Source organism: Corvus kubaryi, unplaced genomic scaffold, assembly GCF_017639235.1.
Source record: "Corvus kubaryi isolate FWS band 111438036 unplaced genomic scaffold, C.kubaryi_AGA036_p1.0 split1-37296, whole genome shotgun sequence".
Lineage (NCBI taxonomy): Eukaryota > Metazoa > Chordata > Aves > Passeriformes > Corvidae > Corvus > Corvus kubaryi.
In genome coordinates this window covers 18,542,626-18,614,714 of record NW_024582075.1, presented here as the reverse complement: position 1 = coordinate 18,614,714, position 72,089 = coordinate 18,542,626, and the positions used below count along the sequence as shown (strand labels likewise).

Below are 72,089 nucleotides of genomic sequence, written 5' to 3'. Positions count from 1 at the left end.
TATTTTTTGTGATAAATTTGAACCATGATGAGACCATATTATTTGTCCTTTTCTCTTATTTCTATAATCACTATCTTATGGACTTATTTTCTCTCACTGGAAAGGAGCCCATTAATAGACTCTTCAGTGGTATGATTCGTTATTCAGTACCAATGTATTAAAGCCTTTCATGTAATTTGCTAAAACCCAGACGTCTTCATTTCCCTGAGTTTCACATTCCTGCCCCAGATAGCAATGCTGGAATGCAATAATAAAAAAAGTTGGATGCATACAGTGATATTCCTATAAATAAGAGACATCACTTGGCTGTCAAAATGGATGATCATATTGTGTTTTACTGATAAATGGTGTTTACCTTTTATATTTAATGCATTAATTTTTTAAAATGCTTTAACACACAAAATGAAAACATCTACAAAGAAGTGGTGCTTTCTTTCAAGGCACAGGCACATATGCTTCGTATCTCAGTAGTAACACACTGATTCACAGCAACTACAGCTTCTGTGACATGTTTTTGGATTAAAAGAAAATAAACGAAATGTTTGGATTCCAAAATACTGGCCTTTTATTAATTGAGTTACGTAAAAGAACTTGCTTTTCAGTGGATGCAAGAGGAGGCAGGGAGCATTTGGGTGCACTAGAATGAAACAGATTTACAGAGCAGTCTTTCTTCTGTCAGAAAAAAAACATTGCCACTGTCTTATTGTCCAGAGCCAATCACATCAGTGTGAGACTGGGCACTGCTTTCAAAAGACATTGCACTGTCATATACTAATTTATTAATCCCATCCCTTGAGCAGGCACTATTTAATTGCATACTCAGACAAAGTTTACCAGCAGTCGGGTCAGAAAATTCATGAAAGGATCATGATGAGACTGGATTCGATCTTAATAGCTACATCACTTGTCAAATCTTTATTCATGAAATAAGAAACAGTGCTGAATTTCCACTTCGTGATGCTATTCTGAGACTACAGTGAGCTGCCAGAAGAGGTTCAGAAAAATCTAGGATGCAGGGCAGAGAAAATCCATCTGCCAGAATTTTTAAAAAGGAGGTCTTGCAGGCTCTGAACTGACTTTGAATTTTCTGAAGAACTGACTGATCCCTGCTCTTCAGAATTTAAGGCCTTCAGACAATAATGGCCTTTTGAACCAAGATAATATGCATTTAGCTGTCTGCTACATTAAAATCTCCTCTTTGGTAAGGAGCCTCTTCTATTTGGTGCCATCTTACCTCCATGCATACCCTCCCCCCCCAAAAAGCCCCACCCAAAAGTCTGGAGGTTGCACTACAGCATGTACTGAGCTTTTGCTTTGATGATGGTTGCATCTGCCACAGCAGGCAGGGCCGGTGAGCTTGGTATGGGTAGAGCAGCTCAGGCCGATGTACCCAGGAGCAGCTCTTGCTGAGAAGCTGGCAGAGAGGCTCTGTGTAGGCACAGAGGTCCCATCAGGGGTGTACAGCATTGCACATGTGCAAAGCCTGGGCCCAAGGACACAGAATTGACTGAGATGTAGGTGATGGCTGGTAAATAAACGAGCACACTGCACTGTCAAATTGCCATTGCCATGTGTTGACATCAAAGCTGGTGGAGTTATTCTGGATGTGTGCTGGTAGAGAAGAGATCAGCATCCTGCCCACTATATATGAAGTCTTGTAAATATAGAATAGCTTAACATGTTAAAATAAAGCATGTGTCAGCCTTTTATATACAGTTTGACTAACTTCAAAGTGGCTTCTGTAGCACAGAAACCATCTCATTTACAAAAAAAAAACAAACCCAAAACAAACAAACAGAAAAATCCTTCAGAAGTGAGGTCATTTTCCTGGATCTTACATGCAGTATACCTACTTATAATAGTTTCAATGTGATTCTAAAGATAAGAAAAATTGCAGTCCTATATTCACCTTTTCCCCACTGCACATCAATCTTCTCTGTTAGACACATTTTACCCTACAGCCTTTCAAGATTATCCCTTTTTCCCCACCCTCTGAGTTATCTGAAGTCAGGCTTGTCCTTTGTTGTACAGACTGAGGAGGGGAAGGTATGGAAACCTGCTCTGTGTTACCATACATCCATGCACACTAGCCCCATGCACATCTGGGAGCACGGGAGGCCCCAGTGGCTGTGCAGCCCCCTGTCCATCTCCCTTGTATTCATCCTGCAGCTACAGCCAGGCTGGACAATAGCCTTTTTTCCCCCCACCATGATCCATGCTGAGTCTCTAACAGTGTGAAAAAGAGTGCCAGGCTATGGCAGTCTCTTATCACTCTGCTGTGATGCCTGATACATCATGTATTGCAGGCTCCCTGGTTTGTGCACCCAGGGGTCAGTGTGAATTTGGAAGCCTGACATTTCCAGGCAGTGTTTCCTGGTTTTTTCTGAGGACATGAGGTCAGTTCCTAGTCTAATGTGTATATTTGTGGGGATGCTGCCCATCCCATATTCTGGGAAAGTTCAGAGAATACATCTATTGCAAAAGAACTGGGCATAAAAATTTCTGGTGAAATTCAGCCTATGTTCATAGCCACATGAAAATCATAAACCTCGTAATTTCCCAGTCTTCAAGAAAGTCTGCCAGGATGAAGAAAATATGGTTTACTAATGTAATAAAAAAGCACATTGTGCTATATGGAGCAGAGACACTCTCACACAGAGGTCACAAGCCTTTGTTCACTTTCCACCTGGCTAGAAGCATGTAGCTTCCTTGGGAAAAAAAAAAAAAAAGTTCTTGTTGAATTATTCAGTTTGTCTTCATTTACACTCAGGTATACTTTATGATTACTATCATTATTCATTTGTGTTATTTCATTACCCACTAGCTCAATTCCAGGGTAAACTATTTGGTGGTGGGTGTTGCAGAAATCTGAAAGAAAACAAGAGTGACTACTTCACAGAGGTGAAAATGTCCTTCTCTGGCTCAGTCCTGGCTCTTCCTACGAAAGCATGAGCTGTGCAGTATTCAAGGCTAACATATTTCCACCAATAATAGAATTAAACAATTGCCCCAAACAAATAGATGCATGAGGAGGAGAATAAAGCAAGGGTAACCTGAGAGGGTGTTCATGTACATTAGCCGTGCACAGTTCAACTCACCACCTGCCTCCTCCTAAACCTGCATGTTCAAGATAGCACTGGGTTTCACAGAGGAGTGAGAATTTGCCTGATGCATGTGGATGAAATTGCTGCTTCCTGTACAGTTGTTTGTTCATGGTTCTCCTTCTGTCCCATAATGGTGGCTTTGTTATAGCCATGCTAAACATAAACACTGTACACTTGCACTGTTGTTCTTTATATGTATTTATATATACCTGCTACATAGAGAAACTAACATGTATCTGCATGCATGTGCTATCTCTACATGTATGTACAATATACACACAAACACCACATTTTTCTAAATGTATTAATCTACACGTAAAAGTTTCATAGGAATAATGGTATTTGAGAGGTGTATTAAAAGTGTATCAAGTGAGCATTCATGAGAGAAAGGGAGTAATAGAAACCCGAATTCAGGTTTCAGCACATTATTTATTTATTATTATAATACACAGCTTGTTTATAGGGAAAATAGAATTTTCACAGGATTAATGGAAAATTTAGAAGTCTTAATATATTTAATGCATGAGTTGCTTATTCAGATTTGAATTAGAAGGAAACAAATATATTGACTAACCCCTCTTAAAATAGTATTTGTAAGTAGCTGCCTAAAACAAAATGGTGACTAAAAATGTAGGAGATTATGCCATTTTTCCTCTTATTGCTACAGCTCCTCTTTTCAGACTTCATAACTGGACTCAAACTGCTCTCCCAGGAGGAGCTAGGCCCATGGCTTCTTGGGCAGCGGGCTTCCAGAGGAAAGGGCTTTTCCTACCCTGAGCAGTCAGTTTGCCCTCTGCCAACCCACGTCTCTATCATCCCACCAAGCTTTTATAAAGGCTGTTCCTTTCCAAGCACAGAGAAGCATCCCCTAAACTCTGAAACATGAATGAGCTGGAAGGATCACAAGCATGTTAGGATCTCTCAGTCCTGCAGATAACCAGACTTGGTAGCCCAGATTTGCTTCCAATTGCATATCAGCAGTGAAAGTGAATTGTCTGCAAAAGCACATGGTATCCCAGCTCCTCATTTGCATTTTCATAGCTTTAGGGTTTTTGTGAGCAAACATGATGCTTTACTATGAGCGTCAAAAGCAAAACACAGAGCTGAAAAATTCAGGCCCCCTATTTTTATTACATTTCAGAAACGGCCCCATCTATATTTTTCTAATATATTTCTGCTAATTTATACTCCGCAGAACCCCTTTGGCTACACAGAGGTCCCACAAAATGTAAGGTCACAAAGATACTGCTTCCAGTTTTTCTGTTAAAAGCAATGGAAGCCCCTGACACTATTCACTCCTTAAGGTATTCCTCCATGTCTAAAAAAATCTCATTTAAAATCCTGGGTGGGAAAAATACCAAGATCTGAAAGACTACAGGAGACATAATATCTGCACAGGCCTGTGTGGATTTCAGGTGACAGCTGATCCCCTTGTTCATCACCTAACAACAGAGTGGAGCAGAATTCATCACTTGCATATAAATAAGTAGGTGAGCTCTGTGATGTATTACAGGACCACCCCCTCTGCTCCAGCAGCCTCCTAGATGGTCTCTGCCTGCAGGAAAGCCTCAGGTTTTATAAGTGGCACCTTCCTCATCTCTGCTGTTTTCTTCTGGCTGGCTGTGTTTAATTTTTAAATTTTGTTCAATCCATCTTTCATATCCTCTCAGCGCCACTTTCCTCTCTTCCCTCTGTTCTCTTTCCTAACCAGACACTTTCAAGTGTCTTCACTATAATTTCCAACCACAATCTATTTCTTTGCATGTTTACTCTAGGGAGCACAAAAACATTAGTTTTCAGTCAATCAGGGACTTTCAAAATTGATCAAACCTCTTCTCCTCATTTTGTAATGATTATTATAATATTCCCATTTTGCTAAATGAGCTTTTTAACATACTTTTTGCTGTCTATGCTTCTAATGGCTTTCTAATTACCCAAATTTATAGAGAAATTTATATTTAATAAAGCTGATGTCTGTTTGCTTAACACAAGAGAATGTTTGCTAATAAGAGGGCATTTAAATAATCAACTACACAGCCCTCAGAAGCAATGCAAGAAAATAGGAAACTGCAAGTCACCATGGATTTGTAATGAAACAATGCTTGTCTACCCAAGCACTCTGTGTGAGAGGAGCACCTGAACTCTACTGATTTAGCTAATCAGGGCAATGGAGGCCCTCCTTCCATGAAACAAAACCAGTAGATAATGAGTATCTCAGGACAAGCTTCAAAACCAAAATAATGAAAAGGGAGGATCTTAAGCCTGTTGCTGCAGCATTTTCCAAGGTAGGGGATTTTGTACTGTAAAACTTCAGAGCAGACACTGCCCAGGCAGTTTTCACTCAGTGCCTGGATGCAGCAACATGAGAATGATTCCTATTTCCTGCCCTAAACTCTAAAGTTTTCTCAGATGCTCCTCGCTCTCATTTCAGTAGCATTGTGCTTAACTTCTGGTGTCCTAGTTTCTTTTTCCATCAATACATTTAGTGTCATCTCCCAGAATCTTTGATTTGCTCACTTTCCATTGTTGCAGACACTCACAACTGGAGTATCTCCAAGAGTATGCCTCACAAAGACACATTAAAAGATAGCAGAACAGTTTGAATCCCAACATGCCTAAAGTTTCTTGATAACAAAATTTTCTTATTTTTCCATTTACATTATTTTTTGGGACGTTGCCACCTTCCTTAGAGCCCTTGGCCTTTTGCCATCACTTTGAAAGAGAAACTGCCACAAAAGTCAATGGGAGATTAGCGTAACACTCAGTGACAGATTTGGCACGTTGCAACTCTAATGCTAAATTTGCTTGAAGGGTTATAAGACTTAATCACTGTTCATATCAACCCCCTTTGGCCATGTAATAATATACTCCATCACTGACGCAGCATTAAAAACCTGAAATTCATTACACACTGAACCACCCATGGTAATTTTGCCATCACTCACCCTAACCCTGCAAGTCAGCTTTGGTACCACAGATATTGTTTCATGGCAGTTCTGCAGTTCTTTTTAGTCATCACATTAGGTTGTCTCCATCCTCTTGCTACTTCTGCCTACCTTAAGGTTCTATTTTCACCATTAGTTTTTAAACTCCTGCCTCTAAAACTGTATGTGGAACATACAGACACGTGTGTTTTCATTCATTCATTCAAATTTATACACTCATTGTCAGATTCTTCCCAGCTGGCCCTTGCATACATACAGAAATGCTAATTCTGAAAGCAGATATAAAGGAAGGTTCAGCATATGTACATGTGAACACAAACACCAGTTTGAATCTTGCTGGCATTTTGACCTTTTCCACTCACCAGCTCAGATTCAGAGGCAAAAATGTGCAAAAATAAAAAGAGGGGGAGTCTCTGTTTTCATCCAATATATAAGCAATAGGTGATACTACTGAAATGGGGTAACCGTTTAATCACTGAGAGAATGAAGTTAATTCGGACTGATTTAGGATGAAAACACAAAGTATTACTAATCCCAACTGAAACACAGCAAACACAATTACCATTCATTTGTACAAGTAAAATTGAAGATTTGCCAACATTCTTTTACAAACCAAGGACAAATAATAATTCTACACTAAACTTTTTCAGTTGAGTCTAAATGCACACTTCATAGTGTCTAACCTTTAATAAACAGCAAATAATCTCTAATAAACAGCAAGTAACCTCTAGATCAAATTTTAAATAAACTCTAGACTTGGCAAGTGAGCGTCCCCAGTTAGAATTGGGACACTAACCAGGATCTTCACCAGGGCCTTTCAGCTGTCATCTGTGGGCTACTTCTGAGAAAGCTGAATAAGAAAAGCAGGGGCACACACACACATACACATACATATGGCATTCCCTGGGGAAATGCCACTCCACCACAAAGCAGCAACAAATGCAGCAGGTCTGGCTCTGTAAAGAGTGGCCTACAGGCTCATTTTCAGCTCACTACCTATTATCCCATAGCATTTCACCCTTACTTTCACAAAGGCCCTTGCTACACCTTCCCTTCTGATTTGCCTCACTGTACAAAGTGTCCATGACAAAAAATGAGTGTGTGGTGCCTTTCACTGTCTCTGGAAGCATGGAGATGAAAGATGTCCTTTGTAAACAAGAACCCCTGCTGCTGCAATTTCAAACCATTGGGGCAAAACAGAGGCTGACAAGCTTAAAACCCTTTTTCACAGTTCCAGTTCTTCTTTCAGGGTTTTGCTGACTGAAATACTGTTTTTCTAGCTCTGTTACTGGACTTGCATCCAGTGTTTACATTGCATTACCAATATCTGCTCTATATTGCTTCTGTCGCAGTGTTTCAGATAGCATACATTTTCATTTTACAGGTCTCCAGCTTCCCTTTAACTTATGACCTTTATTGAAAATGAACGCATTTGTTTGCAGAATGTCAGGCGAAAGGGTTGAATCACAGGGGCTTGGCATCTGTGAAATGCTTTGCAATCCATTGCAGCTGTATTGGGAAAGTAGTGATGGAAAACTATAAAATGCCCGAGATTACAAGTTTATTCTGGAGGACCCTAACGTGCCTTTAGATTGACAAGCACATTTCACTCACCAAAACAAAAAAAAAGAGGCCTCTTGGGAATGACTCTCTTGATGCTTCCCTAACACACTCTTTTGTTGACTCTTCTATAAGCATTTCTGTCATTTGCGTCATATTTTTACTGCTCACAGTATCTCACAGTTCTCCTCAGTGGGCCCTAGGTGCTTGCATGAAGTGCTTCAGAAGCCAGATGGGGACTGGGTGAGTTCCAGAACGCAGCAGTGTTTGGCAACAAGGTCCAAACTGCAGTGCTGGGACATAACATGTTACAAAACAGAGGCAAAAAGCCATTTTTCTTTAATTTCAACAATTCATTAAACACTAGCCACTCAGGATCTTACAGTAGCCTAAAGAATGCTGTAGTCTAAAAAAGTTCATGCATCTTGTGATGCTTTGTACCAGTGCCCCTGACAAGGGGAAGGATTTATCAGGAGGAGAATGGGATGAACATAAGACTACTTGTATGCTGTTGCTGCCGATATTCCTGGAGATATTCCTAAAAGGGCCTCTTTACACCCAGACTTGGAGCTAAGGAAGTTCTACCTGAGAGAACCATTTGGGGACTGCACAATTTTTCAGTGTTTTAGGTGGAACCTTAAACTGGATTAAGTAATTTGTGGAAGGCAACCACAGTTATGCAAATCATCTGCCTACTGCCCACTACCCCACTGGTAAAGCTCTGAAAGTGTGCAGTGGCAAGGCTGTGTGCAGTTGCCCCCATCACACACCACAGATGGATGTCTTCATTCCTCTGAGTGCAGCAGAATGTGTTGGTTTCCCCTAAATGGGCCCAGCTTTCAAGAGTAGCAAAGCAATGAAACACAAAAAATGGGCCAGAAGTCAGTGGCAGAGTCCTTCTTACACCTAGCTGCTGCACCGGTACTTAGGTTGATCTGCTAGCTACATGCCAATTCATACAAGTTCTAATGACCTTGGCACTGGTCAGAACAACAGTATCTCTGTTGAACCTGAAGTTAGAGGGCTTTGAGGGCTTGACAGTATGTTTGGAACACATTTCTGGAGAAAAAAGTCGAAGTGGCAGTGGCATTTATGTGTCATCCATGCATCTCAGAGTTAAGCTGGCATCCTAGGAAAACATACAGCTGATCGAGGTTAAGAGGGAGTGGGAGAGAGAAGAAACGCTGCTGAAAGAAAAGAATTGAACTAAAAGAAAGCATGGAGTCCCTGGGATTTATGGAATGGTTTGGGTTAGAATGGACATTAAAGATCATCCAGTTCCAACACCCCTGCAATGGGCAGGGTCATCTTCCACTAGATCTGGTTGCTCAGAGCGCCATCCAGCCTGGCCTGGAACACTGCCAAGGGATGCAGCATTCACAATGTCTCTGGGCAACCTATTACCATGCTTCACCACACTCACAGTAAAGAATTTCCCCATAACATCTAATCCAAATATCCATTCTTTTAGTTTAAAATAATTCCTCTTTGTCTTATCACTATCTGCCCATGTGAAAAAATCTTTCTCGATCTTTTATATAAAACTATTTTAAGTACTGAAAGGCTGCATCTACACAGCTCTTTGTAGAACCACAGTGTATGCTGATTTGGAAGGGACCCACAAGGATCATTAAGTCCAGCTTCTGGCCCTGCACAGCAACATCCCCAAGAATCACACCATATGTCTGAGAGCATTGTCCAAACACTTCTTGGACTCTGTCAGGCTGGTGCTGTGACCAGTTCTCTGGGAGCCTACTCCAGTGCTCAATGACCCTCTGGGTGAAAAACCATTTTCTTGTATCCAACCTAAACCTCCCCTGACGCAGCTTCAGGCCATTCCCTTGGGTCCTGTCACTGTCACCACAGAGAAGAGATCAGTGCCTGCCCCTTCCCTTCCCCTTACAAGGAAGTTTTAGACTGCAATGAGGTCTGTCCTCAGTCTCCTCCAGGCTGAACAGACCAAGTGACCTCAGCCACTCTTCATACAACCTTATCTCAAGGCCTTTCACCATCCTCATGATGCTCCTTTGGATGCTCTATAAAGGCTTAATATCTTTTATTGTGGTGACTAACACTGCACACAATTTGCCTCAGCAGGACATCTCAGGCAATGCTGTCATCTAAACTCCACTCCCTAAAAAAAGAAAACATCACAAAGCATAATAGACAATTATGATATAGCTTGCCTTCAAGGGACAGGTATCCTTACCTCTCAGATCCTGAGATACAGCCTTGAGGATGAAGGGAGGTATGATAGACACTAGGCAAGTCACCTAGACTGGCCTACTGGCAAAGAAAAATTAATGTATAAGTAGCAGACAGGATGTCTAAAAGGTGTTTTATGTGGAAAATGTTATGTTTATGTGGAAATTTCTTTCTCAGAGCTCAGCTGTTCTATTAGGGCCAATTCTTGTCTTCCCTTAGAAACTATGTAGATTTTTTTTTAAAGAATGATTTTTCAGTGTTGTTCAGTTTTGTCTGCAGTTACACAAGATTATTTGTAGGCTACAGCATATTTTGTGATCTCTTCTTGATGTCTCAAACAGCTGGATCACTCCATAGAAAAACTGGGCTTCATTTCCAAAGCATATTTTTTATTCCTTGCTCGGCTGCTGAAATACCTAACCTTGTATTTTCTCTATTTTTTGGTCACTGCATAAATGATGTACTTCTGGGCAGCTTTTTATTGATCTAGAAAAGCATTGTAAATTTTCCAGGTTCAGATTCAAGTTGCATTAACTGGAAAAGGCAGACCACCGTAAAACGCAATATTCTGAAGAATCAATAAATCTTGCTATCAGAACAGATCAGGGTTTTCACTGCCTCCCCTCCACTTTCCAGCCACCTCTTCAGAGGGAAGCAGGACGTCTTGCTGTGCAGGAGGAATGGTCACAAACCAAGTCCTCAAAGTACCCTCCAGCGCTGTTCTGCACAAGGCAGCAGCATCCACTCTTTGGCTACTGGGCTAGGCACAGATGCCAGAGCAAGAGAAGGGCTGGATTTGGCAGGTTGATTAAAGTAGTGTTGGCAGAGCATTTCAGGTCTACCAGTCATCTTGCTATCTTAACAGAATTGAGGTGTGCCAGGCCTGCATCAATCACTTGCATGATCCCTTTTAACATTCCTCTAATTATTAGTGTTAATTTTTAAAATTTAATGATGAATGTCAGTGTTTCCTATTTTAATTCCCACAGAGAATTTTTTTCCTTGTAAATAGATTTTAAATGTCAAGAATAACAGAATGCCATTTTGATTTTTGTCCTCTTCTGCATATTCTTCATTGTAAATTCACTATCATGGACATCTGGTCACAACAAAATCTCATTGCAAGGAATGCTGTTGCGTTAGATTTGTTGCTGTCTGTTTTGCAGTGGACAGCTGATCACAGAAATTTTATCCTGTGCAGCATTTATTCCAGGTCATGGATCTATTTCCAACAAGTGGAGATGAAGTTTCCCTACAGTTACTACAGCCACTTCAGTTCTGCATCTTTTCAGTATACAGAAGATTCATGCAAAGACATTTCTCATTTGGCCAACACAGCCAAAATATCCAGGATAGCTGAGAAATGATAAAAGAACAGGTGGCCTTTCTGAGAGACTGGACAGGGAGAAAACACAAATTCAAGTGTTTGAACTTGCTTCAGGGTGGGATTTTAATCAAGACTGTCAAAGCCACTTGTATTTTATTCTTAGCACAAGGAAAATGACAGATCTCACATACCACCAGTACCATCAGCAAGAAATTGCATATTTAACCCCAGCTACTTTGGTCCCACTGACTTCAGAAGTGGGATTCCATGAGAATTTGCCTCTCTAACAATCAGGAAATTCCTTAGGAATCCTGTGCCATCTATTCTTTGCAAGTCCTATAACCAGCACCTACCCATGAGGAACCACACATTTCCTTTGACAGCAGAAAATGCTGAATTAAAGGCAATGTCTGATTTTACTCTTGGTCGCCTTTATCACCTGGACTAAGATCTGGCATGGTACAGTCACAAGAAATCCTAACAGAGCATTGGCAGCAGCACTGAGCAGAGCAGCAGTGCAATCAGCTCACTTTAACAGATGGCATGGTGGGACTCACCCTTTCTTTCTCCAGCCATCCCAACGATGCCTTTATCGGAGGAGAGACCCCTGCACCCAACAGCAGTTTTGTTACTTCAAGGACCCACCAGGTCAACTGCTCTGGTTGCCTGATGCCGTGCCTTCAGGGTTCCACCCCATACCTGGATGTGGCCAGTCTGACAAGCGGAGGAAAAGGAACAAAGCAGTTAGGTCAGTATCTCAAAGGCTGGGATGGCAACAAGCAAAGCAGATGACTGGGGCTCAGTGGGATGCCCTCTGTCTACATGGGAACATTGCCTTTCTTTAAAAAACCCAAACCTCTGGTCTCAGCTTTACCAACTGGGCCCATTGAGGGCTGTCTCATTTTCCCCTGATTTAGCACTCAAATGTTCTGACGCGTTTTTCAAGGCGTGAGTAATCTCATTTTGAGTCTTTTTGCTTTAACCTACTGTTTTCAGCCTTGGTTTTCTTTCTAGGCCCTATATTTTTGAGTTTAAAATGTTATTCATCTGTCTTCAAATTTTCTATTTAATTTATAATTGCTCACTAAACCCAGAAGACAGATGTGACTATCAAATCTGTTTATTTTGGGGAGGAGAGGACAGGGAAAGGAGGGGAATGGAAACAGTTAATAGCTTTAGCATTAGGCGAAAAGGAATCACAACATTCTAGGGACTGTCTGGGACCTCTGGAGATTCTCTAGTCCTGATCCCAGCAGGGATATAAGACTATAAAATAGTCTTGCTAATTCAGTGTGTTAACAATTTTTGGCACTATTATCATCTGAGACAAATGATGTCTCATTAACAATTTGGGAACTTCCTCTTATGTTACCAGGATATTTTCAGTTGCATCTTTCCATCTAATCTAAGAAAATTACTACTGCTTTCCTGTTTTCTGATGCTAAGAATTAATTTGTTTCCTGGGGCATTTTAACCACTTGCATGATGCAAATGACATTGCAACCTGAGTATTTTATAATCCTGTATATCACTTTAATACCAGATGTATCAGATTCTCTTGTGACACTTCAGGAAATAGAGCTTTGGGACATGACATCTTCGGGTACTTGTACCTGCAGGCTGGTCCCATATCCTACAACGTACACATTCATAGCAGTGACTGTGCCTCCTATCTCTCACCAGTTTATCATTTGATGACTCTCAGCCCTCAGGCTTCTTCTAGTGACATACAACATGGTCCAGCAATTACCCCAGAGGGACCCCAACAGCTCACCTGCATCTCAGGAGGGTATATAATGAATCTTCCTCCTGGCTTACAGATATAAATCAGTCAAGAGAGTGTATTCAACCTTCACTGCCCTTGCCTGAAGCAAGTGCTGCCTGTTTTGCATCCCATCTGACCTGCTAGTAAGGTCGCTGCAAACTTATTGCCCCTGGTGAAAGGCCATATTTGCACTGGTCAGCATGCAGAGGTTTATTTAGTAAGTTGAAAAACCTTGTTATAATTTTTCTTTCTTCTGATTTCATGATGATGACAAAATCTTGCAGGCAATTCAAAATTCAGTTCTACAACAGGGAAATAACTGAGCTTTCATTGAAAGTGAGCACTTGTATGTGCAAAATGAAGAATGAAAGATGTGAAAATGTAATGAGAGAATCATTACCCTGGGGTGGAATGAAGCAGACCTTTGACCCTGGGAGACGCTCCTCCCTTACACGTTAGAGATATATAGATGCATTTGTAATCAGCACAGCCAGGGTGAAATAGCTAGAGAAAAACTAACCCAATCCACCATTTGCCTGGGACTAGTAGGTGAAAGCACTACACTACATGAGAGGGACTCAGGCTGAGACTGGGGAGGAAAGAAGCCATGAAACCCAACTCCTCACAAGCACAGAAAATGTTGGAGTGACAGCTTGCTCCCAGGTTGCGGAAAGCATGGGGTTACGGAGCTGTCACATGAGTCACAGCAGCAAGGTCGGTCACTGCTGTTGTCTCCTGAGAAGACTGGATATGTATCAGGAAGGGGATCTCTGAAACAAACGTGCTGTTTCACACAAAAGCTGCCTGTGCATCAAGAAAATGCAAGGTTTCTCCAAGCTCCTCTCCAGCCTGCGTGTAAGTCCCACAATTGCATCTGTGCTCAGGTGAAGTCAGCTGAGGTGATAAACATTTCAATAAATCACATGGCTGACTTCTTCTTTAGCATATCCACTTACAATCTGTAAACAAATCCTGGCAGGTAGTAAACAAATAAACTTTTCTATGAAATTATTTATTTCTATTCTTCCAACATTCTTACACGACAATACAGAAATCACAGAAATAATGTGGATGGCATTTTCTGTTGCCGTTGCAAACAAACAAGTTGATGCTAGCAGTAATGTTCAAATGACATTGTCAAGCTAGACTTTCAAAGCCAGCTTGCATTACCTTGATTCTGATCCCACAGAAGGACATGAGATCAGCTTTTAAGAAATACTGAGGATCTCAGCCATGAAGACTATTGTTCTTATCCATAAGCTATATTCCTATCTGAGAAGGCAATAAGCCATTCAAATGTAAATTACCTTGTGCCAGACTAACTTTGGACCCTGTTGTATGGATTATATGGTTATATCAAAGAGAGTATTGCAGCTCAGACCATGTACCACAGATGGCTTCAGACCCAGCTTCAGTGGTCTGTTCAAAGTCTCAGAGACAGTCTATGGCAGAGTGAGATATTAAAATTGGTTTTCCTAATTTCTGGAGCACTGCTGCAACCACTCTTTTTACCAGCTTGTCACTGATTCTTCAGTATTTATGTGTGGACACCATGTTAATTTATGGTGTTTATTTATGAGTGTGTCTAGAACAGCTGGATTTGTCACAGGTGCAGAAGCAAAGTATCACATCAGACCAAAGATGAATTACTGAGATCATAATCTCATTCACAACTCAATCTCCTCAATTTAAAGGCAGTTAAGTTCTACTTTGATAGCATATATTTTTTCTTTTAATTAAAACATTATCTAAGTTCATTATATGTTAAGAACAGCAATTTTGATGATACTTCTCTTGCCAGAAACTCATCCTGCAATAACCATTTTTCCTTTTCAAAGCTTTTGTCTTACTCAATATTAGAATATTAATACATTAAAACCATGATTGTCCTTCCAAAGTTGCAGCATAATTGTACTCCATTTTAGTATCAGAACATTATTCAGCAAAAATAAAACTAATTACCACAAGACCAGTTCACATTCAGTGTGCCAACTTATTTTTTAAAGTCCCACTAACAAAGGTATGCACACATTTTTCTCTGACAGTTCCTTGGAATACACTCTTTACCTTTGTGCTATTTTCCTGCTGTTGTGCTATTTGTGATTATCAGTGCAATTTTACTTTATTTTCATGGTACTTGCAGAGAACAAATTTCAAACTCACAGGTTTGACACCCAAAGCACCCTTCTCCAAAGGAAATCATCTCCCAAGCTTTTAATCACAAACTATATTCATCCAGAAAGGCATGAAACCCTAAACACAACAGAATGATTGATGGTCTAGTCAACATGTCTCAGTCTTAAGCACCAAATTCTTGAAATGTTTGCCATAAATCCAGAGTTCAGGAAGAAGGGGGAAATTTTACTGAGAAGCTCAAGGATAGGAAGAAAGGATTGTCTCACTACCATTCTGGAAGAAGAAGGAGCACTGGGAAAAAAAAAAAAAAAAGTCATGCACAGCTGAATTATTTACTCTGCTACCTAGGACATATTTGGAACAGTATTGCTTTAGAGGGGAGGTTAAACTCAGTGTTACTGCAGTCTGTGCTGTCAGGTGAGTCATATTTCTTTGGAGACAAAGTGGTTCAGGTTTTTTTTCCCAGTGACTGAAGTGCTTATATTCACTTCTTGTCAATCAGCCACAGGGGATTGTCTGGCAGATCTTGAAGTGTAGAGTGACAACATCAAGGGGAACACTACTAATAAAGGAGCAGCCATTGGGGGTGAAAAAGAATTAAACCTCTGCTGAGCCTGGCTCTGATTCTCTGTTCTCTAGGAATTAGTGTTCAACCAGGCATTCATAAAAGTCAGCTGAAAACTTACAGAAGGAGTCAAAAATGTGATTTCCCTCAGTGCTCTATCATAGAAATGCCCATATCACAAAGCAGAAAAGTGTTGCTGTTAAATACCTATCAAATAAAAGTAGGGCAAACATGCTGGAAGAGAACAAAGGGCTTAGAGAAAAAAGAAAAAATAACAAAACAGAAAAACCACCAACTTTTATTTTTCCTTGAAACTACCAGAACGTCTCTCTCTCTCAAGGTCTGTAACTGTGCTCTGTGTCAGTCCACAGCGTAGTCCGTAGGTTTTCAGGAAGCCCAAGTGTAACAGTGTGCTTCTGTTAGAGCTGTTTACATTATTCAGCTTGGTAATCTGGCTCCGACGGCAGCGCGGCTGAGCTGGCTGCGATGCCTCGTGGGAAGGGGTGGCATGCCTGACGGGCAGCGTTCCCACCCAGGGTCCCGCTGGAGCCAGCCAGATGCCAGACCACGAGCCAGAAGCCAGTTCAGCAACACGACTAATTTTCTGCTCTCCACGGCACCGCTGAGCTGTTTGTGACACCTCCCCCTCCTTTCTCTCATGCAACAAAGGCTATTTTTATAGGGAGGGGCATTTCCAATTCAAGGGTAGGAAATCCGTGTATTCAGAATTTTTGGGGGAGGATGAGGGGAAATAATTACACATCAGAACAGCCAGTTGCTCTGGTTTTGTCTGATTGCTTAGCAAACTTTCAAAGGAAAGCGAGTAGTCACTATAGAAACTACCACATCATATGGCTGTCTGTGTCACCTCTGATATACGGAATATCTTTTAATAAGACATTTGTATTTTTTTCTGCCTTTAGAACACACTCTACAATAAATAGCTGGGCTTCTTTGTGTGTGGGTGTGTGGGGTTTTTTGCAGGTTTTTTTTTGTTTGTTTTTTGGGTGTTTGTTTTTAGGGGTTTTTGTGGGTTTGTTTGTTTTTTTGGTTTTTTTTTTCCTTGTTGGTTGGTTGGGATTTTTTAAATTATCATTATTTCTTCAGGTTTGCTTTTCCACCATTGAATGCAGTACAAGGGTAGGGTGTATTTGGAAATCGATTTCCACAAGTGAGAAATTACCGGTCATTTCAGTCTGTTTGAGCTTCATTTTTAGTAGCAGCATCTTATCACTGTGGAATAACTCTCATTGAAGGATAGGTATAGTAAAACTGAGTACAAAAATAGCCGTCAATCCACAGCTCATTGGGAAAGAGAGGTGAAGATATCACATGCCTACAAGTCCAGCAGGTCCCAGTTTGATGGCCAGTAATTCAAAACTCAATGTCTACAGAGAAAAAAGCACTAGCTGTTTGCATTGACTTTATAGGTAATCAAGCTGTCACATAAAAGGTAAAACATCACAAAAAACACCAATATGTACAAAATCCCTTGAGACAGTGAAGCTCTCAGTAAGAAAAAACATTGAGAAAAACACAGTGCATGTAACCTTCCAGTGATCATTTCTCTGTAATTCATGGTGACCTATTTCTAGTTTATTATCTTCACCACGATAGAGCTGAGAAGATATAAATCATTCAATGGCACAAACCCACTGAACTTCGCCTTTGTTCGAATTTTCACCTCTCAGTTCCCAAATCTGGTTTTTCTTTTATTTCTCTTCGCCGAAAGAAATGGAGGACTTCTGTCAGAAGTTTCTGATGTGCTGTCTAGGCTCCCTCTTTTCCCACAGTGAAAGCCTTTTTTTTTGTTGTGTGTTCCTTGGGACATTTGCGCGAATAAAGAATTACGTATTCAGCAGTACAGGATTATTTCATGAGATTCTCTGGATGTTTTTGACTCCTTCAGCACAGCCTCCAGCTCAAAACAACCTGTTCCACCAATCCAGCCTGCTCCCTCAGCCTCATGTCCTACTGTTCCACAGGCTTAAGCATCCTTGCTAATCCTCAGACGGTACTGTCACCATGTATATTGCTGCTTGTTTATTTTTTCCAGACCCTCCTCATCCTGAAACTCTCCAGTATGCCAGCTGTCCTTCTTGCCTCAAAGCAAGTTTTCCCCTGCTTAGTTCTGCAGGAGCTACCAAACTTTTACTTTCGCCTAAAGTTGCAGGTTGCCCTCTGCACCCTCTGTGCATAGTGCAGAAAGCAGCAGGCAGAGGCAGAAGCATTCCTGGGGCCAAGCGAGGTCCTTCACGTCCATACTGTGGAGCTGGAGGGCAGAGGAGACAGGTATCTGTTGGTCTCAGATACCTGGGTGCGAGTAGTCCCAGGAGCCAGGTGAGGAGCTCAGATCAGTAGGGGATCTGACCAACTGGCCTAAACTGTGTCTGTCTTGCACAGAAATGAAAGCCTAGCAAGCTAGCGTTTCTGTCTTCATACCTTCCTTGGAGCCACCACAGCTCTTACTCCGTTGTTACCAAACCCAGGAAGGGTGCTTTTTTTTTTTTTTTTTTAAATAATGCCTTCATTACATACTTCATTGCTTAACTACTGGAAAATTACTGTTAATCAACCATAGCGGGCTGGCCATGGTCTGAAGACTGGAATGAATTAAGAAGTACACAGACCTGGATCTCTACCAAGCATTACTTCAGCAGAGCTTTCAGGCCAGTTTTGAATGAGATACTGGATAAATCCTACCCACCAATATAAACTTGGTCAGTAGATACTGTTGTGTATCAGCTTGGCAGATTCATATTCAGTTGTCTGCCTGCTGTTAGACCTTGAAGTTACAAAGATAGATGACAAATAGAGGCATTTCCGATGGGCCAAAGGAGTCTGTTCACAGTGCAAAGCTATTTGATGTATTTTCATTTAGATGATGACAAACATACAGCTGGAAAAGTTGAGAGTTGAAGCAGAATGGGTGGACTGGTGACTAGATTACTACTGTCAGATCTGTATTCCAGTGGTCAGACAATTTCATACTAACATGTTGCATTATATCTGTAGATAACATGTAGAATTGAAGGCTACAGGACACACAGATGCAGCCCTAGTTCAGATTCAAAAATGTTCAGAGTCAAGCAGGTTAACCCACTGAACCCGCCCTTCCAGCACACCTAACAAAACAAGCAATAAGCACAGAACTGTCAGCAGAAATAAGGATGCGTTACTTCATAGCTATATGTGGCATTTGTACAGAAACTATGGAATCCCACACCTCTGCTGGGAACCACTGTGATGGACATGTTGCAGCACTGAAAAGAGCTCACAGGAAAACAAGGAGAATGACAGAAAGTCCAGGAGAAGCTATTTACTAAAGAAGCACAGTCTAGTCAATTTAGCTGAGGAAAGGTTGAGAGGTGACTTGCTGCCTGTCCAGGAATAGCTGCATGGGCAGGTAATTACTACTAACAGAGAGCTCTTCAGCAGGCAGGGGCTTAACAAGATCAAACAGCTAGAAGCAGAAGCCAGCTGAACTCACAGTAAAAAAACCCTCCTGTTTAAAAAAACAGTAACGAACAGAGCAATTTTCTAGGTTAATGTTATCACTTCAATGTTTTATATCAACACTCCCTTTTTTTCTTTAAAGATGTGTCAGGAGTTGAACTCTTGAGGTAGGAATAACTCGGTTAATTCCTATGGCCCAGTTACAAATCGTGACAATAGCAGCTGCAGACCTGACTTCCAAGTCCATGTAACACACCTCTAAGAGAGGCCAATGGGGGTGCCTGGGGAAGGCTGGGCACAGCTCAGTGCTCCCACAGGACAGCCTCCCCAGTCTCCTCTGTTGACAGTGCCAGGAATCAGCCTGAAGAGATCTGCATCCCTGGAGCAAACTGCTAGCCTCTATACACCGCAAGAAGAGGCACAAGGCTCAACCTGCCAGAAACAAGCACAGAGGGTAAACAGAAATACCACCAAGAGAAAGATCAAACCAGCAAGCCTAGAAAGCTCCAAAGACAGTGAGAAGCCTGGGAAAGAGAACCCTCCCTGCTGGGACCTTGGGCCAAGGGCATTGCAGAGCTCAGCCATTTTCCTCCTCCCCTGAGGCCGCCTGCCCTCAAGACCATCAATGGCTCCTTGTGGTCCCTTGGGTCCTCTTTGCTCACAGGCAACAAACACTAGCATCACTCCAGACACTCAGCTGCTGCAAAAGTATCAGACCATCTCCAGATGCTCCCTCATTTCCTTCCTCTTCCCTCATCCATGCTCTGATGATACCAGTCATCACCACCTGTCAGCTTTCCTTCATGAGGCCTTCTCCTGCTCATTACCACTGTCTATCTTCCCAGTTTTCCTCCTTTCCCCACACCTCTTAGCAATGTGCAGTGTGATAAAGAATCCAGCATACAAATCCTTAAGCACAGCTTGTCCCTGTTGTGTGGCCACCAGGAGTAGGTAGATATCTGTTGGAAAAAGCCACACTCCTTCAAGGAGTCCAAACAGACTCTTCCCAACAGAGGCTTTTGGCAAAGGTGAAAATCTAGCACAGAGTTTCCAAAAATCTAATGTAAAAGAAGTCCTGCAAGTATATAAAAAGTCAAGTTAGTCAATGCCAGGGAAATTATCCAGTGCTGTAAAAAATAAAAAAGAGAGAAAGGGAAAGAAAGAGTTTCAAAGCAAGTGCTATGTTAGCAAAAAAAGATAAGGCTCAACAAGGCAACAAAAGGGGAAACAGTGATTTACAATCAAAGTAAAATAGATTTTGTAGGTAGCCAGAAGGCTGTAGCAGTTGCCAGGACTACAGACCTGGTCACACAACGTATCTGGGAAACGCTATAGGTGAATGTCCTTCTTCACTAAGAAAACTAAATGTTTGCACTCTTCACATGTGAACCCATCAGCTCTTTGGAGCAAAGACTACATGCATGTAAACATAAAACACCATCAGTACTCAGTCATTAAGAAGAGTAACAAAATGTTCTGCATTGCTCCCAAAAGAGCAGGTAACTGCACCAGAGACTTGTCTAGAAAACCGTCATTAATTCTTGCAAAAATGTTATCAGAAGAAAATTCTGCTTCCATTAGGAAGGATGGTAGTTCAGCTCCCTTTGCAATTGGCAGCTATCTATTTTTGGTTCAGAAGTACATCATGTTAAGACCATAAATCTCAGAGACAAGGCTATAGCCTCATGCTTCTGTGGACAGCTGGCCACCTGCCCTCACAATAGCAGTGAATTTTGTCATTCACCAACAAGATTTTAATCATTGATCTACACATTCAAACCTGGATGGCATTTGCAGAAGACTTATCCCCAGATCACCTCACTGCAGCAAATCCCAGGAAGTTTGGACTCCTAGGTCAGCTCCATGCCTGCTCAAGTGACCTTTGCTACTGTCAGCACGGGATGCACTGCCACCAGAGCGTATCTCAGATGAGGAAGGGACAAGAGCCTCTACTGTTTGCAGGACTGCAGTTAAAAGCCTTGCAGTATCCTTCAGCCATTAAAAGATGAGTGTCCCTGTTTCTTATAATCTGTGAAAGCAGGGCATAATCTGTGAAAGCAGGGTATTCTGTATAATCAGATGACAGGACGGAGGTTATAGAGCCATTTCAGTTCCCCTTCAACAGTCACCGAGGCTTTTAATTGCATGCTGTACTCCACAAGGATTGCCTGGCCTGTCCCTGTGGTGAAGCAGGTGCTGTTTACCATTCTCACCCTCCCTTAGGAATTTTCTGAAAGGAAAATAGCAGCCTCCTTGAACGAGGCCTGTAGAAAACATGTTGATGAGGATATGAGAATTTGATCCTGTCTGTTGTCTCTTCTCTTATCAATTTGAGAGACATTCTAGCTAAATCTAGGAAGTTACAGTTTATGAGTATCCACAGCTGATTCCAACAGGCTTCCCTGACTGCACCTCATGTGTGTGCACTTCCCTGTGCACTTCCTGAGCTGTGTCCATTGCCACAAATATAGCCTGATGTAGCTCTATGACACTGCATATTTGATAGCTTTATTAATATTCTTTATAGTAAACCATCTTCACCCCAGTGTAACACGAGTTGGAGCCTTACCTCCTCTGTGTATGCTGAGTTCCAGAAACTTTTGATTCCATGGGGAATACAGGATTTTCCATTTTGACAGATTTCTTTTCCCTTTTACAATCAGTGCAAAATTCTTGACTGGCTATCCTATAAGTTCAATTTTTTGAGAAAAATACAGACCTTGTATTCTATGTTTTACACAGCTGTTGGTATAATGCTGATTATGTTTTATACTTTCATGTCTGAGGGGCAGTTCAGCTGGTAGCATGTAGAAAAAAAAGTATGTGCATTGAAAAAGCTCTTTAGAGGGAGAATGGTTGGTTTCATTTCCCATTGAAAAAACTGCAGTCCTTTGTGAAGAAACCTCTCTTACTAAGAAGTGCTAGAACAGTTTTTAATAGGCATTTACAGTGTGCGTGTTTAGGAATTGAGAAACCTCCCACTTGCCTGACTAAGCAGGCAATGAGGGCTCTCCCAATGACTGCCCCACTCAACTGGGCTACAAAGCATCTCCCTGATACTGGGGACAAAATATGCAAAGAATAAATTCTAAACATTTCACTGAGATTTCAGCTATTATTTATTTTTGTCCTTTGAAACAGCCGTGTTCTTTGAAACAAAATCCTTCTCTCTGGAAAACACACCTTCTGCTGAGAACCAAAACAAAGCAGGTAAAGAATTTCAAGAAATTATTGCATGGGAAGTACTGTACCAGGTTAGACCAAATCTTCATCTTGTGTCCCATCATTGGCAGCTGACAAAAAATCCAGTGCTCAGGGCAGGGCAGAGTGAGTGTGTTGAGAAGCTGCCCCTGAGCACTCTCCTGGAAGCAACTGGCAGCACAGGATGTTGTCAGCCAGGGCAGCTGGGTTTGTCATTAGCAATTTCCAGTGGCTTTTGCTTTAAGAAGCTCAGTGCCTTTAACATTACTGTGGGAATTTAGCACCTATATGCTACTACTCCTGCACCCAGGAGTTCCCATGCTCAGCTGCAGGTCACATGAAGATCCACATTCCTGTGGCATAGCATGTGATGAAAAAAGCATTGAGCTGTTTTTCCTCTGCCCACGTACCTGTGTCTTTCAGTGTCTACAGAGCCCTCTCAACAACACCCTGTCAGCTCCTCTCCAAGGTCAAACCCTCTCATTTCCTTGGGCAGAGGCTGTGCTGCCTCTGGTCATCTCCTGCCTGTGGTTGAGCTTTTCTAACTTCTGCCATATACCCACTGAGGCATGGGAACAGAATTCCACAGAACATCCAGCATGTCGGCACATCAGGAATTTACACAGCATCACAAGTAGGTATTTCCTATCCTCCTTCTGAGTAATTCAATTTTCAATCCCAAGCAAATTTAAATTTTTTGGACTGCTTCTGGTTTTTTGTGCTTTCAAAGATCTAATACAAAACCACCCTCTCGTTTCCAAGCGGATACAGTAACGGTGTCTTCAGTCCAGAAACCTAGGGAAACTGCCCCTTCCCTATAAAAAGTTCGGATTTTTATCAGTGCAGAAGATGTTCATGAAAAAGGGGAGGCTTTGCTGAAAAAAAATCCCAGCTGGTCCAGGAAGCAAACTTTCACAGACACGAGGCTAAACTGAGAGATTCATTGCACCTGATCTTCCACAACACTAACTCCTGCCCCAAGCAAAGCTGTGCTGTGCTTCTCCCAGCATCACCGAGAAACTGGTTCCCTACACATTGCACAGCTCCTGCCTCTTCCATCACTCCCCTGACTAGCACTGTGCCTGTCATGTTACTAATTAGCCCACAGCATGATTAGTCAGGTCAGACATATTGCAAATTCAGTTCTAAAGGCTGTTAAACCCTGATATTTGAGTTAACCTTTAATTAAAATATTTATAAGCACAAACCATCCTCTCTTAGCACACTGCACCAGACAAGACACTGGAAATTAATTGGCCTAGTAAAAGTTAAGGATTAATAAACAGTGATAGAAGAAAGGACAGCAGACACTGTTTTAATGGCAGGCTGCCCTGAGTTTACAGCCAGGAGACATCAAAAGGAAAGCTGCAGTATTTCCACAAGTCAGTAGCTTTTTCTGTAGAAGGTGAGAACAGTAACTACAGTTCAGCCAATAGGTCAAGAGAAAACAAGTATGTTTGAAAGGGTAAGTGAAAAGAGTAACATGGAACATTTCTAAAAATACTGCTGATGTTAATAGAAAGAAATGAGCTAGCACTTTAGCAACAGGCAGAGGACTCAGCGGCTCCTGTTTTCTAACCCCACCTTCCTTTGTGGGCCTCAGCAAGCCAAGCTTGGTATCGATCTGAGGCATTTGTAAGGCTCTACCATTTAATTTCATTCTATATAAATCAACAAATTTTAGCAAAAACCCTCATGCATTTTTAGGAGTTCCTGGCACATCTGCATTTTTGTGTAAAAATAGCAAGCATGGGCATTTTTTGAATTTTGGTTATTTCACTTCTTGTAATGAGGAGCATTTTTAGTTCCTTGGCAGTTTTGTTGTTGTTAGAGAAATAACAAGGAAATTCTCAAATACTAATCTGCCATTTGGGGTCTGTGTCTTGCTCAGGACAAAACACTGCTCATTACCTTGGAGATAAGATGGTTATGAAAATTTGCACACATTTCTAAACCACAGCAAGAGATGACAATTCAGTTCAGGTTGTGACTAGTTGGTTTATTTGATATCTTCTGTAAAGGAGAGGTCACAGACCAGGGGACAAGCACTGGCCTTGTGCTTCTTCCAGACTTTCATGTAGGTTTTTCAAGGCTGGGTGTACCATGGGCCTGAACCTTCTTGGCCTGGTGGAATTAACCCCATCATTTCACTGGCTGGGCTACATACCATCTTTGACTGGAAGCTTGTAGCTCTATTTTGTTCAAAAGACTCAGGCCAGATACACGGACAAATGATACTGAGCAACCCGAGCATGCGGCTCATCAGTGGTTATCCATCACCCAGCTGCACATTCTTACTGCTTGCTCTAAGTGCTAGGTGGCTTACAACTACCACAGGCAAGCCATTACATGTGCCTGTGACTGTTAAAATCTCTCTGAGGTTTCTATTCATTTCTAAAGGATCTATTTATAGGTGAAAAATAATCTCCATATTTTTAGAGACACATTTGCTGGACCCTTTTAGTGACAGCAGCCAGATCTAAAATAGCCATCCACTTTAAAAGGTAAGAGAGTTTTTTCCATACCCTTCAAGTGAGATGGTGTTTTTTTGCACGTATTGAAATTCCATCTTAGGAGCACACACTATGCAGAAAATTCAGGTCTCTCATTGCAATCACACCCCTGTAACAACTGTGCAGACTCCCACCGTGAAGGTAGGGATACACAAGAAGTGTAACTAAAAGCCAGAGAGAAAATTATCTAGTGGGGAGAGAATAACTTAGGGTAAAAACAAGGTTAAAGTTAAGGTGTCCTTGTGTCACATCTGGGGTACTTTTACTTAGGAACAAATTGCAGTAAATTTTGTAGCAAAAGCCTGATGCTGTGAATGCACATGTATCAATCTGTGAAAGGTAATAGGATGACTTTTCTGAGAAAGGTATGAGGTCTAAGCAGCAGTCTAGAATTTTCTTTGTTTCAGAGCTAATAATAAGGAGAAAAAGACAAGAGAATCTCTTTTTACAGAGATAAAGTATGGAAAATTTGATTTTTTTAAATTTCTTCTGGAATTTCCTTTAGAAATGGCTGACATTTGTGACGACAGTTACATGTTTAAATGCAGATGGAGTTGAAAAAGCTCATATGTGTTATGCATGAAAAATGTATAGATAATTATCATGATGGGTTATTGTTTCCTTCCATTATGAGGTGCCTGCTGCTTTTAGGTTAAGTCCTAGAGAAAAAGTATTGGATTTGAATGTACTGCTACTGGAAAGGATGAAAGGCAATAGGTCACCTGGATTTAATTTGAAACCTTTGTGTTTATTAAAAATTATTTTTAAAAAAAGAAATTATAATAAAGAAGATATAAACTGAAAACACTAGCAAACCAGAAGGGCAGCAAACAACCACATCAGTTTGGGAGGTAACTGAAAAGCATCATGAAAAACAGAATCTAAGGAAGATTAGGGATTCTTAACTGATAATAAATGACTTCAGGAGGTTGCACAGTGACAATCTTAAAGGCAGGTTGGACCCAAACACTTTTCTGAAGGGCCGCTTTTTAATTCCTATATCTTTGCCACTAGGTTCTTCTCCTAGGTTCTCACATCACTGCTGTGCTAATGAGAGACCATTTCCCGTGAATTTGTTCCTATCACTGACCCTGACTTCTATGCTTGTGTGCCATATATCTAATGTAATTGAATTAATCTCCTTTTACTGTAGAAAACTGAAATACTGCCCACTGGTGATTACTTCCATTTTCCCTCTGTCTACACTGTAAACTTAGCTAACGTGTCTTCACAGAGGACTCTCCCACGGAAAGAAAACCCATAAAAGTTATGAAAATAAATGAACAAGCAGGCAGATGCAGAGATTCACATGTGGATAACCACCATGGCTTGTTTTCATTAAGGGATTCATGCTGGTGGTAGTTGCGAAAGCTGATGAATTGAAGTGAGAGTGATTTTTAGCAGTCAAGGTACAGGCATTAGATGGGCTGCAAATCTGACGTTGCTATGAAAGCATCATGGTGAGATGATTGACAGATAAATAGACATATAAACAAACATACAGATAGTCTCTCTGTGCTCATATTTATGGTATTTCCATCTGTGGCTTGGTGTGATCTTGCTTCATCACTTTCCCCTGTAGATTAATTTCTGCATCTCAGAAAACTTGTGCAAACTGGTTTGTGAGAAGTTAAAGAGAGACATGCTTCTCCCTATTTCATAATGTCCTCTTTCCTTACTCTCCTCTTCCCCAGTACATACAAAAGATTCATTCCTGCTTGAGAAACTTGTGTCACAGCCCGATGAACTCTCAGACTGAATTCTGCTTCTGAGACATCTAGCTGCAGATATCTCACTGTACTGAAGAAAAATTACACCTATGCTGTATTGTGATTTGTTTTCAGATGCATTCACAGTGTTAAAATCCAGCTCCACAACTATCACCTGACAGATCAGAGAGAGAGGGTGAGCCTTAAAAGGACAGCAAGCCTCTCTGGCAGGGACATGTGTTGGAACACACACAGTCCTGAGAAGGGGCAGAAGGATCAGTTTGCTGTACACGTCCTGCACTGAGGACTGTAGAAAACATCCCCGAATTTAGGCAGAAAAATATGTCAATTTAACTTTTAAATAAGAAAGTGAAATACATTGTACATTTAGGTCTGAAGCATGGTGGCATGGTTCATACAATCACATAGAGAATCACAGAAATGTTACCTGGGATGGCACCCTGGACATCTTTGCTCTGATCTTCTGTCTGAGGCAGGACTTTCTCCATATCTCTGACAGGTTGGTGGGGCTGTGCCTAGCCAAGCCTTTAAAGCCTGTAAGGTTGGAGACCCCTCTGTGGAGTACTGCATCACCTCCTAAGGAGTAGGATATCTGTCCTGAGCTTGCAAGCTGCAACACTGGGGCCTGATCTCACCAGCTGCTGCCACCCCATTGCCTTGGCAGTCACCCTTTGCACAACTGCAGGCAACTCTGAGACTGTACTGCAGACTCCTTTTTTCAGACCAAGCCACCTCAGCTCCTTCAGTCCTTCCATGTGTCTTAGGACCTGAAGTCCCAGCTAGACCCTCAGAGATGCCTCTTGTCCCCCTTGAATAGGAGGCTAGATGCCTTGTACAGCACCCTCAGTGCAGCCTCACCCAGGGCTATAGAAACAGGATTCATAACTCTCCATGGTGCTCTGGCTATAATATCCAGTATGTGATGTGCCTTCATCATATAATGCCCACTGGAAAGGACAGTAGGAAAAATCTGAGAATGGAATTTATTTAGCACAATTACAAGTTATTTTCATACAAGCAGTACTTGCTGGCAAGCATGTTTTCTGCTGCTGTTCCTTCCTTCCTAAAGTTCATCAGACACAGGACAAAGACAAAAAACTGCTTTTGCAGAAATGATTAGTAGTGTGGGAACATACATGGTCCTCTAAAACTTGTTAGGAACATAGATAAAACCATTCACAGCTATCTTTCTCTTGTATTTTTAAATCAACACGGATCATGTTGACATGACTCCTAAAGACCAAAATTCTTTAGCCAGGCAGTGGTCAGGGGAGTCCATATTTCATGGGCATGGGACTTTCAAAAGCCACAGCTGAAGTAAAGCTAATACCTACAATTGTTTTTGAAGATTTGGTATGAGAAGGTATTGATAAAATTTTACTAGTGAATGATCCCTAACTGATTAATTACTTCAATTTCAAAAACTGGGAGCTTTGGAGAAGACTAGAAGGAGCTTGGAAAGTACTGTTTGAAATGCACAGTCACAGGGCTGCTGAAGGTGCAGGAGACTGTTGTTCGCAGAGGCAGAACTAGGCTACTGCATGCATTGGACATGCTTACATGCTTTGTGAAATCTCAGCATCTTTCCAACTAATATGGCACCCATTATAGGAAAAGATCATGGTGTTTCTTTATCTTCAACAAGAGCTCATGAAGATTTCTATAACAATTGTGCAACTCCTGTGCACTGCTGATTGACCTTTGTGTTTGCTTGGCAGAAACAGCAGCCCTGATTGAGGTGGAGGTGCTGTTCAAATGAGAGGTAATCACAGTATTTGTGTTTATGGAAAACCTGAGCACCAGCAGCAAGATACAAAACACTTGATAGTAGTTTTCAGACATGAACTCATGCTAGATGTTACAGACTGTGCACGTGATCCCAGTGGAGAAAAGCCTTCCCATAAAAAAAACATTCCACAAGACAGAAAAAAAATCATTTCATTCCTCATTCCAGCAGAATGTGAATGTCATGTCAGCTGCCTGGACCTGCATGCCAGACGTGAGCATGTCACTACTGCTCTGTATCCAGTTTGATATTGCCTGTCAGAAATGAAAGGCTGTCAGGTACTGATTTGAGCAGGTATGTGTGAGTGTGTGCAGTGTGTGTATGCACACATATGCAAAGTTTTGCCGGATACATGCACACATTGCATTTATAAGTCCACCAGAAATGTTTCCAGTGCAGAAAGAAAGCAAGCCACTTTCACTTGAAATCCTCATCTTCATCTGTGTTCATCTTTCTGAATGAAATGTAATTTTGTGAGTGTTTCGTGGTCAGAACCTCGTATCAGTGGTTTTCTTTCCCCCAGACATGTTAGTAAGATACCACACAGTTCAGAAAATGAGATTACAACACTTAAACAGTCTCTTCAGATGATTCTTCCTGTTGACTTCAGCTAAATTTAGATTTTAATTTCTAAAAAATGAATGTAACTTTGTCATTGAGGATGAATTAGGGTTTATCAATGCTTCTATACATCAGGGTTCCAGCCCCTTTGAGGAGGTTACAACAGATTCCCTGAATTCAGTGCTTATTAAATAAATGCATTTGTTGCTAAGGAAAGAACACTGAAAAACATGAAAGAAAAGAAAATAGGGGCAGCAATGCAGAAAGGACATCCACAAGTCATGGCCAGTGCTCAGGAACTTCCACTGTCACCTGCCGTGGGAAATTGGAAATATGGGGTGCCTCTCTGTAGACACACCAAGAGGTATGTGAAAGTGATGATTTGCTTGAAAGAAGTGCATGATTAGAGTAGAATATACCAGGGTTTTTAAAAATAGTTTTAGGCTGGGATTTTCATGGCTCAAGGGAAATAGACAAGTGCACACTAGGTCTTGTGATTCTGGTAGCGTAACTTAAAAAAAAAGGAATTATAACATGTGCTTTTTTGAAAAGAGAATTCCATGTAGCCACTCATTAGTTTTGTGAACCTTCATTCTGAATTCACGATATTTTCAGCTTAGAAGATGCCACATGCTAGTGTAAAATACGTTGCTAATCAGTCTGTCCTTGGCATCATTTATGTATCAGTTGTGGACTCTACATCATGCAGTTGACCTCTCAGATATCACGGCTTTACCAATCTATGCAGATAATTGCAGCCTTTTAGCTCCTCTGGCAGGCATTATGTTGTCAGGCCAGGGAGAAGCTTGCTGGTGAACTCACAAAAGAGCAACAGTGTGTAGTCTCAGACAGCTGTAAGATCTAACCCCCCACGCATTGCCAAGCATTATTTAATAGACTGTTAAACACTTTTTAAATTTTAGCTAGAACTGTGACTTAAATTTTATTTTACAAGTACATTTTTGTTGCTAGACTTTCAACTAAGACCTTCAATTTTTGTTTCATGAAGAAAAGGACCCGCACTCCTATCTGAGGTTTCTGGAGAAAGGTGGACCAAGGTGCAAGGAGCACACTCTGCGTACACTGCCTCTGTCAGGACAGTGAAGCTACATGATGCCCAATATGGTTTCAGGGTATGGAAGGGCTGGGGCCTGAGATCTGGTCCGGAGCAAAGGACTGGAGGAGGAATACCTGCAGGCCTCGATTTTTCGGCAGGATATCCCCCAGGCAAGCATCCATCTTACTGGAAGCAAATAGCCAAGAGACACACCATGACTCCAGGCAAGAACTGAAATATCACACCTGGGTTCTAGTTTCTCCATAATGAATAAAATATGCTCTCAGGTCTAATCTAAACATACACATAAATGTATCAGTAAAATGCAGATGATTGAAGTGGGTGTAATCTCCTTAATTCAAATGAGAGCTACCATTCTCTGTGCAAAGCCAAACGTCACTGTCATGCTGCAGTTATGCAAGGTTTACCTCAGAGTTGGTGGGGGGTGAGAGGGGAGAGCATGTATGAGAGCTATCTATGAAAAAAATTAGACATTTTGTCTGAGTCAAATAAATCATAGCCCAATCCTACAGAATGGAGTATGCCTAACAAGCTATCAGAATACTAGTTAAAAACAAAAGTCAGAGAAACAGTACTATGTTTCACAATGACAAAGACGGCATAAATCTCATTTGTTTTAAATAATAAAGTATATTTATGAATAATACCCTTTTAGCTGCCTGCTGTGCCTATGCACTCTCATATCAGTGATCATGAAGCTATTTTCCCAGGAGGTTACTTTTCAGTAAGTCACTTCTGTGTGAAACATCACTTGTAAATGAGGAATGGGATCTATATAACCACAAATTTGATGGGAGACGAACTGCTGGGGGTGTTATTTTGGTGGTTGCTCTCTCTACACAGCCCAGGAAGGAGACGATGCATGACACATCATTTATAGACTCAGTGCAATAAAGTGTAAATAATCAAAAGCTTTTTGATATTATCCTGACTTCTTTTAGAACACATCTTCAATAGTTCATTTTTTTTATTCTCTCTGAAGTGTTTTGTTACACATCTTTAGTAATTTCCATTGTTTTCTTGATTAACCTCAGGACAGAATGATTTACTCTTTACATGCCTTTTCATTGTTGTGTTAGTGTTTGCATGCTCTGGGAATTTTCCTTCCCATACTCATCATTTTCCACTTCACATGTGAATTGTCACACGTTCTGCCCCTAGTAATCACTGTTAGCAACAACAGGTAATACAATTACAGCATTCAGTGTTTTAAGTAGTATTATGACTTAAAACCTCCAGTTTCTTCCTTCTTTTTACTGAATGTGTCCTTGCTGTCCCTGGAAAATTCAGCCTGATCCTCTGGGTGCCACAGAACATCACTTCCCTGATGCTCAGGCGACATATGATACAGATAACATCCTTAATGAGACCAGACTGTCCCTGATTTATTAACCTCACTTTATATTTTATGACCTATTAAAAACCAAACCAAACCAAAATCAGAAAACTACACCACTCCCCCCCACCCCCAACTTTAAAAAGGTTTATTGCTCTGCTTGTAAGATGCTATCACTTTTTAAAGTTACAGATTTTGAGGGAGTGCTTTTTTAGACTAAAAAAACTCATTTCTGGCAAAAAATGTTTCATGTATGATCTGTAGAAATATGTATTTCCTTCACTCATCTTTGTGATTTGATTTCTATGCCTGTTTCTGCTCTTACTTCAGTCACCAAAATCTACTTAAACAAATAAGGCTGGGCTCAATCCCTGAAAGTTTCATTTGAAACACTTTTAATTTTTAGGCTATTTTTACCGTGTTTTCCATGCCCATTAATTGATTCCGTTTCGTGTTTCTTTGGATAGAAATATTTTGTTGCTTTAGTACTTCAGAATGAGTTTCTTTGTTTCTTAGTCTTAAAAGACTGTTTCCAAAAAACATGAAGGAACAATACTGAAGAGGAGGCTCAGAGTAAGAATGGTTTCAAAATAAAATCTGTTAGGAAATTGATTGCTCCTCACACTTTTTAATTCGCACTTCACTAACCTTTGGGAAAAACAGACCCAGAGCAAGGCAGGATTCATCTTCCAAAGACAAAAATAGAAAGCATTAATGATTTTTCTATAATGTCTCATTTACATTTTTGCTGTGTTTCATAACATGCATTGGATATTTCTGTAATAGTAAGCCATTGAGATCATTCTGCCATATTATATTTGGTAATAACTTCTAATAATATACATAATATATTATATTTATCTACCTAAATCTCTGTGTGTGTTTATATTGATGTGCATGACTGTGATCCAGCTTGCATAGGTACATGTCTAAACACAACTCTGAAGTATGGCATATGAGATACAAAATATATGGTTTATTTAGTAAGTACATATCAAGCCAACTAAACAAAAAAATTCTATCAATTCTTACAAACATATGCAGTAGATACATTTCTGACACCTATGTTTTCTCTGATTTGTCACCTTTATCCAAAGTAATCAACTGAGTCAGACAGCAATATCTTTCTTTCATGATCTTTGTAGGGCCAAAAGGATTGATATTTCAATATTTATCCCATAAACTGGAATGTTTAATATCACTGAATACACCCCTATTTATGGGTACAGCAGGAAGTCTACTCACCATTGTTAAATTTCTTCCAGACTGACACTATATTTACTAAACTCAGACTGAAATGCACAATTCGTTTTCAGTAAGATCTCCCTGACTGGGAATTTTAAAACTCTGAAATGTACACTCTGGTAGTGTTAGCTGCTGTGCCTATACCAATGGGTATATGTTATTCAGCACACACAGGTACTTCTGTACAGCTGAACACATTCATGAAATGTGCCAGCTTAAACACTACATATATGACCTGCTCAGTGAGGGCATCATTCACCTAGACTTGACTTTCTTTCCCTAACCTGGCAGATTTTCTAGGTCTGAGGTGGCTCCAGCTAGATGTCTGGAAATGCCTACTGTTTCTATAAACTAATAATAGTAACACCACTAAGTAAAATGCTTCCTGACATGTGTTAGTGCAAAAGATCAGGCAAGCCAAAGCAGTAATGGTGAAGCAAAGAAGGTGAAGAACAACTTTGAAATGGGGCTTGACACACTGAAGTCATTTTGTAAAAAATGACTTCATCCTGGATCCGAGGAACTTGTTCACACATCATATAGTCCTCTACAGAGCCAAGAAGAAATGCAAAATGATTTTGAAATGGTCTATTTTTTTGCACTTACTGCCTAAAAAATTTGTATTGGTCTTACATGGTGAACTTCAATAACAAATGTAAGCAACATCCACACCAGATGGAAGCAGATCATTTACCCCCTTTGTTTAAGCAGCACATGGTGGAACGGAGAGCAGTGATTGATTCTGCTTTTTTGTAGATGATTACACTGATTGATAGCATAACATGAGCAAGAAGGATTGTTCTCAGTCTCACTTGTTGAACATGCAGAACAAAGCAGTTAATTTTAGAGCAGAAGTCATCAAGAAGAGAGAGAGGGAAAGCAATTCTGCTAGCAACCCACCTCACTGTCCAGAAGACCAAGGTCCTTCAGGGCTACATGTCAGTGTTGGCTTTGAATTTATGCCATTTTGGAAAAGATCACCAAACTGTGCCATCCTTGGCCCAAGTTTTGCTGCATTGCTGATAAACAAACTTGTTTGTGGCATCAGGTCTTCAGGCTTGGTGAGGAGGGAGAGGGGTATTAACTTCACAGGTATAGCTTGCAGTCAGCATGCTTTAGGTATGCTGCAGAAGTAGTCTTCCACACTGAACAGAAATGTTCCCACAAAATGTTTTTTCCCAGTGTGCTGGGAGAGGGCCCCAGAGGAAGCCTCCCTGTTAAGATAAGCATCGTGCATACAGCAGCTACCCAAACTCACCATCAGGTGTTTCACATTTCATGTTTATGTGAAGTTTGTGTAAGAATGAAACCTACAGGGTTTATAAAAGAAATGATTAAATGTACAAATGGGACCTCTGCCATCAGATCATAGTGATAGGAGAGGCCAGGGAGAAATAAAAGGTGTAAAGAAATCAGTAGATCTATTCACTAATCAAATACAAAGACATGAAGCAGAAATGCCTGTCCCACCATCCAGACAGCACAACCAGTGAGAAGGAAAATAGGAATGAGAAATGCTATTTTCAGTGAAGGGAGCTTGTTTGGAAGCAAAACAGGATTCATGTTGTTGGGTTATCCCTGCCTGCGCACCCCCTGGACACACCAGCCCCCTGGACATGCCAGCCCCCTGGACTTCCTCTGGCAGGGAGTCACCTTTAGACAAGGTGGCAGGAAAGACCCTTCTTGGTACGAACAGTACTGATGATTTTCTGGTTTCATACCTTCCTCTGTAATTGCCAGCATAATATCTGACCGATTTTGATAGAAAATAGCATGCTTAGTCTTTTCTTTCATTTGACTCCAGGAAACTGAATACAGACAGCTCTTCACTCAGAAGGTGTCAAACATATCAGAAAGAGGTGGATGGCTTGTGAAGTGCTGTGCACTCTCTGCAGATGAGGGTGACTTAGCCACACTAAAGGCAGTTGTCTACTAACCTGAAAGACCCTGACTGGGAGCTGCTAACATCGAACTCCAAGACTGTAAGGAGATCTCGAGGTTCATCGATAACCACAAACTCATCATTGTTGCCTAAGAGAAATAAAACCTGATTTTACATTGCTAATGGTCTCTGGGCTTTAAAAGCAAAACCAAGAATTTTGCTTGCACATAATGCAGTTCAGAATGAAAATGCAAAAAAACCAACCCCCAAACCAATCAAGAACACACAAACAGCCAAAGATATACTGCTCATAGTATTTGTAAATGACAAGTTTGATAAACAGTTTCCACATGTAGAATCACAAATTACAGTCAGGACTGCAGATGTGGCAAAACAGGCCACTTGCCTTCACTGGGCGCTCCCCAGAGGATTTGGATGCGTACTGTGGAAAGCTGCACTTGTCCTCCCTTGCCTTCCAGCTGACTTCCAATATGACCTTGGGCAAGTAACTCCCCTGTGCCTCAGATAGATGGCCATAAAATTGTGCTCTCATTTTAAACATTTTACTGACCTTGTTTATTTACATTGTACACTTATCAGAACAGGTTCTGTTACTTACTCAGTGTTTGTACAATAGGTAGCAAACAGAGACCCTGACCTTGGCTGGAGGTCACAGGTGACCCACCATGTTGTGAAAAACTTCAGGGTGTATCTAATCAACAGAAACACAAATAAGGGTAATCTTTCTCTTGTCTCATACCCCTACTATAAAGAATTTGAAACAGTCTACAAAACAGTTCGACAACACTTTAGTTATGCATGGATCTTTTTCTGTATGACTTTCTAAATTTATGTCTAATATGGAAAGTGGAAGACAGTGGACTTGACTTCTCCAGCACATGGGAGTATTTGTTACACTCAGTTCTGCTGCTTCAACAGCAGATTCAGTTTGGCATGAATCCTCAATTACATGACTTGTCTCAGTTGAAAGAGATGTAAAGCACTAGTACTCCAGGTGCCTGTGCTAAATTTAGAGAGGATATTCGATAATGTAGTGTCGTTTTCTTGTCAAAGGCAGAAAAAAAAATCCCCATGTAAAGCAGAATTATACCAAGCCTATGTCTGTTAGTTCACCTAAGGATGGAGGCAGTGAGTGGCTTCTGGCAGAGGACACCAGTGAGATAGCCAGTGGCAGACCAGTTTGCAGCTCCAGAAAAACAAGTCCCAGGACTACATAAGGAATGCTTCCATGTAGACACACATAAATTGCTTAATTTTTGAACTTTTACTACAGTGGTCACAGCAGTTTGCTTCTTAGCATAGGTAGCAAAACTCTTGCTCAACTGCAGAGTCTGCAGAGTCCTGCAGACAGCATGTCCTGAGCTAAGTGCTGCTCCTCCTTTTCTGTAAGGATGCCTAACCTCACCAGGCCAGAGTAGCCTTTTGTCTCTAGACCTGTGTTTGCACCTCTGAGAGCATGAAACAAACCTCAAGATGCATCTATTAGTTTCATTTACAAATTCTAGCAATTGTTTTCCCTAAATGTAATTTTTTCTTAGCTGTAAATGCCATATGTGAGGAATTGTTCTTTCAGAGCATCCCTAGGTCAATCTAAAATTTGCAATAGGCAGTGCCAGTCTCATCAGGGAGAACAAAGCGTTTAACTTTCCTCCATATCAAAACAGTGGTACCCTGCTGTGAGAAAGGACTGCACAGCAGAAGCAGGGAGAGGCACAGGGGTGCTCAGGGACCAGCTTTGCATTAGAGGAAATAGGGATTAATTTTGCCCTCATCCCTCACAGAAGCAGCAAGGAAATGCTGGAATGGCTGGAAAGCAAAGAATAACAGGAGGTGGGCTAGATCTCTCCAGTATAAAAAATAGCTCTGAAAAAGTACTGGAAACAGTATAACTGGGTTCACTGGAGTGGGTGGTTGAAATTTCCGTGTTGTAGGTTTTGGGACATGCAGCCTCAAGCATGCAGAGCAGCTCAGTTGGAGATGCTGAGGATTTTCACTTCAGTTAGCGGCTGCCAGCGGTATTTACCACGCACTTTCCACAAACTCCACTGATCCTTCTCTCTCTGATCTGCAGTAGAGAGTTGAGCTTTGCAGTTATGATGAAAATTCCTCTCAGTTTTTGGCTAATGATCAGAACCCCACCCAAATTTAGCATACACACCCATCCTTCCCAAGCAGGCCAGCTCTGTGCAGAAAATGTGCTTGCTCTGTTTGTGAATGAAACCAGGAAGAGTCAGGGGAAGACGGGACTAAACTCATTCCTCTCTTCTTACACAGCGCCTCCCCTCCATTGCTCTGCTGTCCCTGAAGCTGAAAGGAGAACACCACTGGAGCTCCTGTTCCACTGCAGGCAGGTCTCGCCTCAGGGAAATCATGTCCCTCTCAGCCAAGGCACCCTGCTCTATAACGCAGCCATTGCTTCATGGGAACCAGTCAGTGTGCAGCTTGCTCTATGTCTGTGACCATACGTCTCCACCCAGATGTTCAGCCTCACCTAGATTTTGCTTCACAGGACTTTGAATGTTGCAATACCAGGCTTCCCAGCAACACCTGGATGTGCAGTGTTTGGAAGCTGTTTGCTACCAGCTGTACTTTATGTATGGTGCTGTGGCAAAGAGATTTTAAAACCACTGAGGTCGTCCTGGAGGACAAATTTGACCTTTATCAGTGGCCACTTATAGACCAGGGTCCCATGTCAAAGCAGAATCAAAGAAGTGGTTTCTTTGAAATTCAGGGGAACCAAAATACATGGGAAACACAGAAAATACTAAAGCAGGTCACTGTGGGTTCAATTCCTGCAGACATAAGACATCAACGCTATCAGGATGAAACCCCAGGAAAGGCAGTGCAGGCAGCAGGGCTGCAGACAGCCTTGCCAGGGGTCATAGCTGCCCTCACCCCTGTCATTTATCCCCACAGGCAGCTGACTCCTTTGGCAGCAAGAGGAGGAAGCAGCCCTAGGCCCAGGCAGGCATCCAGGGAGCCCTCCCTGTTTGCAGCCAGAGGCAAAGGCTCATGAAATCACACTGTGAAGCTGAAAGGCAGTTATTCTGCTCTCTTTATTTTTTCTTAAGACAAGGAAAACATAGGTCTACAAGCTGAAGACTGCTGTGCCATGCTGACAGCATTTCTTGTAGATGACCTCAGTATTTGCTCATTCTGACATCACTGTCAGGAGCAATATAATTCAGGCTGGTGTCCTGTGAAATGCTTCCTGGGCAGATTTACAAGAGAATAAGGGCATGTGCCCTTCTGGACAGCAAGCCACTATGTACTTTTCTTTCAAAACAGGCTGTGAATAGTAATGAGGGGGTTTTGAAATGTTCCCTCTTTTCCATTAAAAGGTTCACTGCTGATCACTTCCAGTGTATTAAGAAATGAGGGATTAAACCCTGAGGTCTTCATGGCATTCTCAGTAGATTTTGAGGAAGAGAATTCTGGTGCAGAGGTCTTTAAATTTCAGAGCAATATCCATCTTCTGCAGAATTAGAAGTTATGTGTTCAACGTAACATTTTGCTGTGCAAAAGATATATTGGTTGGAAAAGAAGGTAGAAATGGCTTCATAAAAGTCAATAATTGCTTTTTTTCCTGAAATGAAAGGGAGTGATCTGAGCTCTAGATCTCCCTTTAAATCCCAGGAATAACCTTGTCCTCTTTGATAAATCCCATGTCCTCAGAAAAATTTCCTTCCTTGTACGAGTGAACAGAATGTCATAAATGAAATGAGCGCATCAAAAGCTGGACCAAACTGATCCATACAGCATAACAAACATATTCCCTGAACATGTGTGATAGTTAACAGAAGATCAGCACGCATGCTATTAATAGGAACTGCCCTGCACATTTTGTTATCAAGCACTGAACCCAGCTCAGCACTCTACCTGTGTTTCAGACAACATGAAATCACTAATTGCATTTTGATGACATTCAACTGAAAAATCAGACTGTCTAGGTCCCAAGGACTGCATCCCGGCCAAGGATGCCGTACCAATTTATGCTGGTGCCAAGTTGCAGTTGTATTTCCTTCACTGTGAGCAAAAGGCAGATACCATTAACATCATGTAGAAGTGAGTGAGGAGAGGAGCCTAAATTGTGTCAGGGCATCTCTGTTGCAATTATTTGACATGCCTCTGCCACTAGAAAGGGCTAGTAATTGAGGCAAAGACCTCTCCAGCCACTGCCACTTAGTGCTACATGCCAAGACATGACTTGATTACTTCATTTTCCTGTTTATTGATCCATCCTCAAGGTGTCTTTTCTCCACAGTTACCTCAAGCAAAAATTTACAGGCAAGTAAAGCATACCAGGCAGTGTCTTAGTTGACTCTCTCAAAGGCATAGCAAACACATGACTGCCATCCGACTAAATGACCGGATATGATATTAAGGATGAGAAAGGCATGGAGTTCCAAAACTTCTGTGCTCTTTCATCCTATTTTCAAGCTTCCAAAGACTTAAAACACTCTGCCAAGTTACTTACAATCCCCTTCTAACTGGGCAATTTTTTTTGTTGTTAGGCACAGCATGTGACCTGCAACATGATCTCTTCAAACAGGAGCCAAGACCTATACATTGACTTATTCTATACTGCTGTTGTTTTTGTGAAATGAATAATCACCATTCAGGTTCTAGTGGCTTCAGAATTTTACAATTATTATCACCTATGTAGCTCAGTGGAGGAATTTTATTAGGGAGCTCTATCCACATATGTGTTCTGCTTAAAAGGCTGTGTTCAAAAAGAAATTGTGCTTTTACATCACAGCATGTACTCAGAAGTTATTTGCTACTCAATATAAGTATAAAAAAACCCATGTAAAAATTCAAAGCTGAAATTTCTTGAAAATTATCAGCTAAAGCAGCTGATGTATTTTCCTGGTGCCTTATTTTTTGCCATGCTTGTAATACCCCAGCAGTACTGCAGCACTGTTAAAAGGCAAGAGCTAGAGGCTTCCTGTGCCTGTTTTTTGTTGAATTTGGTGGGAGTGATGTTTGAAATGGAGTCTTGGATAAATAAGAATAGTGAAGAATTTCACCATGGGGCTTAGGGGCACATTACACATTTTTCTTTGCATGGGCCACAGGGACCCCAGTGGGAATGTAGGGAGTAAATGCAAACTTTCTCCCTGCCTGCTCATTCACACCATCGTGAGGCACAGACAAGGACTCAGTTATCTGAGGCTGACCTCCGTCACAAGATAAGTTGTGAGAGATATTTTTGGGCAGCGGAACAGACATGGGTTTAGTCTTGTTAAACAAACAGCCTGTTGTTTTGCCAGTGTTGAACTGGGTACAGAAAAAATCCACTTCCCACATGAAGTTGATCTACCATACAAAGGAGCAGCTCTGGTTCTCATCATTCCCACATAATGCAAATCCTGCCACCTGTGATAAACAAGAAAGAAAAGGCTGCATTTCAGTTAATTTCTCTTCTGTCCTGTAAAAGCTCCTGTAATGAGCCTCCTTCCTATCAAACATGGTTTCATAAGAGTCAAAATGCAAAGAGGCTTACATATTACTTAGATTCTGCTCCGAGTCTTTGTGGAAAAAGGTAAGGCCAGCACAACCCTTCTTTCCTGTCTGCATGCTGTTATTACTACCAAACAGGTCACCACAGAAACAAGGGGAATGCTTGCAGGGCAGGCTGAGCTGCTTCTCTCTCCTATTCAGCAGAGGAGGAGGTTTGGAACATGTCACACTACTCAGTTCCAGAACCATCTTTGCTCTTGGGCAGGTGGGATGCTAGGACAATGGGACAAGGAGTAATTCCTCCAGTTTCAAGCTTTTAATGATGCTGTAGCTTTCTCCAAGCCAAAAATTAGAATCTCATGAGCTTCTCCAAACCGGAACTCCAGAAAAAATTTTATCTAGGTCAACTGAAAGTTTTTTCTTTTCTAACATTGTATATTCTTTTCCATTTGCCTTTTACCTTTTTTACTGCAATTAAACAAATAAGACTGTCTTTCAAAACAAAAAAGAAATATATTTTTTCATTTGACAATTAAATTGATGATAAGCACCCTTTCTAAAGGAGAAAACAGCCCAGAGATCTCCTTTCTGTGATCTCTCCCCAGTGTACCAGTGAAAAACATTACCATGTCACAGTCCTGCGGTAACATCCAGCTGTCCTCCCCCAACAAACCCGGCTTCTCTGAAGTCCCAGAGGTTCACTTCCTGTACTGGGTACAAGATCAGTCAATGCAAGCCATCCATTCCTCACAATGTGATTGATCATGGTTGGCACAGGACCTGGCTTCCTCTCTCTTTAGAACTTTAGAACAGGTTATTAACTAATCATAAGTCTGGAACTGGAAATAGGGAATGTTTGAGTAAGAATTTTCAAATGGATGTCACTGATGCCTGGCTTTGTAACATTTCTCAGTTCTGCATGCATGCCTATTAATACAGCACCTCAGCCTACTGTGCTTATGCTAATCACACCAAAGCAGTCAAGCTGAATTGTTATCCTTAACTTCCAGAACACTTTGGTGACACCTTTTTACACTATCTGAATTAGCAGTCCTCTCTCAGATTTGGCTGATGAAGAGTGGCTTTCATTTTCCTTATCTCACCAGTCATCTGTGGCTTCAAGCTTGAATTACATTTTATTTCTTAACATCTTAAGGGAAGGAGTGGGAAACCAGCAGCATTTAAAGCTGAGAGGTCTCTGTCTATAGTCAGCATCAGTGCCCTTCACATAGAAAGGAATCAGACATCCAAATTTGTTTCATTCCCACATGACCCCAAATGGGAGTGTTACAATACAACACCTGCTTCTGAGCTGGAGTGGAAAGTTTAAAACTTGCTGAAGTTCAGAAGTGGCAGAGACAAAAGCACATCCGCCCTCTCCATCTGCTGCCTAGCCCTGGCACGGCTGTGTGTCAGTGCAGATGTGGTTGCCACCAATAGTCCCCATATCCTTTATTCCAGTGGATTTAGGTCCTGGCAGTCCCCAGGAACAACCTGACGGCTGACATTCTTCCCTAGGCTTTGTCATTTGCCTGATGGTGAGACACAAGGCTGCATGAACATCTCCTTTGGGACACCCAGTAACCTTCAGTGTTATGTGAGAGAGCTACTAATCTGAACAAAATGAAAAGCCTATTTGCAAGATGGTACAGTTACTGAGTGGCTGAAAATTTTCATGCAGATTTCATTGCTGTAGACTTTTAGGGCTACAGCTTTGCTTGTTTTAAACTGTGGGAACAGTTTAAAAGATACTACTGAAGCTCTTTGCAAAAGCCCTGCTGCTCTGCTGTGATTTCATTCATTCCTCATCTCCTATGATTGCCTTATTCATCTGTTTCTTGTCAGGCATTTCACATAATTCAGTATCTTTTAAAACAGCTAGAGTTTGCTCTGCAATTATGCATAATGTTCATTTCTTAATCCTACCAAGATAACTGTAGCCTTCATGGATCAGGTTTCTGCACATTGCTTTCAATTAATATGTGATCTAGGTGTTGCTGATGCAGTCATACTTCTACAAGAAGCAGAACTTGGTGAATCCACTGGTCATCTGATGCGTGAGTCAAGGATCAGGCTGATTAAAACAGTTTGGGTTGCCGTCCTCTGGGATGCAAGGGAGCAAATCTTTCATGACTGAGGAATTTGCATATGTGCTATTCAATCCACAATAAAGGAAACAGCTTTGAAATAGCAGCTCTTGCACTATGGTACTTAGTGTAGCAGAAGGATTGCCTTGAAACCCATAAGGATTGAGGAGTGTAAGGAGTCTCAGCCCTAAGAACAGTAGAGACTAAACATTGGTAACAGAACTACCTGTTGAATGCCTGCAAACTGCTTCCACATAGATACAAGATCTGGTCAGACCTGAAAACCGGGAAAATAAAACATTTCAAGTACACTTTGGAGAGGCACAGGAAGCTTTCAATGTTTTCTGCTTCCCTGCTTACCTCTTTAGAGAGGGCAGAGCTCATTGCAACAGTATGTTTCAAGGAGGTTTTTCCTACAGCGTACAGACATCTCTTGTAGCTACAGCTGCTTGTGACAAGCATGCCACTGCTTTTACTACAGAACGGGGACACGTCACAGAATCAATGTCCGTGAGCAAAGCGACCCTCCAAAAGCACGCTTATGCCCTTCATGTTCAAACAAACATTTTGTTCAGGTGTGAGCCCAGCTGGAACTGACTCTATGGTGACTCCAAGTCAAGTAAAAGCCCAATTTTGAAAATAAGTTGTTTTTCTATGAATCAGCACATGCAATTTAACCTCTTCCCATAACAGAAAGATCACATTTGCAAATGAGTACCTTTGATTCTGAAACAAGGATAGCAAGGCTTTCTCTTCAGACTTCTAATGAGTTTGGTGCTGCAAAAAAAGCACTAATTTTTTGTACTTTAAATGCAGTTTTCCACTGCCGATGACAAGGTGATTGCATGGCAAGGGCAGCACTAGATGATCTGAAGCAGCTCTATAAATAAAGGTTGCACATTAAGGTCATGCTGGTGTCATTTGGTGGTGTCACCACAAGCCATAGAAATCCCTGGAGCAGCAAAGACAAGTCAGAAAGCCATGGCTACAGCTACGACTTCTTTGCAAAGCAGAATAAAAGCAGCTGTTTCAAATAAGAGTATGTACATGTTTAAATTGTGCCAAATGTAAAACAACATGGAAACACAAGGAAACCCCTCCTGGACTGCAGTGATACACCCCTGGTGTCACCAGGACTGTGGAGTCAGCAAAACTCCATGACAGATGGACTAACACCAACACTTTGTGCAGGTCTCACTTCTGAGTTCAGGTGGTTTTCCTCACATGAATTAACTGAGCTGAAAAGAACAAGTATCTGCAAAGTTTGCAGAATTCATGCAGTGTTGCTTGACAAATTTGCTTTCATGTTTCCTTTCATTTGCTCAGATTAGAAGAGGGAAGAAGAGGGGAGACCTGGTGATTCTTGGCCTACCTCATAGCTGAGCACTGGGAGTACAGATGCTGTCGCTTTCACATTTCAGATCTGCTCCTCCCACAGCATGCTGGGTTTGGTGGACTTCCAGTTTCTTGTGGTAGGGATGCACAAAGCAGTTTCCCAATCTCCAAATTTCCAGAGGCAGCAAGGAAGAAGCAGATCATCTGACAAGCAGAATTACATGATGGGGGAGACCAGTGACTGTAAAAAAAATTATTTGATTAGAAGGAGAGTCTTCAGGAATTAACAAGATGTTATCAGGCAGTGCAGAAAAAAAGTCCTCAGGAAAGCATTCTAGACACCTCTGTCCAAGGAATGGTTTGGAACTTTAAGGAAACTGTGGTTCTTGTACTGGCTAAGACACTGTATGAGCAGGTTAGGAAGTCTTGCCAAGCCCTTCCTATGCTTCAGTAAGAATAAGCTTCTGAAAAAGAAAAAAGAAAAAAATAGAAAATAGGAAAAAAGAAAGAAGAAAGAAAGAAAAAACAAAAGAGAAAAGAGAGAGAACAATTTAAAGGGATTCCTTCTGTTCTGGGTGACATAAAAAGTCAAAATGACAGCCTTAAAATGACAGTGTTGACTAGGTTTTCCCAGCTGGGTCTTGATCACAGAGTGTTCACCAATCATCTCAGTTCTTCCATGTGAGAGATGAGACGACCAAACCACCTTGCCCATGGGAAACCCTACCCTGTGCTTTCTGCTTGCTCAGGCATCTTCAGGAGACATCTGTATGCCTATAGGCAAAAATACTATCTGAGTGGCACCAAGAAGACCAGACAACTGCTGGATCTCCTAGAAGGTGCCTGGGGCCACATGCAGAATGGTCAGAGGGGATTTACTGGCAACTTGACCTCAACCACACTCAGGTTGCCAGAGGCACCTTTGGCTGGGAGATGTTTGATTTGTGGTACCCCGTTTTTCTGGTCGACAGGTCCCACTTTCCCTGCGAATGCCAGGCAGTCAATTAAGGAACATGCAGTAAAATCAGTAGGAGGTAAGCCTAAACCACATGAAATCCTTCTTGACCAGTTCACCTAGCAAGTAGTAACTTCCTTAATTTGCTGCAGGGGTCTGGGATAGATGGCATCATCATGGTGGGAAATGTTTTAGATGAGCAGATACACCATAGTTCTACAACAGGATATGGACAGGATGTCTCAGAGTTATCTTCACCAACATATCTTGTACCACAGTCACAGAAGGAAAAGAGAGGGAGGGCTGAGGCTTACTTCTGTGCCCCATAAACTTCTATCACTGTGGCAGGACACAGACTTCAGGGCAGGATCTGCCAGCCTGATCCCACCAGGAAATCCTTGCACCCTTTATGCATCCTCATGTCTCTGCGCAAGAAGGCTCATCACATCTGGGTCTCAGATGGGCTGCTGGAAGTTTTCTTTATTTTGCTTTAAGACAATAGTTTCCATGTACCTTACATGCACCCTCATAATCCTCCTAGGGCACAGTAACATATTAGGCACTGATTTGCAAGCAGAGCATTGAGAACAGGAGAGTGAATCTCTGCCCTGAGGACATGCAAGGACTCTGCAGTCTTGCTTAGAATTGAGCACTGGTATCATTATTTAAGTGCTTCATTTTTCAAACCATTTAAACCAGAAGACTGTTCTCAAGCTAGGTTGGATGCAGTGTGTAAGGTGCACGAGAAACAAGAGGGATGTGCTGTGAGCTCCACACCACGTGATTGTACTACATGTGCCAAAGGCCATGTACTCTGACACACAGGACAAACTGTTGTGCAGTAGCAGCCAACAACGTGCTGCTCTAGAGGGAATCCCCACCAACTTGAGATGCTACATCACAGCACATTGTCTCTAACAGAGAAGGTTTCCAGTGCCTAAACAGAAAGAGTCCAGAGCTGCTGCAGATAATAATCATCAAAATGATGCTATCAAGATATTTACATGTATACAGCCTGGGGCAAAAAAATGCAGTGCTTTGACATGGCAATGATGAACCATTTGCTTCCTCAGAAGATGTAGCATTTCTGCTGTGCTCACCACAGGCTCACTGGCTGGGCACAATCAGATGTGACTCAGGGCTGTATGACTCAGCAGCTGTCCAGACGGCAGGTCATATGCCAGTGCCAAAGCTCTGCCACTCTGCACTCTTACAAGGCAGTACAGAAGGAATGCATGTAATCAACATACTAGCTCTAGCACTCAGCTATTAATCACATGGGTGCGTAGAGCTTATCCTGGGGGATAAGACTGAATATGCACATTACAGTTCAGCAGGAAAATATCTGTTCTTTTTTTTGGCTTTTGCATTTGTGATCTTTTGAAATCTGACTTCCCACACTCACCTTACTGCAGCGAGTTGTATGGCCTTGTGCTTCAGAAGAAAGATGCTGCCTGGCAGGGTGTCAGGGGCCCACTTGCCCAGCTGTGTGAACCTTTGTGGCACTGACATTGGGTGGATCTTGTCTTGTGGGACCATCAAGTCCACATCTGATCCCTCTGAGCAAATACAGAATGCTCACCTAGGTCTTCTAGGAGCAGGCATAATTTTGGGTGTCTTCCTCAAAATTGAGTCATCACTGCCCTATGCAAGATCAGATCTCTGCAATCTGTGGAGTTGGACAGCTTGAGGCACCCAAACTCACAAACCCTTTGTCAGAGTTTATACTAGTGCTGACTCACTTGCCTGCACAGTATGTGCATCAAGACAGAAACAAGAGATGTGGGCAGAACTCAGCCACTCCCAGACATGTTTCCTGTGGTAAACTGTTGAAGGCAGTTTTCAGAAGCCTTTACAATTCCAATAGGCTGGGTTCTCTTGCGCAGGTATCACTGATATCTTAATGCCTTCACCTAACAACTATCCTTGCTATCTCTTCATTTATTTGTTCAGCATTAACCATGAATTTGTTCAAATACTCATCAGTGTAACTGCACTGCTGAATCTCTGTAGTCTTTTGTTTACTCTGCCTAGATTTATTTCACACAGAAGATTGGCACAACTCCCAAAAGACACAAAACTAATGAAGGATTGATTTCCACTGTGACAATTAGTTGCCCATCCAAGTTATAAAGCAAGAAAGCCTGGCATGTAGGTGACATTGGGTGAGACTGTTTACAGTAAGTAAGTGCTTCAGTCTGGAGATTTAATGTAAAAATGTGATAAAAACAAACTGAACTTATTTTTTTGTAACAGTGAGGCTTCAACTGCAATATCCTTTCAAGGCTGGCTATTCCACCCAGCAGTGCAACAACTACACAACTCCTATGGTCCTAAGAGATGAGCAGAGTATTCTACCCCTCTTAGCTCAATTCCTGCTGAGTACTGTGCTACAAATATTATGTCCTTCCTCACTTGCAATAATTTCCACAGATAACTTTATCTTCACTTGTATGTAGGCTATAAGTAACTCAGTAATCAAAGAGAAAACATCACAGTGATGCTGTAGATAAATTTACCTACACATAAGACCAAATGGCAAGGAGGATGTACTGTTGATTATTGATATTGTATCAGAAATCCTGTAATAACCAGATTAAAAATCATCAGAGCCATATGTCATCAAATGTGGAACTATTCTCCACTGGGGCATAAACCTTAGCTTCTACAATGATGACAATGTATTTCCAGTGATTTTTGAAGACCTAATGTCATTCAGCCATTACAAGTCTAGCAAAAAAAATGGCTAATAGCTCAAATATCAAAGTAACAGACCCCAAAGCCAAACCCAAAGCTCTGCTGGACTTTACTGTTGCTACCAAAGGCAATGGTATTTCATAGTGCAATGGACACAAGGGAAAAGATGTGGGCACTTCCTGCATGTTCCCATCCCTTGCCGTGCTCATGGTTCACCAGTGTATCCCACCCTGGAAGGGGCAATTGCAAAGTTCCTCATCTACTTTTTGAAAATCAGAAATCTTTCCAGTGCCAGTTCCTCATAGTTTCTGCACCCAGCCAAAGCTGCCAAGCCATTAGCGAAGGTGCCCAGATGCTCAGCAGGAATGCCAGAGGGGGAGCAGCCCCAGCCCCACCAAGCACTGGGTCGGCTGTTTGGCAGGAGCAGGGGTTGCAGAGGGCAAAGACAAAGGAGCAGCAGCTAATCCTGGCAGAGTGTTCCTGCCATTAAAACATCTAGGGCACAATGTGAGATCTTAGTAATAACACAGTTATTATCTATGAGCTCCATGTAGTAACATGGAGTCTTATTTTTTAAATGGGAAAATCAGGCAATGCATATTTCTGCTTTAAAAGAGAGAATATACTCTTCTATTCTAAAACAATTCATCATATTTTTCCCTTTTTACTGATTGCCAACTGTAAGAGACTACATGGAGTCAGATTCATACCAAGAAAGAGGATAGCAGTCCTACACTGAACTGTGTTTCTTTGTTTGCCATCTGAAAGCAAATACTGATGTGTAATGGCATAAAATCTCACCACTGACATCAGCACAGTCACTTGAATAGTGCTGTGAAAAAATGCAGCACTATCTGAAACAGAAATTAATTTCAGTTGAATAGTCCTTGATGCAAACTGTGCAAATCTCCATCTTCAAAGATAATGTAGAGGGTACATAGTGTAGGCCATCGATAGGAAGCCTTAGCCCTTGCCTGGCTCCTTGGTCACCATCCCACAATTCCCAAGGGGTCACAGTCCAGCATCCACTGGCTCTGGTGTGGGGTCATCCATGGGCTGCAAGTGGATCTTTGCTCCCCTGTGGACCTCCAGGAGCCACAGGAGAATCTCAGCTCCAGCAGCTGGAGCACCTCCTGCCCCCTCCTACGTTACTAACCTCAGTGTCTGCAGAGCTGTTTCTCTCTTCTCACTCCTCTCTCTGCCTGCAGTTGCACAAGGTTTTCCCCTCCTTAAATAGATTATTTTGGAGGTTCTACCACCATGGCTGATGTGCCTCTCCTTGGCCAGCTGTGGGTCCATGTGGAAGCCAGCTGGCACTGGCTCTGTTGGACATGGTAAACATTTCCAACCTCTTCTCACAGAAGCCACACCTCTTAGCCCCCCCCTACCAAATCCTTGCCATACAAACCAAATACACATAAAGAGCAATAATTTCTCAAAGATACATTCAAACACACCACATGAGTGTCTGAAATACTCTCTAGGACGTGATCCGGGCAAGACTGCACGACAGTTTCTATTTCCTCCTGCAACAGGAACTATTAAAACATTATTTGAAAAATCAAAGGAGGGGTAATTTAAATATGCCAAGGAGTCAAGATAAGTCAATGTACCATACAATTTCCTGCAAACATGAGTTGAAGAGGATAAAGTTAAAAACAACTGTTTGAATTTGTGAAAGCAGACAAAACAAAACCAACTAAGCACGGAAGAACTGCAGGCAACATCAAAAATAGGGCAGAAGTCTTAATGTTTGATAGCATTTAATTCAAATTAATGGGCTAATAAAAGTTATAGGATCTTGGGCATAAAATGTTGAAGAAAACAAGTTGTTTTTGCTGAACAGAGATTTTGTAATAAATGCATTCACATATCTGTAACTTATGCTTCTGTAGTCCTTCCAGTGTTATTAAAAGGCAGTCACTCCACCTGCTTTGAAATTTCAGGTCTTTGACACATCTGGTTATATCTAATCCCATACACTTCCTCAGTTGCTAGGAGCTCAGAAGAGTACTTCAACCTGAAGACACCTGTCAGCATCTGCAAATAATGAAGAAATATTTCAAAATACAGTTTTGTTAGAAACAGCAGTTATTTTAGTAAGGAAAATACTCCAAGGCCATAGTCATGTGGTCACTTAGTTTGGAGTAATTCATCAATACAGTGTCACCAAATTATCGAAGTAGTGAATTATCAAAATATTATTTATCTTGTGCCTATGTGTGACATGCACAGATAGTGTTTCTGTGCAAACCGAGCAGGTAGTAGGAAGACTACGATTGCTAAGTTTCATGGGTGCAAATATAGATATTAATTTGCAGTATGGGACTACTGAAATAGAGTAGTATAGTGCTAATTTTTGTGATTTAAAAAGACATAGCTAACAAAATCTGACATGACCATTATTTGATTTATTATGGATGTAATCCAAGGAATGAATAGAACAGCATGCTATGGATCCAGGTCTATGCTCTGTCCTTTCAACCTCCTTAGAAACCAGACAAAGAAAAATAATTAATTTGATTAATAAAATGAAACTTGGATATGTTCCATTGAATTCTTGTCTCAAGTCAATTTGGATATTTATATAAACCTTCTATCCACAACTGATCAAAAAACTGACTTTTTCTTTTAATTAAATATCTCATTTTCTTTATTTCTGGAAATACAGAAATACTGGAGCTTTGTTTCCCTGGTACAATCTAGCCTCCCTACAATGTATCTCAGTGAGATGAGAACATATTCTTGGAGACAGTTTTTGTAAACAAAAACATCAATTCTGTTTCAAACTTTTATGTGTCATTCAAATGGTAGAAGTAAAGAAGTATGTTTTATCCTCCACTGAAAATACTTTATTAGTGAGAAAAAATACTAGGTCACATGCTTAGATTTACTGCTTTGGTTCTAAATGATATCCTGTCACAAGACTAGCTTAAAATGTGTGAGTAGTCCTCTAAATTAGATATTAGATATGCACATAAATAATTAGTCTACATTATGATAACCAAAGAAATAAAAACAATCACTGACAATCAATCCAGACGCCATACAAGCTACATGCAGAGTCTGCATATTTTTTCCACTTTCCTTGCAATTCTAAAAATTATTTTTAATTTATGAATAAATTCTAATAGCAATACATTAAACAGATGCAAAAATTATCAAGCAATATTTCCATTTTCTTTTATTGTCCTAAAACAGTATCTTCCTTAAAAATTAAAAAAAAAACCCCACCATTCAAATGAAAAACTTTTTACTACAGCTCTATTAAGCAGAAATAAAAATCCAAGCATGGAAATTTCTATCTACCTCTGGTCATGCTTTGCCATGGTAGATGATCTGTGCTATATGGAGGATGTTCCTCATGAACTCAAACTTCCTGTTAGGTTTTCATTAATCAAGGTATCACAGTCATTTCAAATTTCTGTGTTTCAGTAAGGGGATTAATTTTACAAGGATCTGCATTAGAAATCTTGCATTACCGGTCTTTTATTCTACCTATTTCAAAAAGACTTCAGGCAGAAAAATATATTTTTCTCCTATTTGTTTCATATTTTGTCCTTTGCACAAAAAACACAGCCATGTGTAAAAACTGATTGCGACCTCAAAATTCTGCATTTAACTGCAAGAAAAAGGACTCAAAGGTCAGCCAGCTACAATATACACTGAAATGGATTCAAAACAGAGACACTGTTGGAAAAAGTAATAGAATATTGATGTCCCTACTCTTAGTGTCTCAAGAAGGTAAAGAAAGTGATAAATTATTATCATCTGTCTTTGGAAGGATACAGTAAGCAAACGCAGAGTCTTCCTTCTAGACCTCTTCTGTTGCTGCTTAGTGCTGATAAAACATTACTTCTTGGACCAAGCCCCAGGACTGGAGGCAAAACATCAACACACAGAGAGCAGATAGAGGATTTTCAGTCCTAAGGCTATTTTAAGGGTACCTATTACAGAAACCATTTGTGGTCTCTGTGCATATGCTTGTGGATTGCCTGTGTCATGCCTTACTATAAAGCAGTGAGGGAGAGCTAAGACCCCTTTCTGACTTATATTTACAACTATATTCATCATCACAGGTCTGCCAAATTTTTTAACTGATTGTAAGCAAGTGTTTACCTTTTGGCTTCTAAACTGATTTTATGAGCCCATAATGCTCTGCCTTGCTATCATCAGTCTTTGCTGGTCAGCTCTCTACCAGGCTAATTCCCATGGCATGATCCTATGACTCAGCAAATGGACACAGATACTGCCCCCAGCCCATATTGCTAGTGGTCAGTGCTGGCCATGAATGCACCCTCTTCCACTCAGTAGCCCATAACTTGCTTTCTCCATAGGGTTGCAGGGCAGATGAGCAGCAGCTAGTGAGAAGGAGAGAGTAACTGGGTGGGAAATCAGACAAAAGCCTATGAAAATCTGGGAGAAAAACTTAGCTGGAAGGCCAATGTTTATTATCATTGCTATTCTTGCCAATGAACCTAATGCATATATTTAGTCAGAATAAATGAACAGAATGCAAATCAGAAAACTAAAACAGTCAGAGAAAGCCATAGACAGGAATGAATACATGGTCCACGAGCACTGACTCATCTCATTTATTCATTAAAATATTTATCCTCCAGAAGACACACACCTAAGCACCCCATGCTGCCATCTATTACAGTATCCCAAGACTCTACTCCTTCAGATAAGCTTCCAGTGCTTTTAAGGAAGAACTAAGCATCCCACAGCATACTCCAACTGTAACACACAATGAAAGCTGCCCACAGGTATAGCAAGGTGCTAAAACAAGACAGCCCAGCCCCCAGAAGAACCACAGCAAGAAAAAAGCAAGAGATACACCAGAGGAGGGCAAATATGCCAAGCTGCACCAGAATAGCAAAGAAAAAAAGGTGGTTATGGACTTAAGTCAAGGTGAAAATAAGATAGTGCTGAGAAAGGGCTTTGGGGGAAGAAACCAGTTCGGTCAGATGGTAGAGAGAAGGATCAGGAAAGCATAGTAGGGAAGAAGAGCAAAGTAGGAAAGAGATTTTGTGACACCATAGTGTATTGCCGCCATCCCAGTCTTTGCATAGCAAAAATTTTCCTCGTTTTTCTGGTTTCAGCCCTTGAGACAGGTGGGAATCCTAAAAGCTTGAGCTTTTGTAAAGATTAAGTCAGTAAATGCCCAAGACTAAGCCTACTGCAATGGTGGTAGGGTGGTCTCCAGGGCCTTTTCTGTACCTTCCCAAGGATGAGACAGTATATGGCACTGAAGAGTATGCCAGTGCTCCTCAGTGCCAGCTTGTTCATTACTGCAATGACTGTGATGCACATTTCCTCTGGTCTACAACCAGTATTTATTAGCAATTACTCCTGTAAAAACTGGAAAAGGGTAGGTGATGTGTAATGGATTCAATATTGGTCCCACCATACCTAGAGATTGCAGACCACTCACTAGTTTATGAAAAGACTAACAGGTAGAGCCTGAAGTAAGAGCAAATTAGTGTAAAGAGTTTTTGAAGCAAATGTTAAATCACAAAAGCTATTCCACCTTCTAAACCACAAAGAATATAAATGTGATCTAAATGTTGCTTTGCTTTAACGCATCTTTGCAAATGGAAGATTATTATGCTGTTAATGCAAGTCCATGAAATGTATTGTATTCTTTCTTCTACTACACCAGACATCCAAAAATAATATCATTTCATATTTTCCATTTTAAACTTAATGAGCCAAATTTTCAAGTGACATCAAAAGGTCATTTTCAAAAAAACACAGAACAATTACACGCCTGATTTCTGTTCAGTTATCTTGACAGCACCTACATAGCAGGTAATTCGTCTTCCAGATGGGCAATTCTGTATCACACAGATACAGAAATGCAACTGATCTTACACAGACTGTAGCTCTTAGGGATTTGGTGCCTTTCTGATAAGTAGAAACAAAGGGCACAATGAAAACCTGTTTCCCTACTCCTTCATTACTATTAAATCCATACATTACTTTAACATTTTAAATATCTTCTGGAATTAGGTTTGGCTCTAGCATTTCCTGCAAGACTGTAATAAGAATGTTATCCACTAGCACTCAGTTTCTTAGAAACTCTACTGAATTTACTGTCAGGCCTGTTGTTCTCATTTATATGTTTCTATGCAGATCCCTTTTTTTTCCTCTCCTTGAAAAAGCTTCTGCAATTTCTCTTGTTACCCATTGATCAGAGTGGTAAAGAATGCTGTGTATCATTGAGCAACATCTTCTGGTACAGTAACTCCATTAGCCCTGCAGCTGCTGCCGCAGATGCAGCATATGCACTCTCACAGCAAACAAGCCTTTCTTAAAAAGCTGTGAGGGTGTCTGGTGACGGCAAGATTCCTGCTCCCTGCCTGGGGCAGGCAGTGGGATCTAGACAGCCTCTTTGGCCGCTTGACTTCTCACAAGGCTTGCAGTGCCACCATCTTCATCCTCTCTCTGGACTAGGATGTTACAGGGAGTTTTATGAATCACCTCCTTCTGAGAAATAGCACCTTTCAAGTCACATTAGCAGCCATTGGAAGAGTTTTGCTTCTGCCTTGACTGCTCCCTGTTTGCCCCAGGGCTCCTGGAGAAGGGGGTAGAGACACTGTGAGTCTGCACCATCTCCAGCCTGCCAGGATGAGGGAAACACAGACACTCCAGTCTGTGACTGTTTCCTGAGTGCTGATGGCACAGCCCAGAGAGAGGGTCCTCACCTCAAACATACCTACAAGTCTTCAGACAAGCAGAATTGGTCCATTTTCTCAGGGCAATCATGACTCCATGCACTGTCCACAAGGCAAGTGTTTGCTAACTTGGGTCAGTAAGTCAGTTGTCCTTTTTCCTCCCAAGCAGTTCACTTACAATTAGTCATTTACAATGCAAGGGGCAAGACGGGGCAAAGGCTCTCACAGCTTCTCTACTGGCTGGGGAGCCCATGCAGGTCTGTCCTTTGAGGGGAGGAGGACAAAGACAGTGCCACCATTCCTGGGTGAAGGCAGCCATTGGAGGCCTGGGGACACAGCCTTGGTCTGGTCTCACAGCAGCTGGAATGGAGCATGCTGCAGAAGCTGAGACAAAGCTAAGCCCAGGAACAGGTTCATTTTTGCCCTTTTGGTCAATGAGCACTCAACTCCAGTTATATGAAAACCCCTTCCAGAATTGCAGAATTTTAATTTTTACAGAAATTAAATGCATAAATAATGTACAGCAGCAGATTATCAGAGCAGGTAGGAGATATAACACAGATTTGACAAAACCCACTTCTACTTTGGTATTGCAGGAGCTTGACTGAAAGTATTAGTTCTTGCTACAGCATTTTAAAATTGCCTTACTTTATGGTCCTTTATTCACACAATGCCACTGTCTTCTGATACTGCAAGGGAGAAAATAATATATATTTTTGAAATATATTTTTAAATTGTTTTCTAAGGGATATCAAGAGACAGAATGAAATCTGCTGCCCAGCCCCTACAGTACCAGCCATTTGGAGGGCTGACAGTTTCAGGGGCAGAGAAAGGCAGAGAAGACAAAGCTTTAGAGTTAATAATTGGTGTTGATATGATTGGTAAAATATGCCAAAAGTCTAAGTGGCTTTATGATAAAACAGATCAATTCTGCATTTATGCTGACTGCAGAATCAGTCCCCATGGTTTTTGACCACTGAGCCCTGGCTCTTGTTGTTGCAGCTCCAGCTGTGTGGTACCTAAGAGAGAAAGCAAAGGCCTGAAAGCTGGGAACTGATTTCTTCTCCTATTAATTTTCTCTGTTTTGTTTCTTTTCTTCTTTGCCTCTGTTTCGTGAGTTCTTTTACTCAGAGTTCGAATTAAAATGCAGGAGACAGGGAGTTTATCTTTGGATTTAGATGTTTATTATATCTTATCTATAATACAGCTGCACAGAGTGTGCCTCGAAGTTAACAAGGTGAAAATGGCCCCAAGTTGTAACTTCCAAGGTCTTTTAAAGTCCAATCTATCCAATTACAGAATGGCAACTAATTTATTTTTACTTATAATCCAGTAACTAAACATTCAGGTTCCACACTGCGGGTTTTTGAACCAATACCAAAACACCCAGATTTGTGAAGAAGAAGGAGGAAAGAAGAAGAGCTAAGCCCCACCCAAAATCCTCCATATTGTTACTGTATCCCACAAACCTAATTTTTCTACATCTCTACATATCCCACCCAGTGAATTACCTTTAATTACACAGCAACAACCTCAGTGTTACCACACAATCTGGGAAGCTTTTCCCAAGGCCTCAGGTTAAATGCAGAGTGCTTTTGAGGATCATTGCCTATCAACACTGAAAGACTGAAAGTCTCTGAACTCAGGGTTCCCACATTCTCCCAGGTTAAAAAAAAAAAAAAGATTTCTTCACTTGGGTGAAAGGCAGATGTGTGAATCAATACCTGACAGGATTGTCCTAAAAACAGGAAGAAGGCTTAAACAGTTACTTTTATGTGTTTTATGGTCTTTGATTTTTTTTTCCCTGCATTATCAAATTTTTGCAGCACCAGGATTTTGCCAACTGTATGTGATACCAAGACAGGAAGTTCTGCCAAAGGATTGCTTGAAGGTAGGGGAAGAAAGAAGAGAGTGTTCTTCAATTTAACGTCCATGATGAGCAGTTTATAAGGTCTGCATATTTAAAGTACTTTGCATTGTTCCTGCATAATTCCAGCCTTGTTTTAGAAGCAAAGACATGACTGATCATCTCAGTTGGATTCAGAAGTTTCCATTTCTTGACATCAGCTGACATTTTGTGAATTATTTAGAGTGGGACACTAAAGCATACATTAAATCTCCCCTAAAAGCTTAACTCTTCAAGGTGAATGTCTGGGTTTCCTGACATTGGAACATCTCATCCAAAGACAGTATGCAGGAGCCAAACTCACCCTTTTGGCCCCTCAAACCTATTGCTGCCATTTTATCATTCTGCAGATTCAGACAATCTAATAAAGCACACTGAACCTTTGAAAATTAATGAAATCCAAAGACTACATTTTTTCCCAAGGCAGGAAACTGCCAGGCTCACAGTGAAAACCTTCAAAAGACAAACACTATAGGCTCTGCTGTGAACATTTTCCTCACCAAATATTCAAAACTGCTGTACCAAGGAAGACAATCCATTTCAGCAGATACCCACAGTCATGGTGCTAAACTAATTCCAGAAAATGATGTTCATCTCCTCTGGGATATGTGGGCAGCCGTGTGAGGCACCAGAACACGTGTCAGCAACAGAAACCCAAAGGCTGCATACTGAGAGACAGTGGCACAGAGTAAGGATATCTATCGAATGGGAGGGTAGAGGTTAAGGACTAGGACTTCCATTCACAGAATTGCAGAAACACAGAACGATTAAGGTTGGAAAGGACCACTGCAGGCCATATAGTCCAACTTCCCCACTCAAGCAGGGTCCTCAGGACCTTGGACTGTCTTCAGGCGGCTTTGGACCATCTGCAGGGAAAAAGAATTTGCAGCCTCTCTGGTCAATCTGTTCCAGTGTTCAGTCACCTGCACAGTAAAAAATTTCATCCTCTTGTTCAGGTGGAACTTCCTGTCCATCAGTTTCTGCCCTTTTCCTCTTGTCCTATTGCTCAGCAACATCAAGGAGGGCCTGGCTCCACCACCTGACACCCTCCCTTCAGACACTTACATACATTGATAAGAAATCCTCACAGTCTTTTCCAGGATGATCAGGCCCAGCTCCCTCAGACTTTATTTGTAAGAGAGATATTCCAGTGTTTTCATACTGAGGAGCCCAGAACTGGACACAGCACTGCAGATGTGGTCTCACCACGACTGAGTAGAGGGACAGGATCACCTTCCATGACCTGCTGGCAATGCCCTTCCTAATGCCCCCCAGGATACCATTGGCCTCCTTGGGCACCAGGACACTCTGCTGGCTCATGGACAGCTTGGTGTCCACCAGGACCCGCAGGTCCTTCTCTGCAGAGCTGCCCCCCAGCAGGTCAACCCCAGCCTGTGCTGGTGCCTGGGCTTGTTCCTCCCCAGGTGCAGGACCTGTGGTGCATGCAGCCTTTGCTGAATTTCAGATGGTTCTTCTCTGCCCATCTCTCCAACATGCCAAGGTCCTTCTGCAGGGCTGCAGAGCCCTCTGGGGTATCAGCCACTCATCCCAGCTTTGTGTTCTCAGTGATTTTCCCCTTTTTACAAGTCAGGGATGAACAAGTTAAACAGTTCCGGCCCTAGGACTGAGCCTTGGGGGACATCACCAATGACAGGCCTGCAACTAGACCCTGTGCCACTGATTTTGACCCTCTGGGATCTCTTGTTCAAGCAGTTCTCAATCCACCTCTCTGTCCACACATCCAGCCCACATCCCTGAGTTGGTCTATGAGGACATCATGGGAAACAGCATGAAAAGACTTTCCAAAGTCCGGGTAGACAACATCCACCCACTGCTCTCCCCTCATCTATTCATGTAGTTGTTTCATCACAGAAAACAATCAAGTTGGTTACGCAGGATTTCCTTTTGATGAATCCATGCTGACTGCTCCTGGCCACCTTCTTGTCTTCATGTTCAGAGATGGCCTCCAGGATGAGCCATTCCTTCACCTTCCCGGGGATTAGGGTGAGACTGCCTGGTAAGTGGTTCCCTGGGTCCTCCTTCTTCCCAGTTTTGAAGACTGGGGTGCCATTTGCTTTCTTCGAGTCCTCAGGCACCACTCCTGATCTTCATGACCTTTCAAAGATGATAGTGAGTGACACAGCAATGAAGTCTCAGTTCCTTCAGTACTCGTGGATGCATCCCATCAGGGCCACAAGTCCAAACTTGTGGATGTCAAATTTGACTTAATGGTCTCTAACCCAATTCTTCTCAGCCAAAGGAAAGTTTTCCTTTCTCCAGGTCTTCACTCTGGTCTCCTGGGTCAGGGTTTCCCTAAGGGATGGGCTTAGCAGTAAAGAATGAAGCAAAGAAGCATTCAGCATCTCAGCTTTCTCTACAACCTTGATTGTGATGGTGCCATGATGATTTTTTGCCTTTTCTTTTATACCCCTTTTATATACCTTTTTATAACTTTTGTATTCTTAGTGGTTTTTAGCCTACATTCTTAGACTTATTTGTCAAGCTAGGAGACTAAACGTCTTAGAAGCCTCATAGTTAGGGATCAGAAAGCCCCAGACCCCAAGGTCCTCTCCAGAACACATTCTGTAAACTAAGATAGAACCATCCAGGGGAAGGTTCCTTAGGGAGGGGGGCTCACTTGAGCTTCTCATTGGGGAATCCTTGATAGATATACTAATTAGTAAGACCTATAATGTTATACCCGAGCTATTGTGGGTGTGCACTGTGGTGTGCATTTCAGTGCATTACACCTGGATGTGGTGCACCTAAGGATCCTTAAAATAAATACAGAGGCAAAAATCCCTTTTTCCCTTCTAACCATGTTTGATTCTTGATTTTAAGACCAGGAAAAGGCATCAGTGAGGGTCCCTGTTTCATTCAGTAGCAGGCCCATATTTTCCCTAGCATTTCTTTCATTACTGATGTATTTGAAGAAGCTCTTCTTCCTGTCCTTAGTCAGATTTAATTCCAGCTACACCCTGACCTTCCTCACTGCAATTCTGCATACTCTGACTATATCCATGTATTCATCCTAGGAGTCCTGTCCCTACTTCCACCCCATGTCTGGGTTTTCCCCATTCCTTGTTCATCCATGCAGGTCTCCTCTTCCTTCTTCTCACTTGCTAGCCCACGGGGATGGATACACCTTCCTTGAACCTGGAGGAAGTAATCCTTAAATACTGACCAGCTTGTTGGACTCACTTTCCTGCAGGGCCGTTCCCACAGCATTCTTCCATGAAGTTCCATGAAGAGGCCAAAACTGGTTCTCCTGAAGTCTAGGGTTGCAATCTTATGTTCTCCATCCTTGCAGGATACTGAAGTCCGCAATCCATGGTCACTGCAACCAAGGCTGCCTCCAGCCTTCCTTGTTAGTTAGTTAAGGTCCAGCAGCACACCTTTCCTTGTTGGCTCCCTCACAGCCTCTGTGAGAAAGTTAACATCGGGGTAACCTGAGAGAAACCGCAGGGGTTTTTTAGGCCTTGCTGTGTTGTTCCTTCAACTGATGTCAGGGTGGCTGAAGTTCCCCACAAGACCCAGGACTTGTGACTGTGAGGCTACTTCCAGATGTCTGTAAAAGGGTTTGTCCACTTCCTCCTCCTCATCAGAGGGCCTGTAGCAAACACTCACAGCAGTGTCACCTTTGTCAGTCTGCCCTTTAATCCTAATACATAAAATGTCATCTCACTCATCATCCCCCCCCCCAGGCAGAGCTCCAGCTGCTTCTCTGCAGTTCTGTTCATCAGGCTCTGGGCTAAGCCTGTGGGGAGCTGAGGTCCCCATCCCTATTCACAGTAACTCCACTGTAGCATCAATGTGAATATTGCCTTGGTAAAGGTGTCTGCACAGCTCCTCGTGTGTCTCACCAGTATGGATCATAAACATAGGCCCAACTGTCTTTGTGCTGCTTTTCTGTAAGATAAGTGACTATTTTCATAGGAGGGGATTTGCTGTTAATACTTGTGCTTGGAAAAGAGAAAGTTTATAAGGCTAATGCCCAAGCATGCCTAAGCACAGATTTCCCTTTTCAATGCAAGTCTCAAGAACACAGAAGATTTCTGAGCACATTTAACTTCTCTATGTCTTCCAGAAAATCCATGTGCCACCTGGGAACTGGGCAGTGATCTTTTAGGTCTTTATGGATGTACAGAACTCTCCCACTCTAAATACAAGTGAAATCCTAGACAGGAAGCCCTTCTTCAAGCACATGCCTTAGAAAAACAATATAATTGGAATCATTCTGCATTAAATACAGATAGTTCAAAAATTTCTATGCCCTTCAGAAGACATGTTGTGCAGTGCAGCAGCAGTGAAGGACAATAGTTACACTGATTTTTTTGGTGATTCAGGAAAGGCTGAGTTTCAGCATAGGAAACAGTCACTTTCTCTTGTATTGATGGGCTACTACACCAATAGAACAGACCAAGGCAGGCAGATTGCAAGCCTTATTCCTCTGAGGTAAAAATGAAGGCCATTTGAGAGTATTATTTATTTGGATAAGACCAGTGCTTTGATGAATTCTCAGCCTGTTAGGTTAGTATGCATTAAAATACTTAATGATCTTCCATCTGTTAAGTCAACGGCATAGAAATTCTCATCAATAAGGTTCATCACCATCAATACGTGGGAAACAGTGTCAGCTACCTGTCTCCTAGATCCCAGAATCATAGAATCAGAGAATGATAGAATGAAAGAGACCATAAAGATCATTTAGTTTCAATCCCACTGCCATGGACAGGGACATCTTCCAGTAGACCAGGTTGCTCAGATCTCCATCCAGGATGGAGCATCCACAACTTTTCTGGGCAACCTGTTCCAGTGGCTCACCACTACCACAAAGAATTTTTTCCTGATATCCAATCTAAACCTCCTCTTCTTTCAGTCTGAAATCATTCCCCCTTGTTCTGTTACTATGTGCCCTTGCAAACAGACTCTCTCCAGCTTTCTTATAGGATCTCTTCAGGTACTAGAAGGCCACAGTCAGGTCATCCTGAAGCCTTCTCTTTTCCAGGCTGGACAAATCCAATTCTCTCAGCCTTTCCTAATAGGATGGGTGCTTCATCCCCTCAATCAACTTGATGGCCCTCCTCTGGACTTGCTCCAACAGGTCAATGTCCTCCCTATGTTGGGCAGGACTACAAAAATGTTCTCTTCTCTGCCTAATATGCATGCATAGTCACTGTCACGACGGCATCTGGTGACACTTTCAATCCTGTGTCACCACTTAATCCTCTTCTACAACCACAGAAACTGAGACATAGAAGACCTTCAGTTACAAGGGAATATCATGTACCAAGCTTCAACTTCAAACAGCAGATTTAAATCCAGAGTTACATCCATAAGTCTTTGTCTTAATGAAAGTGAGATCTTTGGGAAATGAAAATGCAAGTACTCTTTTAAAATGTTGCTATTGGTGCCTTGCTTCCAATGATGCAGGAAATTGGTCATGAAACAGCTGTTTGAATCTGGAGGTGTTGGAAGGTGCAGGATACCACTTTACTCTAGACGTCCCTTTCCTTTCTTTTCAAAATGCCTATTTTCCAGCTGACAGCATTTGCTTAAGTCTGAGCTTCTGACTAAGGGATTTAATGGCTGAAAAATTGCCGAAGGGTCAGAATCCTCCAGCTCGGTTCATCCTTGGGTCACTGCATTGATCTGAGACTGCGGACAAGAGCCAGACCTCTCCAAAGTATTTTATGCCTTATAGTGAAATGCAAGTATTGTACTTGATGCACTGTTTAGAAATGTAATTGATTTTAAAGAGCTCAGAGTCTCTTGGATGAAGCCACTAATGGCACACAAAGCTGTTATTGCCATTCTAAAACTTGCTGAAATAAAATAAATGCTATAAAGAGCAAGACCCTACCTAGCAGTCTAACTAAGATTTCTTTTTTGTACATCCTGTTTGGAAAACCTACTTGAACAAGTATGAAATTTATACCCTCCTCTAATGAATCAGGCAATGTGTTGAGGCTATTCCGGCAGCTAAAGGGTACATTGCCCTAAATTCATACCCACACAGGAAAGTGTGTGTGTGTCTGCATCGGTGTTACCTCTTACAAGCATTAAAGAGCGCGTGGGTGCAACAAGGTAAATGCATGTATGGATTCAGCACAGGTTGGATACCAAACATTCCATGTGCATGTATGCAAAAGAAATCTTACTTGTCTTCATCACTCTCAGAAGATTTGCTCCATATATTCTTCTGCAGGAACAGCTGAAAAATGTCTTATGTATAACTATGTTACAGTATGCAGACATGTAAGAAAGAGGGAAATGGCTTTAAAATACTCCAAGCAATTTGGTCAGTAAAGCATGCTGTAGTACCCTGGCAGTCTTTCAGAAAGCTACACTACAGGTTTAACTGGTCAGCCATCTGTACAAAACTTTAAAAACATTTTCAGCTATAAACCATATAATCCATAGACCTGTTCCTTTCTGATAGAGCACAAGCTGTGACAGTCCCATATTTTATGCATAGCAAATCTCCTGTGTTCCTGCAGATCCATCCATCTGGTATAAATTAGAATCTCTGTGAAGGGTAGTATTGGCTCTTGGGTTTTTTTATTCATCACAAAGCAAAATGTATATATACTCTTTCTCCTTGTATTTTTTATTCATCACAAAATAAAGTGTAAATACACTCTTTCTCTTTTAAAACTGAACATGGAAAAAATATGGCAATGCAGCAAAGGAAAAACAAAAGCACAGCATTAAAAACAAGCATAAGCGTATTTTTTTTCCTACTGTCTCACACAACATACAACCAGAGGGCATTTCATGTCTTTATATTCTCTCAACAGCACAAACATATTCTGCATATAAAACCCTGGGGAGAAATTACTATAGAGAAACTCCACAGAGTCCTACACTAGCCTACCACGTGGCTTTTTGATCTGCAAAAGGGGCTTTTCCCACCATCACACAGCACAAGCCATCAGATGCAGAATTAGTGGCCCAAGCCCCAGCTGTTCCTACTCATGAGAACAGGATTTGGGCTCTGCACATGTTACTGTACAGGCTGAAGCACCCCGGCAAAGCACCACTCCCATACAGCTGAGCTATATAAAGGAGCCTTGTATCTTGTGCAACTCAGAACAAAAATAAGCTTTTGCTGACATATGCCGCCGTGATTTTTTTGTTGTTGCAGAATAGAGATTAGCTCAGTTGGTTAAAGCATGGTGCTAATAGCACCAAGATTGCAGGTTCAAGATGGGCCATTCCCTTAAGAGCTGTGGGTCCCTTCCAAATCAGAATATTCTGTGACCCATGATCTCTATCAGTGAAGTGCTAAATAATGTTTTGACAGCAATGTTAAAGGACAGTTTTAAACCAACTCACAGGTTTTCTAGGACTAGAAATAGAAAAAATTACCTGCAGTTTATTTTACCCATAGCTTATTGTCTCAGTCTACCAGTTCCTGAGAAGCATCGCGTTGATACTGCTGGTCTAAGCTGTAGCACTTGAGACGTTCCCAGACACTTCACTGATAAAGATGTTGATCATCTCAGACATAATTAATGCTGACAACAAATTGGTAGGATTGCCACAGACTTGCTGCCGTACCGTCCCATGGCTAGCACGTTGTCCTGGTACCGTGCGAACTGCTGCCTGCCCCGAGCGGACAGATGGAGTCCGATTGCAGCGTGGGGGAAGCTGGCGAAGCACCTGCTCATGTTCGCCTGGCTCCCTGATGGCAAGGTGTGCGAAGGAGGTAGGATAAAGCAGAGGGACTCCACGTGGAGGAAGTGAGTTTATTGCAGGGTAAGAAACCCATGAGGAAACACAACCTACACGGCCAGGTGGGGCAGTTTTCTACCCCAACAAACAGGCATGGAAAACACAAAGTAACCAATGATATACCAGCCAGGGGATGTCATTAGGGCGGGGAGAAGGGGTTACAGCAAATGGGAAATGGGGTTGGTGGGGAGGTCTAACAGAAACCAATCAGCTACCAAAGAACCTAGAGAAGAACCTAGATCACTCTGGGGAAGTGGCCGGATATGAGAAATACGAGGAAAGGAAGCTGCGGCTAAAGGTAAGGCACAGATTTATGTATTTTTCACAGCATTAGGAATGCTCAAGACTTTTGGGGCTGGCCCTGGGGTTGGTCATGGTTCACTGCAAGAGACTGCTGAAAGATATAGCTCAGGAGCCTGGAGCTGGCACAAGGGACAGAGACATTGCTCCCCCAGAGTTGCTGCACCAAGAGCTGCCACAACATTTCACTAATGAATTAACACCTTTTTGCCTTTCAGGAAATGCAATTATCTGCTCTCGGGGGTCTCTCACCCAAAGACAGAGAGTGATTACTGCACCTTGCAGGACAGCCCTCAGAAAATCTGGCCTTGGACCCATGTGATCCCTGGGAAGCAAGGCTGGCTGAGCACACAGTGAAGCTGGAGTAAAGCATGCGATTGGGCTGAAGCATTTAACATGCATCCCTTCATGAAACACATGTGGGGAAAAAACCCTCTCATGAACATGCAGGCTTCTCAAAACTGTAAAAGACCGTCTATGCTAAAAAGCCAAACGTGTCCTGGGCTGCATCCAAAGCAGTGTGGGCAGCAGGGTCTGGGAGGGGATTCTGCCCCTCTGCTCTGCTCTGCTGAGACCCCACCTGCAGGGCTGCATCCAGCTCTGGGACCTCCAGGATAAAAGGTTATGGATCTGTTTGACTGAGTCCTGAGAAGGGCCATGAAGATGATCAGAGTGATGGAGCGCCTCTTCTAGGAGGACAGACTGAGAGACTTGGGGTTGTTCAGCCTTGAGGAGAACAGGCTCTGAGGACAACTAACAGCTATCCAGTACCTAAAGACGGCTACAAGAGAGCTGGAGAGGGACTTTTTACAAGGGTAGGAAGTGACAGGACAAGGGGGAATGGCATCAAACTGGAAGAGGTAGATTAGATATTACGAAGAAAGTCTTTATGGTGAGTGTGGTGAGACACTAGAACAGGTTGCCCAGGGAAGTTGTGGATATCCCATCCCTGATGGTATTCAAGGCCAGGCTGGATGGAGGTTTGAGCAACCTGGTCTAGTGGAAGATGTCCCTGTCCATGGTGGGGGATTGGAACAAGGTGATCTCTAAGGTCCCTGCCAACCCAAGCCCTTTTAGGATTCTATGCAATTATTTTTCTGCAGATTATAAAATCAGATAGGGTCAGTGAGCAGTACAGAATGATTAAAAAGGTACATTGAAGATGGTAATTACATGTATGAAAAGATATATTTCTGTCTGTATGTGTCTCATAGCTCTGATTTCCTCCCCACTGCTTGTGGTAATTACACACACATAGCAAGATGCAGAGCTCAAGGAAAGCTGTATTTGTTCACACTACTGCCTGTTGAGTATGGTTTTGCAGTTTTTTTGTATTAGTGTCTGACAAACAGTGTTGCAATTGCCAAGGATTCTGGTGACAGCAGCAGAATAGTTTTGCAATGTCACTCAGTGTGGCCAGGAATGGTTTTAATCTCACGGACGAGCATTTAACTTATGCAGTGCCCTTTGAATCAATGTACTCAGTACACACATTAATAATTAATATTGAAGTGCAATATAAAAATGTGACAATGCTGCACATTTAATCCAATATAGTTACACCAAAGCTGAATTTGGCCCACTGTATTGACTTACAATTAAAAACAGAGGCACAATTAAAAACAGGAGCTGAGAGAAAAAAGAAACTAAATATGTTGCTGTGGGGAAAATATACCCTACAACTGAAAAAATAACTTTATGAAATAGATTAAAACCTGAAATACAAAACATTTATTTCTCTGTAAACTTAGCATTTGGAAAGTGTTTGTGCAATGCTATGGCAGTATTTCCCTTATAGATATATGTTGAAGGAGAAAGGCAAAAACAAGCTTGTGGTACGGTGGCGTGAATCTCAGCAATAACCAGGTTCACTGCACAGAAGTACATGCAGCAGTTTGGGGTCTTTTGTTTTAATAAGCCCTCTGAAGCTGGAATTTTCACAAGTGCTTTTAAATTAGCTCTGCACCCTCTTTGTTGTATGAGGACAGCCTGTGTGTGCATCTATTACCCACATGATGAATGTCAAAAAAGGCAGAATGCAAATTCAAGCTGCAGCCAATTAAAACTGGACTGGAAGACGTGCCAGGGGACTGTGGAGCAGCCGCAGCTCCCTGCTAGTTACTGGCAAACCCGTGGTCTGTGCTTTCAGTTGCAGACTCACACACATCCCCCACCCCAACAAGTCCCAAAGCAAACACACCATGCACTCAGGGTTTGCCTTGCCAGGCTCCACCAAGGACCTGGTTTGTCAAATGCTGCATTTGGAGGGAGTGCAGACCCCCAGCACAGCTGAAGTATGAGATCATTTATGGACAAGATGGTCCCAAACAAGGAGTGCTCACCACTTGCTTGGATGCATAGCTCTGGGAGAAAAATCATGTAAAAAACCAGCTTGTACTGAGGCAAAACAAAATCAAGCAACACAAACCATCTGAAGCACCTTAGAGTTCATGTGGGCATCTTTATCTTCTTGAACCCTGTAATCCTGTCATCGACCTCCTGCATCACCACTCACCTTCACTTTCATGCTTAATACTTGCAAGTAGGGTCTGTTTTGACACAGTGAGTTACTGGGAGACAGAAGGCTTTGCCCCAGTCAAGAAATTGAATAGTCATATCTCTCAGCTATAATACAGTTTACTTCCCACAAATGTAATAATACCTCCATGTAAAATTATACGTACAAGCTTCCAATATTATATTTCCTTACCCTATTCCCAGGCATCATGTAATATTTGCAACTTCAAAGATATAAAACATTCCAGCTGCTCCAAAATTTTCAGAAGTTAAGTCACAAAAGTCACTGTGGTCTTTACATTTTGTTTTGGAGCTTTTAGAGACACTGAACTATACACAGGCAAGAGCAGGATTGCAGAACAGAGGAACAGCAAACATGAACTAATCACTCTAAGACAGCACAGTAAGCAGAAATTTATTTCAAGACCGGTTTAATCAAGACAAAAGATCCCTGCTCCAGATCAATATGGCATTTTACATTTGGATCACATTAGGCAGAGGAAGAAACCTTTAGAGAATAAACAAACCTTTCCCTATGGATATTTCATATCAGGATCTCTTCTACACCTACAATGGTCCAAGTTGTGCTACACAGCTGGCTTTTCTGAGAAAGGAAATACCATTGGACAAACAGTCGGAGGCATCCAGGGGAACCCTGGTACTTTTAAGTTCAGATTTCGTGCCCCTGCTTTATGGTTCAATGTTCCCAGGAAACAGGCTAGTGATGTGGGAACCTTGTGGCACAGAAGCACTGATGTCTCATGTTCAGTGAAAGCTGTGAAACTAAAATTTGCATCTCCTTTGCTAACAGCAGCCAAGAGGAATTAGGTACAAATGGATAAAGGTATGCTTAACTCTTACTGGAAGCTAATATGTCATTGCTGTTTGCTTATACAAGCAAACAGCTTCATAAAAGACCATCACACGCTCACATCTATATATCCAGCTCCAAAAAAAGTTTCTGCACATTTGTAATGATGGGCATTGCTCCTCTACAGGTGGTAGTAGTAAGTCAATTAAAGGAGTACTGACACCGGGGCCAAATAAAGAAGCCAGAAGTAGAAGTTGGAGGCTGCTGAGAAGGGATAGTGAGCAGACGATGAGACCTGCCTTTCTGTAGGCTACCAGTGGGAGCAAGAGGAGTTACCCATTGCCTCAGACACATTTCAACAAAAGTACTGCTTTCTCTATCCTTCCTGAAGCTTTGAAATTTCCCTTGCTCAGGAGTGAGCATTGTTTTTTGGGTGGACCATGGTGGTGCCATGGGTGGTGCCCCAGCACAGGTTTCTCCCATCTGTGGCCTATCCTAACTGAAATGGAGGATCAGAGAGTTCACAATGAGATATGAGCAAAACCAGAAGAGATCTTTCGTTCACCAATGCACACCTGCAAGGCCAAGGCTTCAATTTACTCAGTACTCTGAGTGGATGCTCCTGGGGTAGAGGAATGTTATTTTTTATCATCTTCAATAATAATGTTTCACTGCAATCTCTACAGGTTTCAGCATTGATTTGGCTGTAAAAGTAAAGACACTGTCTGGCCCTGCTCTAGTCCCACAGTTTCTCTGCAATTTAAGGACTCTGCTGTGTGGCTTCCAGTGCAGTCCCTTGCTGGAACCAGCAGCAGCAGGCCTGGGACCATCATGGCATGATTCTGGGGCTGCTAGAGGAAGGAGGAAGTGAATGACACAAGGGCCTCTTGACACAAGGATGTTCAGTCAGCAGCTAGAGCACAAAGTTAGTACATGGCTGTAGAGCCATGGAAAGCATTTTATGCATTGTCTGTATGAAAACTGTATGGCTATTTTCCCAACCCAAAAGCTGTTTTTATGACTTTTGCAGCTCCATAATGCCACATAAATAATGCATTCATCCTGGGTGTGCTGGTTTTGTCTGGGGTGGAGTTACTTTCCTTCACAGGGGCTAGCATAACGCTGTGTTTTGGTCTTGTGTTGAAAGCAGGTTGCTAATATAGAATGTTTTTGTTGTTACTGAACAGTGCTCAGCCTGCTCAGCAGGCTTTTCTGCTTTTTGTACTGCCAATCTGGCAAAGAAGTTGGGGGTGCTTGGGATGCTGGGAAGAAGCACAGCCAGGATAGGTGACCCAGACTGACCAAAGGGATACTCCAGACACTGTGGCATCAAGCTCAGTGTATAAAGTGGGGAGAAGAATGTTGAGGTGACTGAGCCAGCAATTGTGATGGCTGAGGGACTAAGGAGCCCTGAAATAGCAGAGGCCTGATGCAAGCCACTGTGTCTGGGAGAGGACCAGTGCTGCGCCTCCCCGGGTGTCTGCTGCTGATCTGAAAACCTCTGGAGTCCCAGTCCATGGTTGGCAACCCTCAGGAGGGGCTGTAGAGCCACCACTCAAACACCCACAGACCCAGGAACGATGACGGGCCCAAATGCAAGTGGCTATGTCCAAGCGTGTACACCAAAGACACAGAGGGGTCTTTCGTATGGGTTCTGAAGTGTTTATTCCAGCAGAGGGTCCAGGGACAAAAGATGTTGACAAGGCAGGGTCCAGGGGTCTTACAGGGGTGCAATTAACCAATCCAGTTTAGGCAAAGGGGAGGAGAGAATACAAACAGACCAAGCAGAGACATGGTGGGAGGGAGCAGGGAGGGGGGGACCAACGGGGTATCGAACAACAAAGAACTTTCTAGAACCTATACCTATTTAACAGGATACTACATATTCAAAGAGTCATACACAGAACAGGGTGGGGAAATGATGAATCAATCGTGACTAAGTAGTTAACACAAGGGTCTGTGGGTGCTCACCTTAACCGCCAAGGGAGATACCAAACCTCTGAGCTGGCCCACCATGAGTTTAATGCTGTGGTTCGGCCCTGTGGCTCACCAACAACTTGGGCAGCAGCTACCACCGCCGCAACAGAGACCCGCTGGTGGACCAATGCCGAGGTTTAAGAACACCCCCTAAAATCATGGTGAGAAAGGAAAAGCCTCTCCCATCAGGCTTTGTGGTGCCATGCAGACTTGGTCTGTTTGATTGGCTTGTTACCCTGCTCACCCCCAGAGCTTCCCCATTGGCTCTCTTTCCCTAGTCCCGCCTTTGTGCCGCCCCCGTGCCCTCAGATCATTGGTCTCTGATGCTCCCTCTGCTCCCGCACATAAACCCTGGGCACTGCCTGGCCCCCTCTCTTTTGCCTCGGGTCTGCTTTGCGGCTGGGGCAATAAACTGTTGTCTGTGGAATGTCGCATGAGAGAGCCCTCCTGACTCTTTGCTTCTGTTAACGCTGAGCAATCTGGCTTGAGTGTGTGTGTGTGAATCCGTGCCTTACAGCCACGCGGGTGAAAGCAGTAAGCTTGCTGGAGTGCTATACTGCACCCACCGGAATGATTCCTGGCCAGGAACATTTCAGGGAAACACAGCTAACCCTTCACGAACCGCATGCCTTGCATTAGAAGAAGAAAGGAGGGAACATTTGGAGTGATAGAGTTTGTCTTCCCTGTCACTGTTATGTGGGATGGGGGCCTGCTCTCCTGGAGATGGCTGTACACCTGCCTGCCCATGGGAAGCACTGAATTAATTCCATGTTTTGTTCTGCTTGAGAGTGCAGCTTTTGTTTTCCCTATTAAACTGTTTTTATCTCAACCCTCACGTTTTCCAGCTTTTACCCTTCTGGTTCTCTCCCTGGTCCTGCTGGTGCAGGAGTGAGCAAATGGCTGTGAGGGCTCAGCTGGGGTTAAACCACGATATTGGGCCAGCTAGAAGGCCAGATACCCACCCTCTTCCATGGGCCTCTTCTGGTGCCATCAGCCCCTCATCCATTCCACTCCATTTTGGAGACAGGAAGAGCAGTGACCCAGGCAAGCTTCCCACTGCAGGCTGACAGAGGTTTTCCCTGACAAGTTTGTTGTGTTCGGTTATTGTTTCCATTGGTGCTTCACAGATCCTGAGTTAATGTCTTTTTTTCCTGTCAAGTACAATGACTTGCATTAACCTTTTTCATGCAAATCAATCATCTATTTATTTCCCTTTGCACATGTTGCCTTCAACAACAGATTGATAATGAGAACACATAGACTGACAGAAACCATATGATTAGGCCTTCATCTCAGCGGACATTGTAGTATCTGTCCTGATTTTCCTCCCTTTATCTCTGTCCTTAAGCAAGGATATCTCCTTTCTCAAAGATAAAGGAAAAGGAAAGGAGAAGCAGGGGAAAAGGCTTCCTGAAATTTGGCCCACTGCAGACTTTTTATGCTTAGGCTCAGCTATAAAAATGATTTCTAGTACTCACAAGGCTACAGTCACAGATAATTCTTTGTCTTGGCTACTATGTCATAACAATCTCCCAAACTGTCATACCATGGGGCTGTGGTGCCTGGCATGTGTTGGCTGGACATGTTTGAGCACTCACACTTTGGGAGTGTCATAATTTAAATACACCTTTGTCTCCATAAAAGGGAAAAAATAGTTTCCTGACATGGCAGTGTGTTATAGTGGGGATTCCTACAACACGTATATATATAGCGAAGCCCATGGAAAAGAAATATAAGGACCAATTCTTGGTAGATGTTTTCAGAGAGATGTTTATTTCTCCAGCTGCATGGCCGGGGCTCTGCTGAAGAACTGTGGCAATCACGGGACCCAAGGGTCCTTCCCACGCAGGGGAACACAAAACAACCCATGGGGAACGAGGCTGACCAGGGGCAGGGAAACCCCGTGTCTCCCCCCCAGGGCCCCTCTCCCAGGACCCCACGCCAGGGGGGAGGAACCCCAACAGCAGTGAAGCCTCAGAAGGAAATTTTTTGAAGGCAGAAGTGGCAGAGGGAAGGTTAATGAAATGTGTGAATCAACAGAAAGAATTTTCTATTTGCCTCCAGTGCTAATTGGGCATTTACATTGAAGCAAATGAAAAAATTAATAAAGCATTAGATACCAGACATTGAATCAGAATTATAGTGCTGGAGCAGAGAATATTACACGAGTTAACCATCTAATTGCTGTTGGGGTAGAATATGGATTTTGCACAAGATTGCTCTCTTCAGCACTGCTCTTTTTGTTCACAGCGTGCCTAATTCAGCTCTTTTGTTAGTGGGAAAACAGTCTCATACTCTCATTGTTGCTATTTTAATGCACAAACTTACACTCCCCTGACAAAGGGGTGGGGGCAGAGAAAATACACCTAGCACTGCATAATCAGGCATGGTGCCTTCAACAAGGGTGATGCATGGGCCAGTAACCCTTCTTGCTGCTCATGGCTCATGTCTCCAGTAGCATCCAAGGGCAAGTGCTGGCCAGGGAATGACACCTGCATTAAATGTTCAGGGATGGGCTGCTGCCTCCCCAATGTGAGTAATGGAAGACATCACTCTCCTGCTGCTCATTGCTGGAGTCCTGCCACAGATTTGTGCATGTACAGCAGCACCTGCAGCTTGGAAACATATTTAAAAATGTAAGGTGAGGGTTTATAATTTCTGGTGCTTCTATGTTCCCTGAGGGCAAGGAAGATACCTAAAAACTACATACACAGCTCAGTAAGATGGAAGAATAGAGAAATACAAAGCCATGTTTGATGGGAATGTACGATTGTTTGGCACCTGCTATTAAAGTTTTATAATACCAGGAAAAAAAGGAGGAAGAAGAACATGTCTGGGAACACCTTCAATCTGGAAACACATAAATCATACAGCTAAGTGGTTCACAAATACCACTGTTCTTTAATGCTGTTGACAAGAAATCCAGGACTCAACTAAAATACATGTTATTCAGAAATAACTCATGAAGTAATTTTTGCAAATTATCTTTGTTCTCACAAAGGGTTTGTAATAACTGCTGTTCAAAATTGTTTTGCTGTGTTTCACCCAGCTAATGAGCCCAAATCACTGCTTTGGTAATGGCAAGGGTTAGACTCAGATTGCTGTAGCAAATTCATAATCTCAAAAACAGTTTCCCAACACTGTTGCAAATTATTGACATAATCTCTGCACATCTGCAGTGTGGAGCACAACCTCCGTTTTCAGAGCC

General features: G+C 42.1%; 1 long non-coding RNA gene across 1 annotated transcript; it reads right to left on the bottom strand.

The window, feature by feature from the left end:
* Nucleotides 1-48,699: 48,699 nt before the first annotated feature.
* On the bottom strand, nt 48,700-63,041 carry LOC121657463. Its single transcript, XR_006013636.1, has 2 exons — nt 62,911-63,041; nt 48,700-48,993 (listed from the first exon to the last, which is right to left on the bottom strand). It is a non-coding gene; the product is annotated as an uncharacterized LOC121657463 (long non-coding RNA).
* Nucleotides 63,042-72,089: the final 9,048 nt, after the last annotated feature.